The following is a 72,089-nucleotide window of genomic DNA, read 5'->3' as shown; positions in this document are numbered from 1 at the left end:
TCAAGCATTACATCTTAAAGAATTTGTGTAGATTTGCAGGCAGGGTTCTTGCTTTCATGCAACCATTCAATTTTGATCTCTAGTCCTGAATAAAGTCTTTTGAGTCCTAAAAAGAGCAATCCCTAAATATGGCTAAGTATGGCCCCAAAACCAAACCAAACCAAAACAACAAAATAATTTGGAATGTGTTATAAGAAAAGTATGCTTTATATACATTATTACTTAGAATAGTTTGACAGTTACAACTTTTCAGTTGTACTGCCATTACTTATTTAATATACCTACTTCAAATTGGCTACTTGATGGCATTAAAACTGTTTTTGATGACTTCTGCTCAGAGCCTAGAAGAGAGCTTGAAATAAAGTAAAGTCAGTGGCTGGGGAGAGAGCTCAAGTAGTACGAGTACAGCTTTAGCATATATGAGTTTTATTTTTGGTATTGCATGGACCTTAGAGCAGTACTGGGGTGGTCCTGGTGGCACATTAAGTACCCCCAGACCACCATACTAAACCATTAGACCAAGGCTGCATCCCTGGGCTCTGTCAGGAGTAATCCATAAGCACAGACCCAGATTAGTCCTGAGTACTGGTGAGAGTAACACAAACTATACCCTCACACCTATCTAAAAATATATCCTTACATTCTTATATATTGTACTTATTGAAAATACATTACCATGATTACTTCATGATTATTTCACATTGTTGGGTGTGACCAAAAATGTCTTTGACATATTGAACTTTATAGTCTATGAGTATGGACATGCAGAGGCAGACAACCCCAACTTACTGTAACAAATTAATAAATGACATGATGTGATAGCCATAAGTGTAATGGAAAATAAGAGAAAAGTTAAGAGACTGGGTAGTGAGATCTAACTTTAAATAGGTAGGTTAGACAATGTGGACCTGAAGTAGAAAATGCTGCTTGAGTACACACAGATAGAATTGAGGCAGTTAGCCTGACCCATCAGGAAAACAGATCTGGACATAGGATATTGCCTAAAAAAAATGTGCCTTGGACACTCAAGGTACAGGTAAGCCAATATAATGCAGTGGATCTACAAAGTGATTTCCTTTTGGGGTGGGAAGCATGAACATACTCAGTGGTGCTCAAGGCTTACTACCCAGGAGCCATTCCAATAAGTGCTCAGGAATCATAAGGGATGCCTGGGATTCAACTTGGGTCAGCTACATGCAAGGTAAGTGACTTACCTGCTATCTTATCACCCTAACCCATTAAAGTGATTTTATTAAGCAAGTATGTACAGTATGTTTTAAAGTAGTTTCTAGTATTAGAAGAAGGTGCGGTCTTTAAAGTTGCACTGAAGTAGTAAGTCATTGATCCAAGATGGCATTTACTTAGTCTCCAGGTTTGAATTCTTATCAGAATTAATTATTTGTATGATCAACCAGAATGAAGAGCCACATTTCCTAGCTCACAGTGTGGTACCTGCCTTACTGTCTGAAAGATAATCTCTGGAAAATTGAGCATACATACACATACTTCATCTCTAACCAGTGTGAGCAAAAGGAAAAGAAGATTCATTTGTCTGAGTATTGATATAAATACAGCCAATAACTCTAGTCATCTTGTAAAAACATTTTAACATCTTGAGAGTAGAACAAAAACATTAACAAGTACTCCTCTTCTCAGAAAATAACAAACATATTTCTAGAAAAGTCATAGCTAAGCCTCAAAGTGTTCTCCAGGTGGCAGAGAACGAGCAACCATTATTTATACTTGTTCTCAGCACTCAATTTGTTACCCATCTTCGGGCTGGAATTGTGAGCATAAAAATAATCAACATTTCTACCACGTGCTGATCATCTGCACTTTGAGCTCATTTCCTCCAGCTTCCTGCCAAGTTTCCATCTGTTTTTCATACCTTATTTCTCTACACATGATTAAAGCTGTTTTCGCCTATGGAGTTGCATACACAGTTGGCATTATAGAAAGGTTCAAACTCTTGCTATTTCAAAATGTCTTCCAGATCTATTATGCTGAGTGAAGTAAGTCAGAGAGAGAGAGAAAGACACAGAATGGTTTTACTCATCTATGGGCTTTAAGAAAAATGAAAGACATTTTTAACAGTATCTCAGAGACAAGAGAGATGAGGGCTGGTAGGTGCAGCTCATGACATGAAGCTCATCACATAGAGTGATGAGTGCAGTTGGAGAGTTAACTACACTGAAAACTATCATAACAATGTGAATGAATGAGGGAAGTAGAAAGCCTGTCTCGAGTACAGGTGTGGGGGGCGTGGAGAGGAAGGAGATCTGGGAAATTGGTGGTGGGAATGTTGCACTGGTGAAGGGGGGTGTTCTTTGCATGACTGTAATCATACAACTATAATCATCTTTGCAATCACGGTGTTTAAATAAAGATAATTATAAAAAAAATGTCTTCCAGAATATTCCTGTTTGTACCCAAGATGCCTCTAATACTGACACATAGTGTAAGTTGAGATGAGAAAAGGGTAACCACAAATTTTTGGTAGCAAATTTTATCAGTAGGATCACAGTTATTGAAAGAATTTCTATACAAAATAATGATTTAGAAAATCATTAGCTACTTGGAAAGATTTATACAAAGCCTCCTACAAAACGGCTAATGAGAAAAAAAGAGAAACAAAAGAAAACCAAGAAAAAAACTGTATTGTAGTCTAATATGATTCTATTGGTTACTTTTATAAGCAATTTTTATCTATCAATAATATAGGAAGGGAGCTGGAGAGAGAGGACAAGGTTAAAAGAACTTGCCTGTCATGTAGTCAATGCCATTTAGTTCTCAGCACCCCATATAATTCCTTTGGTAATTGCCAGCTGTAATCCCTGAACACAAAGCCTAGAGTATATCCTGGGCACCATTGGTTGTGCCACACTCAAATAAGTACTTTAAATTACTAAGAATGGAAACTAAAAACTAATAAGTAAGTTATTCAGAAATCATGCATCTTTTCTAAATTCCTGTAAATGTAGATGGTCTTGTAATATTTTCCTGAAGAACATTTGAGAAGTTTTTTTATGTAAAAATATGTCTTATATGTATACAAACTCATTTAAAAATATATATAATGTCAGGGCCAGAGCAATACAATGGGTAGGCCATGTGCCTTGCACGTAATGGCCCCAGTTTTATCCCCAGTAGTCCAGATGGTCTCCAGAGCCTGCCAGGAGCCAGGAGTAATTTCTTTCTCTCATTTGTTTTTGGCCTACACCCAGCCCAAAAATCAGAAATTGCACCTGGCAGGCTCAGGGGACTATATGGGATGCTGGGGATTGAACCCCAGTCCTTCTAGTGTTGGCCACATGCAAGACAAATGCCCTACCACTGTGCTATCACTCCAGCCCCAGGAGTAATTTCTGAGTGTACAGCCAGGAGTCACCCCTGAACACCACTGGGTGTGGCACAAAAACTAAATATATGTAATATATAATGTCAAATATAAAATTAAACCTGATTCATACCCTTCACACTATTCTCTCTCCTCCAGTCTTAGAATAACTTTGAATGCAATTGATGTTCCTTCTTCAGCTTTAGAAGAATAGCTTATATATCTTATAAATGCTGCATAGACCTTCTTGTTTTTATGTTCCAACCAATTCCCTGGTATCTCGTGCATGTGTGGCTGAATCAATATTTCTTATTTTGCTCTCTGAAGGCTACTGATATGCTGAATTACAGTCTACAACAGGACTATATGTAAAACACTGACTCTGGCTCATTCCTTTCAGTGCAGGGAGATAGACAACACACATTAAAATCTGCACAAAATCAGAGTGATATAAAAGAAAACAAAGTTGGGGAGAAGATAGTGAACAATTGTACAGGGTGGGGAGCTAGTTGCAGGGGACAGACTTGGGAGAAGTGAGTCCATGGTTCTGAGAAAAGTTGTCTGTAGATGGAGGAGTTCACAGTCTCTGAGTTGAGGCTGCCTGGGACATGAAAAGTAAGGTTGTAATGTTAGTGCAGCTGCATGAGAATGTGCAAGGGGTAAGTATAGTATGTACCAATGAAGGCCCAGAGATCTGGATGGCCTAAGGTTGTTTTTAAAGGCTTAGCTTTAACCTTGAATGAGACCCTTTGCCTCTTATCTGAGCAGTATCAGAGTTGACTTGTTCTTGACAAGGCCCACCCAGCTCTTCATGGGCCAAGAAGGAGATATAGGGTACACGAAGGGCTTTTTGGATGTTATTGCATAAATGCAGAAGAGGGGCGAGAGCAGTGAGAGCCATGCAAAAAGAAAAACCCAGGTTCTGAATTTACAGGAGAGGTAGAATGGGTAAGTTAAGTGACATGTAGAGTTACAAATATCAAAGAGGAAATAGTTAAGAGAATTTTTTGGCTCTGAACATGAGCCACTGGAACAAAATAGTTCCTTGCTCTGGAGTGTTAGTTAGTACAGGGGTAAATGCACTTGCCTTGCATGTAGCTGACACCATTTCAATCCCAGGTATCACACATTGTCACCTGAACACTTCCAGGAGTGGGCCTGAGCAGAGAACCTGAAATAAGCCCTGAAAACTACCAACTATGACTCAAAAGCCAAAAAGTAAGAAATAAAAATAAATTTCCTTATAATGAAGAAGGAAGACCACAGAGGCAATAGAAAACTTTTCATCTCTTCTCCTGCTTTTATGTATATGTGTTTCTCTTAGCCTCCCCCTCTTTCTCTTTTAGTTTATAATGTATCTGTTGAAAAAATTAAAATTCTTTGGTTTTGGGATTTGCCTATAACATGAATATTTTGACATGTTCCCCTTCCCAAGACCTTCACATAGACAAGTGATGGTGGCTTTGATGAAAATGAGGGTTGAGTTTTGTCAAAACTGCTTCATCCCTATAATGTCTTATACCTATTCAGTCTCAACAGTGTTTATACTGGCCATGATTAATCATTTCTTTGGTGTTTCTGGTTTGTGAAAAGTAAAAAATTATGATTCTATAGTGTAATATTTGCCTTCATATGAGATATTTTCCATGAAAGATGACATATTTACAGTACAGATTATGTCTGTAAAGTAGACTCAATTCTGATTTCTTCATTGTTTATGGAGGTGAGGTTTGGGATCACAGATGGGACTACTTTTTGCTCTGTAATCCAGGGTTGAGCTGACTGACCTGGAGCCAATCTGAAGAGTGTCTCACATATGGAAAGAAAAAGTTCTAATACTGAACTACACCTCTGACTTATCTTTACTTTTATTTACCAATATTCAAAATGCCAAGTTATCTAGCATCTTCAAAAATTTTTTTCTTGAGTTTTGGGCCACACCTGGAGGCACTCAGGTGACTGCATTCATAAATCGCTCCTGGCAGGCAAGGGGGTCCATATGGGATGCTAGGGAATCAAACCCAGGTTGGTCCCAGGTTGACTGCATGCCGTATCGCTGTGCTATTACTCTGGCCCAAATTTTATTTTATTTTAAAGAATTCATTGGCGGGAACCAATGCACTTGATATATTTTAATTTTTTGAAAGACTTTATTTTTTGATATTATAACATTCTTGGGTTTTTGAATGGTTCAAAACAGGCAAAAGTGTATTTCTGATGTGGCAGTATGTTGTAAGCTCTTTGTGTATATTTTCAGACCCATCATGCATTTCTTTGGAAAATTCTGTTTATTTTTTTAATAAAAAATGGTATAAAGTAATTATAGATTAGTGTACTAGGTTGGTCAATGTTCTGGGAAATTTTAAATAGACTAAAGACATATGTCTTAAAATGGAACATCATAAACTCATGGTGATGCTCTGTATTTTTAAATGCAGATAGGAATGGGAATGGAGTTTGGATTTAATTAATCTCATTAATTTTATATCCCTGTCATGTATTAAAATGTGCAGGGTTCAAAACACCAAAACAATCATTTATTTGCATTATTCAACAAACCAGAGCATGTCAGTGATAAGGAGTGCAAAAAATAAAAAGAGTGCAGTGTCCTTTTATACATGAAAGGTCATGGTGTATAGAACATGTGCTGCCAAGATGAGGGTGCAAATTCTGATGAGCATAACAGCATATGCCAAGAACAAGATGACTCAGAAAGCAGAGATCAGTGTTCCCAATATCCAAGCAGTTCCAAGGTATAGAAAGGTTGCAACCTTTTGATATAGTAAACTCCAGCAGGGACAGAACAGATACTGCAAGAGGTGTTGGGAAGTGCTAGAAGAAATGAAAACCTATTGTCCTATTCAAGACTTTGTGTGTTAGGATTTCAGCTTGGGCATACAAGCCTTTTAGTTTTCAGGATCTAGCCATGTGATTTTAATAGTATTTTCTACATTGGCTCTGTGTGCAGAACTGGGATGGGATCAAAGGCAGAGGTTTTGAAAGATCATACTTCTCTCTGTTCAGCCATATCCCCATTCCCATGGTCCTCCCTTATTTTCTGAAATCTGAGTATTTGCATCCTCATGACCCATGTGGGTTTGTTTGTTTGTTTTTTTCACCACAGAGGACAAAGTATGGACCATAGTGTCCCATGACTTGCAGATGCAGACAACAGTGGTGGGCTACAACCCAGAAAAATACTCGGTAACCCAGCTTGTGTACAGTGCCTCCATGGACCAGATCAGTGCCATCACCAGCAGCGCAGAGTATTGTGAGCAGTACGTCTCCTATTTCTGCAAAATGTCCAGGCTGCTGAACACCCCAGGTAGGCCAAGAGGGGGAAGGTTGTTTTTAATTACCAACTCTGCTGATGAGTGGATTAATCTTACTAATGCAACAAGTGTGGGTTTATTATCAGCTCATCCAGTTCTCAAAGCTGAAGTAGCTGTGAAAAAAAAAAAAACAGAATAATCACTTGGTTTTCTGAGGAATGAGCTAAAATTGTGTAATTGAAAAATTCATTGTTGAAATGTTAATTGAAACAACATGGAGAAGGCAATGTGGGAATGCACTGAAGAAAAGCCAAATATCTTATATCACTTATAGGTAGAATACTGTGAAAGCAGACAAGTAAATGAACTAAATGAAATAGAAATAAACTTTGGGGCTCTAAAACCAATTAGTGGTTAGCAGAAGGGATGAATAAAAGGGGATGAAGAAGAAAATTATGACATGAATGACAGAATTAAACTCTTGTTGAACAAACTGTGATGTGTATACATGTTGATCCTCAATGGCATACCCCTGAAACTTATATAATATTTTAAAGCGATATTCTTTCGAGAGGAATTAAATGACACAAGTTTACACAGAAAAAATATTTAAAATCCATTGCTTTCAACTAATGGAGTTTTATTTTTCAATTTTTGTGTGTATGTGTTTCTGTGTGTATGTTAATTTCTTTTTATTTTTTAAACTTTATTTATTTATTGGTTGGTTGGTTTTGGGGCCACACACAGAGATGTTCAGGGGCTACTCCTGACTCTGCACACAGAAATCGCCTCTGGCAGGCTTGGGGGACCATATGGGATGCCAGGAATCGAACCAGGTCCCTCCTAGGTCAACCGCATGCAAGGCAAATGCTCTTCCACTGTGCTATCTCTCCAATGTTAATTTCTTATTTATTTGTGGAAAAGATCAAACTTCAATTTACAATTTTCAAATTTATAATTTTCAAAATTCAATTGTGTTATTTCAATTATTCACTTTGAGTCCTTCAGTTACCATAATGTGAAGATTTAAGCATTTGAAAAGTGCTCTGCATATAAACTCCATAGAAGACCGACAGGATTTATTATTCTTTGTCATGGTCCTATTATTTCAAGAAATTGGTCTATTTTTTTTTCATGATTACTTATTTTAAACTTTGCCTTCAGGGTGTTTGTGTATGTGTGTTAGGTGTATAGGAAAACATTTAAGAGGTATTATAAATATCTTTATCACAAATCAATATGCTCAAGATGTTCACTGAAAACCAAATATTTGATCTCTAGTAGTGTAGTGGGGTGGGGAACATGGAAGCAAACACATTGAGTCAGGGAATAAGAGATACACAGTTTTCAATCTGGTCACTCACCATGTGACTGAAGAAATTAAGTGAATTCTGATGCCTCAGTTTCCAGTAAATTCCTCAGCCAGCTCACTATAATGCCTCTTTTAGAGTGACAATGAGAATTGAGTGATTAATGTTTCTTCAAGGGTTTGCTGAACATATGCAATTAGTAAGTAATTAATAAGTATACTTATTATATTATAATATAATTTTAAAATGCCATTATGCCAGAGACTAGTGGGTTGTTTGATGTTCCAAATCTGTTGTATTTGGAGATTTTGTTACAGAAAGTAGTTAACAGAGAAGAATTATAAACAAAAAGTAGACAATATCTTAAAAATGGAAGTGTTTGGAGACCAGAGAGATTGAATAGCATGCAAGGTGCTTGTCTTGCAGGAAGCCAATGTCATTTCCATTCCTGGTATCTTATTTGGTCCCCATAAGCCCTACCAGGAGTGATCCCTAAATGCAGATCTGAGAGTTAGCTCTGAATATCACCCTCGTTCCCCAAATAAAACAAAACCAAAATGGAGTGTTTGTGTATGTTTTATGCTAAAACTATAAACAAGTGCAATCCAGAAACTAAAGAAATTTAAGTCTGTAATATATGGACATCTTTGACTCAAAAAATTAGAACTTGTGTTGTTTGGAGAAAGAAAGTAATGATTTTGATTGGAGTGCTGAGGTGATTATTCTACAGAAAAAGAAAAACAATATCTCATTTAGTCAAAGAAGATCAGCAGAACTACAGAAAACAGAATCTGAAGGATAGTTTAGATCATGGCAATTAGTGATTTAGCAAAAATTCACTTTCTCCAGATAACAGTATAAGTTTGGGGGTAAAAATGAAGGAAATAGTGGCAGAGACAAAATGCTCTTTTGTGCTGTTGGAACTTTTCTAACAGCTTGCATATCTCAGACATTAACAAGTATTAGATTAATCTGAAAAGATTAATAAAATTAAAATAGACAGGTCAAATTCCCCAAAGTTTTGATTTGGCTGGTCTGAGATGATTGAGTATTTACATTTTCAATAAATTATTTGGGTCAAATTGTCTCCCTTAAATCCTGAAGATCTACGTCTCATTAGAATGGGGCCATGAGGTGTTTATTACAGTGAAATAAATCACAAAAACTCCAGATTTTTTAACATAAAAAATAAGGAACATTCTTCCTTTGACTTAAATAAGGGAAACTTTTCCTCTGTCTACATTTGTGGCAACAGTGAGAACGTAACCATCTGCAAACTCAAAAGAAGGTTCTTACTGGAACCCAAACTGGATGCCATCTTGTTTTGAGATTTCCAGCTTCTGTATCTATGAGAATCACTCTCTGTTCTTTGCCTGTGGTGTTTGGCTGTGGCAGTTTGAACAGAACCACGTTTCCAAGGAATACAACCTTGCTGTTCTAGAGACCAGTTGTAAGACCCACTGCCATAGGCAATGGAACCTTTTAGGTCACTAATATTAGCAAAACTATAGGTACACACGGGGTAAATGACTGACTGTTGATAGCTTTTCTGCACTCTACTTTCTTTAATAAGCTTATCCAAAGAGTTCCATGAAGGAGACAGTTTGTACTAGTATTGTTTGGAGAAAATAATAGTGGCTCAGTCTTGGGGTAGAGATGCAAGGGAGGACACATTACTGGCCAGAGATAACTTGATATCATCAGTTAAATTTTCATCTCCTTTTAAACTCCATTCATCTTCATTCATAAAATTTCACTCTGGTGGATAAAGAGCCACATGTAACTTCAAGTAACCTCAATTTAGATTTTAAAGGCAGGAGAAATAGGTTAGAGGTGAGAGGATTCATTTGTTCTGAATGTCCCTCATGTTACAAATCATTCCTTTTCTTTATTCTCCTCTATGTTCTCTCTCTCCTCCCTTCACAATCCAGAAGCTTCACATACATCTTGCCCTTCACTCAAAATTAGGGTATCAAAGAGAGAAAAAAGTAGAACAGATGTGTTTTAGATACTCCTGATGATTTCTTACTGAGACAAATACACTTCTTCCAACTCATATATGTTTCAGGGCAAGAAGCACTGAATTGGGTTGAAGAGTGAAGTTTTAGTCTGTGCAGTAAACGTCATGTTTTCTTTGTGTTTCCAAGCATCAGACATTGAGCAAGAGAATATATAGGTTTTATTGAACATTTTATTAGATGTATATCACATAATGGACACCCTGTATGATATATTTTTAGTCACATTGGATTGGTAACTCATAGAAACTTACTGATTTGAATGCATCTTTTTAAGTCTATATTACTTTACTCAATCTTCAAGTCATTTCTTTTTGTTTGATTGTTTGATTTGGCTTTATTGGTTTATTTGGTTTATTTTTGGGCCCACACCCAGAGGTGCTCAGGGCTTAATCCTGGCTCTGCTTTCAGGAACCCTTTCTGGTGGTGCTTCAGAAACTGGGATTAAATCCAGTGTCACTGGGTACAAGGCAAATAAATGGTCCACCTGCTGTATTATCTCTCTGGCACTCAGGCCTTGTTTTAAATAAGACTGTGCATCTGAATTTTCTGGTTGCTCTTCAAAATGATGATTCCACTGCCTTATTCCTAGAACTCTGATTGGCAAAAATTTGATTGGGCTCAGAAGTAATTTTTCTGGGTAATCCTTTGAATCATAGATTGATTTCATTCAAGATGGGAAGACCTCTTTTGTTGAACTTATATATGTCAGTCTATAAGAGAGATGTTAAAGAAATGTCAGAATTTAAAAGACTAGTTGAAATAAAATGGCTAACCTAACTATACATTCCTGCTAAAACAAATTGTCAGAGTCATGTTTTTAATTCTGTTCATAGATCAGTCTCTAAATATTGTGAATTTTAACCTACTTTTTGAGATGATTCTTTACCCTCCTATTTCTATTTTCCAGCCACTGGTCTTTATAATAACTGAGGCCAGGAAAAATTGTGCCATACCAAATTTTTCTGTATTATTATATTTTACATGTCAAATTAGATATAACACAATTTAACAAAAATCTCAATTTGCTGTTTCAAGGAGCTAAAGTTTTCTATAATTGTTTTTGTTTTTCCTCCTTCCTTATAACATTTAATTTTAAATATCCATTTGCTTGTTTTTAACTAAGAATGAATTATATTGAAACTTCTGTAGTACTACTTGTGACATCTGTTTGAATACAAAGTATATTCATTATAGTCATAGCAGTTAAAATGAATATCAAATGAGTTTGTAATGGCTGTGTACTTAAAATGTTATTCTTTATTTTAAAAGCCTTACCATCAAGAATTTATTTAGGTTCTATAGCTTTTTTTTTTTTTTTTTTTTTTTTTTTTTGGTTTTTGGGCCACACCCAGTGACGCTCAGGGGTTACTCCTGGCTATGCGCTCAGAAGTCGCTCCTGGCTTGGGGGACCATATGGGATGCCGGGGGATCGAACCGCGGTCCGTCCTAGGCTAGCGCAGGTAAGGCAGGCACCTTACCTTTAGCGCCACCGCCCGGCCCCAGGTTCTATAGCTTTTAACGATACTTGTGATAAAGAGTTGATATTGTTTGCATATGGGCCTCATTTTTATTTTGATAAATGCTTGGTGGCACCATGCCATTTAGCTAGTAGTATAGTAGAGATTACTCATTTTTGATTTCTCACAACTCTTACAAGGATGATAGATATGGTCTGCAATTTTACCTGTTTTCTTTTTACTACAACTTTTCATAAACTCTGAAATAATTATTTTGGCATTCCTTATGGTAATATCTATTCTTTTGATGTGGTTATTTATTTAGTTCTTAATTAATTTTATTAAAAAACAACAGAAACAAGACAAAGTTATTTTACCATACTAGAGACTATTTGAGTCAAAGAAACATGAGAAAGGATAAATTAATTCTATACTAACAGAGAAATCTACTCAAACATAGAAATGGCTATTCTAAACCAAGGAGAAGTTAAAATGTTTTTTATTTATAGACCCAAAATTGCACAAGTTAACAATAGTTGAACTAATAAAATGCCAAAATAATCAAGCAATGAGATTTGCTTCTTATTAAGGAAACAAGGAGTCTTGCCTTATAAATGTGAGACACTGGTTCAATCCCTGACACTGCAAATATAATTGTATATATTTACTTAATTACAGAGGCATAAATTCAATATTTTTTTATATTTTTCTTAATACATTTAGTGCTATTTTGTGATTTCAATGTTTCATTTATTTTAATTTATCAGTAAGGTCTGGTTCTCACAGTTCTTGTTTTATTGAAAGAAACTATAAATTTTCATCCTTTTGGGTAATTTACTGTTAAGCTTTGTATCTATTAAAAGGAGTTATGTTCACATTTTTTTTACAAGTAAACTGTGTAAAATTTAATATGCTTTGATGATTCTTGCTAGTTGAGCCCAAGGCTCCAAAACAAGGATCTGGTGATACTCATATCTAGAAGCAAAAGTTGATGCAGGAAATAATTCACACAGTGAAAAGGTACAAGAATGGGTTCAGGAAATTCAGCACTCAAGCAAGGAATCCAATCACACAAGCTTTCTGCTCCTGAGAAGGAATGCAGCTTAGTGAAGGAAGAATAAGTGTCTGCCTTCCTCAGACCTCTGCTTTTATGGAAGAGAAAACCAGGCCACACCCTAGTAAGGAATGCCAACTAGGGAATCCAATAATACCATCACCAGATCACACCCAAGAGTGGAGTATGAATATTGATTAGGGTAGGACCAGTAATCCAACATTTCTAAACTATGAATTAGTAGTACCTAAAATACAAGAAAACATGACTCTGAATTTAATTTATAACCTATCTTTAATTTAGAAACCCATAAACTTTGGTGATTTTAAGAAAGTAAATCAGATAACAAGTTATTTTAACTCGAGATAACAGATAGACATTGTACATGAAAATCTAGTTAGACAAAAGGTCACTTATTAAACAAAAATCATTATGAACAATTAGTATAGGGATCAGATGATTAATTGTTAAGTCATTAATATATTAATATTTGAGAAACCAACTAAATGGATCAAACAGAGACATAGAAATAACCAAAATGTAACATTACAAAATTAATTTCACAATTTTCTACACTAAGACAACTAGAATATCCATAGGGGATCTATAGTTAAAAGGCAAATTATGAGGAAAAAGGGAATAGGGGCCATTTCAATTGGAGAGCCATTGATAGAAAGTCCCTAATTGGAATAATGGATGAGAGAATCACCAAATATTCATTATCCACTATATAGCAGGAGTTGTGATGTTGCTGAAAGGTGAAGTATTTATATACATTAACTAAGGAAAACAGCAAGGGGGGGTCTTTTTATTTTGTTTTATTTTATTTTATTGAAACAATTGTGATCTACAGAGTTCTTCATAGTTAAATTTTAGATTTACAATGAATCAGGGCCCTTCCCATCCCCAGTGTCAACCTCCCTCCACCAATGAACCTAGACTGAATTCTATACCACTGCCCTTGCCCTCTAGCCTGCCAGTATAAAAGGCTCCTTTGAGTTTAGATTGTTAAAGTTTAGGTCCCTTGATTCTATTATCATTGAATTTGTCTTGAATATTTAGTTCTGTCCTTATTTGTTTTTCAGCCAGTGCATCTAAAACCACTTGGCCCCTATCCCCAAGCCTTTCTTTTTACCTTTCCTCTTAGTTTTATAGAAAAATGTAGAAATATGTGGTAAAATAAAGTAATTCGTGTTTCAAAGTTCTATGAAAAAGGCCAAAGCCAGCAAAGAGATTTCTAAAAAAGTGATTTCAAACTGTACAATAATAAAGATCAAGTACTTTGAGGAAATAAAAGTGGTCAGAATAGTTGGAATAAAGGATTTATGGTGAAAAAGAAGAGAGGGGAGATGAGACACCAATCAAGGTTTTCTATGTAATTTGAAAATTTCCCTCCCAGAGGGATTCCATCTGTGAGGAGGTAAAACAAATAGTGAGAGAAAAATCAAATTTTGTTTGATGGAAACTTGGGGTACAATATTGCCAGCTCTAGGTTGAGAGATGATGCCTGGGAGTTTTATAGAAAATAAAAGAGTTGTTTTGGAAAATTATCATGGCAGAATCAAAAGGATTTGTTATTTCTTATAAATGGAGGTTGTAAGGGAACAAAATTCATGGGTAATTGAATTCTGATTTGGAAAATGAGTCCAGTGTTATGGCTTTGTCAACGTGGTTCAAAGACTTACTATGAGAAAATTGGATAGTTGATGGTCACTTAAATATTAAGTGACTAAATTAATGTTGAAAATTCTGGCAGTAAGAATATGGGCTTTCATTTCTCTCTGATTCTTTTTTTTGGGGGGACCAGACTTAGTAGTACTTAGAGCTTATCTTGGCTCTCTTTTCAGGGCCACAACTGGGGGCCCTCTGGGGACCAGATGTGGTATCAGGAATTGAATCCAGGCTGGCCTCATGAAAGGCAAGCACCTTCACTGTTATTTCTCCTGCCTTCATTTATTATGTGATTACCAATAGTGTAAATTCTTTTCATTAAAACCAAAATTATGAATTATGATTTTTCGCATTGAACTTAAAAGTACCTAACACTGGCTGTTAGGATGAGGATAAGGAAGAGCATCAGGATCCTATAGCTTTCAGATTGCATTTATATCAAAAGGTCAGAGAGAACATCTAGTCCAAACCATCCGTTTAATTACTTAATAAAAGTGTGCTTATTTTTCTTGTAATGTCTTTTGACTATGCTTCAACTGCTAGGTAACTTTGTTTTTAGGACACCTACAAATAACTGAGATGCAGGTGCTAATGTAATACATAGAATAAGTTTTTGGTCTACAGCACCCATTATCCTTTATGAATAAACCCCTAGTAGCCAAATAGGAGCACTGTGGGAAAACTGAAGTTCAGGTCACTAGCAATTTTTTTCTTAACCTCAGCCTTCTGGACAAAAGGTCAAAGTCATTTTGGAATCACATCCTGGAAAAATATCCCTGGGATAAGAATCAGAAACATAATTTGTATTATTTTTTTTTCTAATTTCATGAAGTAAAAGGAGCATGTATTTGTCTCTTCTCTTATTGAAGGCCATGTTGCACTGGTTCATCTTTTGTTTTACCTCTGATTTCTAGTGTATAAAACACATACCATATAGAATTTCAACTTTTATCACAAAATACAGATGTCAGGACAAAAAACTGTTTGCAAGATCTGCAAATTTTTATTTTGAAATTCTATCTTTCTTTGTTCTTTTCAATATTCTCAGTTGTGTCCTGGAAAGTGGTTTAGAAAAGTTATAGTTTCAATGACAAATTTTTGGAAACCATATTGAAAACATTTGGTGTGAAAGAAATCAAGAGTGCCTTTCTTCTCATCAAAGGACTTAATGCCTTCAATATCAAGAATTTTGATATTGTATATCAAATATACAATGACTTGGATATTGATGAAATACAAGAATAGTGCAAAAGATTATTCCTTTCTTTTTAGAACAAAAGCCATGAAAATACAATGTTGATTGGTTTCTTTTCAACTCCTCAGAAGAAACACTTTTGCTGAACTTATAATACCCAGGAGGTCCACACCTATACATTACTTTTACTGATCATAGGTTGCTTATAACCTGGTCAAAGGAAGATGGACTGAGATGCCAGTTCTGCTGTGAGTGAAGGAGAGTAGTAACAGTGTAATATAGGCAATTAAAGTGCATTACTGAAACCCTAAGCTGTACATAAAACTCAACCAGCAGAATGAACAGTAAATTGTTTCCTGTCTAAAGTAAACATTTCAGCCTTGCATATGGGAAGAGAAGATAAAGGAGATTGCATCACACTGCAACAAGAAGTCAAGGGCCTATGCAAGAGAACATGGCATGATGAGACATGGAAAGTCACCAAATTCAAGTGAACCATCTGCAGTGAGATTTTACTTTTCCAGAAGAGAGAAAATTCTTGGGGTTCACTATAGCTTTATTTAAAACATTTAAAATTTTTTTCCCTTCATTGTTTCTGTACCAAGTAGGCAGTATACACACTGAGTACCCAGACATTTGTACTTGTGGTTCTCACGGAGCTGCTGCTGTAGTGGTCAGCTTCAACAGTAGTGCTCATATGCAGTGGTGTATATGTGGACAGGGGCTGCATACCTGCTCTGTAATGCTCCCAGACAATTAGCTGTTGTGTGCACGACTCATTGTGTAGCCAAGAATTCAAGTAGATGAACCACTAGGAATGCATTTGGATATGGACGATGATATGAGAATCAAATTCATGGTCTCACAGACTTCAGGTTTACAAGGCATCCTCTGACTGCTGAGCTATTCATTGCCTTCCCTCTTTTCCTTTTTCTTTCACAGTCTTCTTTGCACTTCTTCCCTGCCAGACTATTGGTTAGATTTAATATCTCAAACTTTTAATAAAATCGTATTATACTTTCAGGGTAAAAGTTAAGAATAACTATCCATTTTTACTTAGTAGTCATTATAAATGTCTCTCAAAATTAAATTTTAAAGCATTTTCTATCTAAATAGATAAAAACATGATCACAGCAACAAACTTATGAAGATTAATATTATAGGTGCTCAATACTACTAAATGAAACAATAAATACATAATCCTGAACAGACAAGAGATTAAGCTCTATTCACGATTATAAACCCACATAAAGGATACTAGTATAATTGATAATATTTTCATGTAAAAGATGTGAACTATTAATGAAGCAATGTAGCCAGAGCAGAAAAGATACATCTGCTTTTAAAGGAAGCCATTGCATCCAAGTTCTGTTGGCTTTTAGTTTTTGGGTCACACCTGGCAGCACACAGGGGTTACTCCTGGTTCTACACTAAGAAATCTCTCCTGGCAGGCTCGGGAGACCATATGGGATACCGGGATTCGAACTGCTGTCCTTCTGCATGAAAGGCAAACGCCCTACCTCCATGCTATCTCTCCGGCCCCTCTGTTGGCTTTTAAAGATGACTTGGGTGAGGGAATGATGAGGCACATAGTATCCAGACTCATAAAAATATGAATTACTAAAATATATTAATTTTAAAAGAATATATGTTTTTGGAATATTTTTTTTGTTTTAATATAGTTTAGAACCCAAGTAACTAAGCATAGAAATTAGTGTGCTTGTGTTACATGTGTCAACCCTGATTCAATCCCCAAAACCACATATGATCCATTAAGCATTGTCAAGTCATTCCTGAGCAAAGACAAAGCTAGAATTCTTCCAAATTTCTCAAAGTTTGAACCAAGTTCTCTCTAAAAATAATTTTAATTTGTTACCAATATCTAAAAATAAATGATAGAAGCTAAGGATATAAAACAGTGGATAAAGTATTTGTCTTGCATAAAGATGATCTGTGGTTTGGTCACCATCATGGTATATGGTCCTCAGATCAGCACCAGGAATGATTCAAAACCCAAAATAAATTAATTAATTGAAAAAAAGACTATGTGATAAAGTTGTTACAAGATTTTCATTGGCAATGATCTCTTTCCTCTTTCTATCCACAAGCAACTTATTGTTCCCTGCTCTGATCTTGAAATAGTGTAAATATTAAACTAACTAAAGTACCTACCTTCAATATATGTGTATCAGTAGGGGTATCTACAAAACCATATATTTACATTTTAAATACATACACACCCTCCATTCCTTGTTTTATTATCTCTCTGTCTCTTTTGTCTCTTCTTCTGTCTCTCTTTTTCTTTCTATATTTCTCTCACATACTTTCACAAGCATACCACCAGCATGGTTTCAAAAGTAACCTTCCTAATGCCATTTAGAACTATTTCATCCATCCTGTTCCTGAAACCAGAAACTGGTTGGTTTTATTGTTTATTTCTGCTATGTGGCACAGACTTCTTGGAAGAAACACTTCAGTTTATTTGCAATCAAACAAGCCAAACTGTATGGAGTAGGAGTTTTGGTTCCCAAAACTTTATTTGTGGGGAGAAATTATTAGACAGAAAATAATTAAAGGTGAGCTGCAATTGACTGAACTATTAACTATAAGTTAATTTAAGATTAAAGGTGATGAGCTGAAAAAAATCAAAGTAAATGCAACAGAGATCAGAGAAGTAGTACAGGATTTAGGGTGTTTGTTTTCCGTATGGTCACTTCAAGCACAACTCTAATTCATTCCCTAATACCACATATGGTGCTATGAGTATCATCAGGGAGCATACCTAAGCATAGAACCAGGAGTAAGACCTAAGAACTGCTGGGTGTGCACCTCTCAAAAATTGAAATATTATGCTGCTAAAAATGGAGAGCTTTCCAAAAAAAAAACTTGATAAAAACACAAACTCTATAGAAAGAGATTGGTATTGTTCAAATATGGGAGGTAAAAATCTAGGGTCACACAGAGTACATATCAATAAAAGTCCCCTAGTCTAAAAATAGAGAAACTTTTCTTACTCAAGAATTTGTTTTCCTGTTACTCAGAATTCGAGTCATCTTAGTTTAGATAACACCTCAAAATAGAGACCCTACATTTCTAGAAAAGTTGTATAAAATATGTCTTATAATATATTTTATAAAATATAAAATATAAAAATGTTTCAACCTAAATTATGTGAGAAGGTGAAATATAAGCAGGGTTATGTATGTTGGAGAAATGTCTTTAAAAAGAAGCCCTTGACAAAAAAAAGAATGATGTTGAGCTGCCTTGGAAATTTCATTTTTAATGAGAAAGTCAAAAACACAAAGAAGTTGGGCTCAACTTATAGTAGAAAGTTAGTCTGGAGTAATTTCTTAGGCTAGTGTAGATGAAATGGTTGCCTAGGATAGAAGTATCAAGAAAGAAAGAAATCTAGTTTGCTATATCTATTCTGGCTGTTGAAAATTACATCACTTGGATAGTCTCAACTGCTGTCTCTCAGAATATCTGACATGACCTTAATGAGTTTTCTATGATTCAAAGTCAGGTTTCTCTGAAAGAACTTGATTTATCAGCATGCTTTAGTTTGATCTTAAATACAATCAAAGCTTGCAAGATTGAGATATCTAATCAAAATGCCACTATATTAATTTAAAATGAGAAGAATAACTGCTGGAGGGTTCAGATGGCCTCACCAGCAAGTTCTACAAAAGCAAGTTTCATAGAGAGTCAGAGTATAAATGAGAATGACAAGGTATCTATTTGTAAAGACAAAGGAAATTGAGATGGACTGGATGCTTTTACTACCTCAAATATCCTCCGTGGGGCCGGAGAGATAGCAAAGCGGTGGGGTGTTTGCTTTGCACACAGCCAATTCAGGATTGACGGTGATTCGAATCTCAGCACCCCGTATGGTCCCCCAAGTCTGCCAGGAGCAATTTCTAAGCCTATAGCTAGGAGTAACCCCTGAGAGCCACCAGGTGTGACCCAAAAACAAACAAACAAACAAAAACAAGTATCCTCTGAAATAAAGTTAGCAAAAGGGAAACCAGATTAGGTTAAAATGACTACTTTTTGGAGCTTGAACACACGATCAATTACATGATTTGAAATACTTTATTTTGTATGGGAAGGGGTCATACCAGCTGTACTTAAGAATTACTCCTAACTCTGTGTTCAGAATTATTGCTGGTGATTCCTGGGGAACTATATGTGATATCATTGATTGAACACAAGTTTGTTGACACATGTAAGACCTTACTTGCTATACTATTTTTCTAACCCCATGTATGATTTATGATTTACTTGGAAGAGTAGATAAATAGAACTCAGCCTCTTAGGCTGTAGTTAACACAGAGTTCTGACTCCCTACCAGCCTCCTTTGGCCTTCTCTTTAAAAGGAGTTATTAAGGCACTGCGACTTACAAAATTAGCCATGTTTGAGATTAAGGCATAAAATGTTCTACAAATCCTATCACCCATGTCAACTTCCCACCAATGTCCCCAGTTTCCCTCCTACCTCCTAGAGATTCTTTATATTTAGCTCTCTAAATGCTTCCAAATACCTACAAGGAGAGTGTTTCTAGACTGAGAGCCATTTACTCTCCTACAAGTAATTTTGTTCTAGTTCTGTTATTAAGTATTGATGATATTTTAAGTCACAGAGGACGATCTTATTTTCAAAATTCTCCAGGAAAGAACTCAGGACCTCAGTTTCAGTGACCTAAAATACAAAGATGATTTTTTCTTATTAATTTCCACATATATTTGACAAGAAAATGTTTCCAATGCTTTGTTATTGTTATTGCACACATAAAGCTGAGATTCTGGAGAATGGGAATGACAAAGAAATAAAAGCTTTAGATGTATCTTCCAAACAGCTAAGTCCTTCCTGACTTCTCCATTTCTGGAAAGGTAGAGGGAAGTTAGGAAGAAGACCCTAGTTGAGATGATTGAGATATTTGCATTTATTGCCAGGAAATATTTGTTGTAACTCTCCATATGGATCAAATGGAATAGATAGACATAATACTTCTTAATAGTGATTATAAGCATAATATATAATTCATTTCCTTGATATTAGAACTTTAATTTGGAATTGACTATGAAGACAAAACCTTTGCTCAGCAAAATGCCTGAGTCATGTTAAGCCATTTCTCCCTAGAAGCCTTTGTGATAACAGATGCACCACAACAGAGAAACCACTGGGGTGAACAAACCTTATTATAGATCAAGGTGTTCATGCTGAAAAGACTAAAGATAAGGTATGTGAATTTTACATGGACTCTACTGGTAAGCTATTGTATGATCATAAAAGAAATACAAACTGTGAATGACTTGAGAAAAATACGATTAATTGACAGCCAGATATATTAAATTTGTTTAAAACTGACAGAAGGTTTGCCCCTGGAAAGAAGCAAAAGAGAATAGGATAGATTTTATTTTAAGAATGCTCAACACCTCGAGGATGTTGCCTAATGAGGTGATGTAATATAAAGCATCACTTCATACTCAATTTGCATAATGCCTTCCCTCACCCAAGAGGTTGCTTTGAAGGAAAAAAAAGAAAATTGAAATGGGGTAAAAAATAACAGCACAAATATTTTCTCAGTGTTTGCAAATATTAAAAATAACTTTCTAGCCTTTGATTCATTAGTTCTCCTGAGAGACCACCTGCTTCCATCCTCCAAATGTAAAATGATACTTTAATTAACACATTGGGATTTGGATTTCTTTATAACTCTGCCACTTTCATAAAAATAAAAGTGCCTGCTATGGATTAGGCAAAGCAATGGTATGGAGATTGTTGTTCAGGACCAAACTCTCATCAATATCTTTAATTGATATACAAACCCATAAGAACTAAGACTAACCCTTAAAAAACTTTTCAAATAAGTCTTTATTTTATGAGGAATTCCTCCCTTCCTATTAATCATGTTTTATTTCAATGGATACTCTCCTTTCTCTCATAGGTAACTATATTTCAACCACTTTTGCTTAATATACTCAGACTTCAGATGCTGATGAGATAAAAGCTAATCTTTTTTCTTGGTGCTGCTCCATCCCCAAGTTCCAATGACTCCTAAAAGTCCTAGAATCTTGCTTTAAATATATCTGCACAGAGGCAGGAAAGACTCATCTGCCAGTCCATTGACATTTGTGACTTCATTATTATTTATCAGAAAAGAGCTTTGTTCAGTCATCAGCTGCTACATCTTGTTTTGCTTTGAAAACTCTTCACAGTTAATTTCAAAATGATTTATTGATTAATTGCTACAGGTCTTTATTCAGTCTCCAAATCAATCTCTATTGACCATCTCTCTACTCTCTTTGAGTTACTAAACTCACTTTAGTGAACAGTTAAAAACGAGTCAAGACTAGATTCCTAATGTGGCTTGGGAAAAAGCAACTCAGAAATTCTGGTATGCCTGGATTGAGCCTTAAAAGTAGACTTCATTGAGGTCTTTATTAAAAGAGGAGTTCACAGTAACCACACATGCCCTTACCAGTGAGCATCCTCATGACTCCTAGCTCTCCCTGACACTCCAGTCCTTGACAAATAAAATAAAACGAAACATCAATATCCAGACAAGGTCTTCCAGGGGCCACTGTCCTAGTTGGGTGGTTGTGTGCCTGGGATAAATTTCTTTCCTGGTGATGTGTATGTGCCATGGGCTTTGCCATTACCTACAACTCCCACCTACTTCTGTTAACCCAGATCCAGAATAGTACAGTTTTCTTCCTTTGTCTCAAGAGCCCATGGGGCAAGTTTGCTATAATTTTTAAGGAATCTCATGCCATTTTCTTTCGGGGATTCCTCTAATTGAACCATCACCCCTAACTTCCAAGAGGTATGCCTGGATCTTGGTGTTCTTGTAGGGTTGCCAAAAAGGCAAATAAGACTTTGTTATAAAATATAAAACTTGGGGCCAGAGAGATAGCATAGAGGTAATGTGTTTGCCTTGCATGCAGAAGGTCGGTTGTTCAAATCCCAGCATGCCATATGGTCCCTGAGCCTGTCAGGAGAGATTTTTTGAGCATAGAGCCAGGAGTGACCTCTGAGCACTGCTGGGTGTGACCCAAAAACCAAAAAGAAGAAGAAGAAAAGAAGAAGAAGAAAAACAACAACAACAAAATATTACACTTAATTTTAATTGATTTCATAAATACCCAGATGGGATGCGTACTATCGAAGTAAACAAGCACCCCATCTGATTGATATGATGTACAAGCATTATCTGGCATTTAGTACAACAAGTCTCCTCCTTTTCTCCCCTTTATTTTCTCCTTTGTCTTTCATAAGCTGATTCCCCACTCTTCATCTCCATCATGGCCTGCAGCATAATATCCCTGTGTTATTAGGAGTCATTTAGCGCACTGATGGGATCCCAGTTTCTGCTCCTGAATCAAGATGCTGTTTAATGGTGCATTGCTGATCTCAGCAAGAGTTAAAATCAGAAATAAAATTAAGGTGTAGAGGTTAGAAAGTAAATGCAGAGAAAACTACTTGTAAAATGTAGCTAAGATATAATTATCTAACTTATAATTAGCCAGGAACATCAGGTCGACCCTCTCTACAGACTTCTGTTTCTCCTAGAGACAAGTGATACTATCTAGTAGCAGATGGTGATTTCATGGCAGTGTGGCTGAGTATTGGATACTTCTTACCTTAGGTGGTTCTGCTTGTTCCAAACTCTATTACAGAGTCTCCTGTTGAAGACAAATTTTTCAGAGCAATAGTGCATTCTTTCTGGTTTCCATTACTTTGGGATAGTGCAATGATTGCGATTTATCTTGTTTCAGTAACATCTTTAGAGGCCTATTTGTCTCTAACAACTGATCTATCAAATCAGCAGATACTACCAAGGAAGGTAGGACTATATGATATCAAAATGACCCCACCAATTTGGGATATCTTTTACCTTAGGCCTCAGAACCCTTGTGATGAATTGTAGTTTGTACAAAGAGAAAGGAATTCATAGATGAGTGTAATTTTTGTCTTTGTCTCCTTTTTTCTTCACTGTGAATCTATGAGTACGTAGTAATGAAAGCAGCATTACTACAATGTTGAGGGATTTGTTTGTTGAATTTTGTTTCGCAGAAGTACCAAGTCATTCTCAGGTACTATTTCCTAGTGGTCAATCCATATGGTAGTTGAGGGACTAGGTAGTGACAGAAATAAAACCTGGGATTCCTGTATGTAAAACTTGTACTTAAATCCTAGAATTGTTTGTCTTATAATGTTGTTGTTGTTGTTTTCTATATCCTAAAAACCCATTACTAACTGTGAGGAGAAAATATTCTGGTAGCAGAAAAGCTTCTTGCTTGGCTGATACACACAGGATAAATACCATGCAGACTCTTTCCTTCTTATATAGGCATTTGCAAGATCTTATGATGCTGAAAGAAGCCTGGCAAGGAATCTACTGCTTGTAGGAAATGCTTTCCATTGTAATTTCCTCAGGAAGCAGTATCCTCCAATTATTATTTTGGATACTGCTTGCAGGGATAACTACAAATGCAGTTTAGTTCTGAAACCCCATTATTTCTAAATATGGGTTAGTTCATTTATTTATCCTTTATTTCATCCCACAACTCATTAATTCTTTATGCCAAACACAAAGGAAAATTCCATGTGTAAGAACTTTGGCTAGGTTTGGTTGAAAATAAAAATGTCTAGTGTGTGGTATTAAAAACATTTAACGCCTAAGATTTAACAAAATATAAAACTAATAGATTGTATCTTATTTATAAGGTGGAAATTTATACATAATGACACTATTTAAAACAAAAGTTTGGGAACCAGGGATATAGTACAGTAGGTAAAGTGTTTGCTTATGGCTAACCAAGATTTGATCTCCAATACCCTACTATAGGGTTCCCTGAACACTGTGAGAAATCAGCCTGTCATGTGACCAAAATCCTCAAAAATAGTTTTAGGATAAAGAAGATAGCAAGGGACATAGAGGTACATGTGCCTGACCTAGATTTGATCCCCAACACAATATGGACCCAAGTATCATCAGGTGTAGCCTGGGGTCCAAAAAATACTGCATAATATGTCCTAGAGGCCCTAGAGCACCAATATGGTGACAATAGTAGTTCCGGGTACCAGAGGGCAAGGAATAGCATAGCCTCAGAACCTAGTATTGAATTATAGCTACACATTACAGGCACCTGAGTATTGCTTAGGAAACTCTCCAAGAAGTTTTAGTTTAAATATTCATGTATGTAGATATGTAATATAATCATATATACAATATACATATTTATATATGTACAAGTATTAAGCATATGTCATATCTATGACTTTATAGATAAAATTTTAGTAAGAGTAAATATGTCTACCAATATTTAGTTGTTTAATGTAATTAAGTTAAACTATCTTCCTACTTTTTTACTTTTTTTTTTTTTTGGTTTTTCGGCCACACCCGTTTGATGCTCAGGGGTTACTCCTGGCTAAGTGCTTAGAAATTGCCCCTGGCTTGGGGGGACCATATGGGACGCCAGGGGATCGAACCGGGGTCCTTCCTTGGCTAGCGCTTGCAAGGCAGACACCTTACCTCTACCACCACCTCACCGGCCCCTATCTTCCTACTTTTTAATGACTGAGAAGATATCCATTTGCAAGCCAGTTTTTCATTTTTTAAGTACACAAAGGAGAGTTCTCATGGGATCCTTAAGCTTTTAATTAGAGTTTCTTTGACTTTTCTGGATGAAGCATGTTAGCTCCATGAGAACAGAGCTACTGTCTTTCTATTTTATCTGTTTTCAGAAGCTTGTTTGTTCCCTGGCCATCAGTGGTACCTTTTTTATGTTAAGCACTGTTTAAAGACCCAGAAAACAGACACAAAACTATCTACTGCAAGGTCATATCAGCACCTTCTAGAGAAGTTTAGGAAATCCACACACCATTCTGCATTAGTTTCAGGGAAGTGATGCATTTTTATAAAGTCAGCCCACAATAACAAGGTAAAGAATCCTCTATTCTTGGGTTAGTGAGATAATATAAGGTATTAGGACAATTGTCCTGCATGTAGATGATCTCACTTTAATCCTTGGCACCAGATATGGCCCTCAAGCACCACTGGTAGTGATCTTTGAGCATAAAACCAGAAATACTTTTAATCATTTCCAGGTGTGAACCCTCTAAAATAGGAAGTGAATGCTATGAGCCAAAATTTAAGTATCCCAAGGCAGAGAGTTTAACCTCAACCATGAGCCAGGTGACCCCTACAAGGGTATTAATTAAAATAATATCATTAGGATAGACCTGGAAAGACCTGAGGGGTGTCCATGCAGATAATGATATAGGATACATAAAGAAAGGAGAACATCTACAGTTTGGATACCTTTGGGTAAGGATATGACAAGAAAGTGTTCATCTAAAAGCCAAGAAAAAGTAAAACTGGAACCCCTTCATTAGTCATCTTCCCAGGTTGTTAAACTAATGGATTTTTGTTGTGAACAAAACTGATGTGGACTATGGATTTTGTTATGGCAGCCAGAGAAAAGAAATATATCAACTTTCATCTTAAGGATCAATATACTGACTTCAGAAGACAAGAGTAAAACTTATTTTATTCTGATTCTATGGTTTGGTTGTCTTGTCCTTAAGACCCTATTGAGAGATCAGCTACATTGACAGTATTATTGATAAGGCCTCCCATATTATTATTGTTTTTCTAACGTTTTCTTCCCATATACAAAGATTACAAATAGTATTGATAAAACTTTGCTAAGCATCTCATGTTATCTTTAACATTTATTTCAAAATTTAAATAATTTACTTTTATTTTTTGCAAAAAATTTTAGGATCCTGGGGCCAGAAAAAATAGCTTAAAGACTGGACACAAATTCTCTATCCAGAAAAGCAATTTTGACTCAGCCAAACCTCACGGTCTTTTGAGTATCCAGAGTAGCAACTCCCAAATACAGAACCAAAAATGGCTCTGAATATTAGCAAGTATATCGCCCTAAAACAAAAACTATATTAGTTCAGTATTGACAGCCACATTTATGCAGATGAGACAGATAAGATGCTGATAAGATTGTTTTGGTGGCCTGTCTAAAATACTAACTGACAAGGCCAGAAGATGTAATATCTGCTTTAGGCTGTAAGAACTGCACTTTCTTTCAGTCTTTACATTAATCATTTCTCCAGTTGTCATATTCTAGGTTGTCCCTAAACTTTCTGGTCCTTAAAGAGATACTATTGTCACTTTCCTTGAGCAAATGAAGGGATGAAACTTGGAAGGTTTTTCTTTTCTCTCTGATAACATCAAAACAAGAATGATTTAGGGTATTTATTTTTCTTGATGACAAACACATAAATAACATAAGAAGGATAAACTGAGGACATCAAGATCACAGAACCCCTCGTTCTTTGTCTTTAAAATACAAGGGAAGGGACAGATGGTTAGGGGAAAGAGAGAGAGAGAGAGAGAGAGATGAGAGAGAGAGGGAAAGAGAGAGGGAGAGAGAGGGGGGAAGAGAGAGAGGGAGAGAGAGAAGGAGAGAGAGGGAGAGAGAGAGAACAGAAGGTAAGGAGCTTTCCTTGTATCCGAAAATTAGGACATAGTTTCAGTCCCCAAAATTACATATGTTTTAGTGATTAGCTCTGAACACAAAGCTTGTGGTAAGCATTAGCACAGCCAGGTCTGGCCCTTTCCACAAAACTAAACTAACTTAATATAGTAATATTGCCACTGGATTTTGAGATTGCTAAAATGATTTTTTAGAAAGTGAGGGAGTGTATGGTCAAGACTTACTGAGCAAATTGTTAAACTTGTCCCTAAAAAAAATGAAATGATAACCAGTTCAATCAGTTTAGCAGGATATCTTTTATAACAATTTAGCATAGTTTACCAGTTTTTTTTCTTTAATCTAGTATTCCATTGCAAAAAGAATACTACGCAATTGTTTGGCACATCACCTGAGGACAAAATGGTATTTTAGGACATATCTACAAAAGTAGGGATTAATAAGTAATACAGAAGTTCTTTTGTAATATTTTATTAATATTGAATGCAAATATCTCAAATAACATACAATAATTTTATTTTGGTACAACCCAAAGTTATTGTAATTCTATACTCTTGAAAAATCTTTTTTATAGCTGGGAAATATTTTTAAATATATAGCCATGTTAATATGGTTGAACAAACTTTGTTGATATATCTTATTACCTCTCAATAATATCTTAATATTATAACTGTTAGTTTTTTACCTAATAGAAAAATTTTAATTGAGTCAGACCTTATTATTTTATAGCTCTAAATTGCCATCCATGTTGTTAGTCTTAAGCACCTTATTACTTTTTTAATGCATTTTCTCTTTCTCAGAGTAAACTGTTTCCTATGAGTTAGAGAGATTTTCTTTCACTTTACAACATCAGTATTTTGATTTCTCTGATTGTCATTATAAAATCCTATTATTTTTAAGTGAACATGAGCAAAGAGAACATTATATTTCTATTACATGCATTTCTGGTCACAGAATAAGGCTAAATTATTTTAGGGCAACTACTCACATGGAGAAGATTGTTTCATTTTTATGTGGTACAAGATAGTAATGATAAATAAGACAGTGAAAGAGTTTTTGCTTTGTTTGTTTTTGAGACACACCCAGTGGTTGTGGAGTTACTACTGTCTTTTCATTCAGGAGTTATATCTGGCAATGCTCAGGAGACCATAATCCATGCATCAAACCCAAGTGGGCTTCATGTAGTGCAAGCACCATACCTGAATTACTATGTTTCTGGAACCATGAGAGGGTTTTTAATAGCTTTATTTTATGAAATAAGGCAGTGGTGAGTGGTGGTAAAGGAAGTGGGTATCTTTCTAGAATGAAGAGTAAGATATTTTTCTATTAACCTGAAATATAATTTCAGGACTGGAGTGATAGAACAGCAGGGATGGCACTTGACTTTATGTGGCTGGCCCAGGTTTGATCTTATCACCCATCCTCCAGAACAACCAAGAATGTAGAATCAGGAATAAGCTTTGAGCACTGCTGGATATACTCCCCATCCCCTGCAAAAAAAAAAAAAAGTCATTTCACCTAATTCTAAACAGATATGCAATCTCTAAATAATGAAAAAAAATCTGTTGATTGTACAGTCTTGCTTTCCTTGGCTCTTTGTTCTTTTTTATTTCCTGGCTACAGTGATAAGATTTTGCCTCATAATCCAGTCATGCTTTCTGCACTATGAGATGTCGTTTCATTTTCCCTCTCTGCATGCAGAGCTCAGATCCTATTGTCCTTTTATTCTTTTGAAATGTCTCTGGGTGTGCACTGCATGAGGTATAGCATCATACTTTAATTATCTAGTACAGAATTAGATTCTATTCTATAGAATAGTTCTCCTTATTTCTAAATCCACTACTCCTCAAACTGGGGCTCAATTCCTTGGGAAAATTCACTTTACTTCCATACAGTATAGGTGGCAGCTAGTTATAGATCTAGCTTTTAATACCTATCTCCAACCACAGGCAAGCTCTTAGAAGCATTTTACCTTTAGATTTTTAGTATCATGATTTATTTCTGTTAATATTTTCTGGTAATCAACTTATTATATTAAATCAATTTGCATGATTATATTCTACTACTAATATTTCCTATTATGCTCTGTTCATAATAGAATTAAAAACATCAATGTTATGATCCACACCCATCATCCGTGTCCCTCCTGCTGTGTCTCCTCTCAGAAAATTTATTTATAGAGATGTCTCTCAGGGCTTCTTGCCAGCCACCAATTCTTATGCCCTTACTATATGTAGTTATATAAAACATATGAAAGAGATTATTATGTGTCTGTTCTTCATCTTACTAAATGTAATCATTGTGATATTTGAGCTCTTGTTTTCAAATATAGGGTATTATTAATAACAGTGTAATGAACAGAGAAACATAAATATCTAGAAAATAGAATTTGGGGACTGTAAGATTAAATTCAAATGGTGGACTTGCTGGCTATATGGAAGCTCCATTACTACTTTTTTGAGAAGTTCCCAAACTTTTTTCCACATGTTGGATTAAAAGCAGTTTCAGTGGTCTCTTCTCTTCCCTAACCAAACTGTACAACTCTTTGTGGCAACCTTCCTACCCTTCCTGGCCCTTACTCTATTGTATTTGGGTATTGTCATACTGTCGTATATACTTATTTATTACTTATTTATTTATTTTTGGGTTTGGGGCCACACCCAGTGAAGCTCAGGAATTACTCCTAGATATGCACTCAGAAATTGCTCCTGGCTTGGGGGACCATAATGGACACCGGGGGAATCAAACTGCAGCCCATCCTAGGTTAGCGTATGCAAGGCAAATGCCCTACTGCTCGCGCCACCACTCCAGCCCCAATATTGTCTTTTTTACATTCCACAAATGAGTGTCATAATTCTATGTTTATCCTTCTCCTTCTGACTAATTTTACTCAGAAAATATTCTCCATATTCATTTCTGTATAACTAAATTTTGTAACATTATTTTCCTAGTAACTGCATAGTATGTCATTGTATAGATCATCATAGTTTCTTTATCAATTCATCTGTTCTTTGTCATCAGGTTGTTTTCAGAATAGGGCTTTTGTGAATAGTAATGCAATAAACATAAGAGTGCAAATGTCTTTTCTGCATTGTGTTGTTGAAACTCTAAGGTCTATTCCCAAGAGTGCTATTGATGGGTCATATGACAATGAGAATGAGACATGATCACTCTGGTCAAAAACTGGTGCTAAAAGGGGAAAAGTAATATGGATTATATCCCCTCAATAACAATATTAAAAACCACAGTGGCTAAAAGTAAAAATGGAAGAGAGAGATATAAAAGAAAAGAAAGAAGAGGTGGAAGAAGAAGAGGAGAAAGAAGATGATGATGGAGAAGTAATGGAGAAAGAGAGGAAAGAAGAAAAGGAGGAAAAGGAGGAAGAAGAGGAGGAAGAAGAGGAAAATGATTAAGAAGGAGAAAAAGGGCTGGAGAGATAGCACAGTGTTAGGGCATTTGCCTTGCATGCAGAAGGATGGTGGTTTGAATTCCGGCATCCCATATGGTCCCCCAAGCCTGCCGGGGGAGAAATCTGAGCATAGAGCCAGAAGTAGCCCCTGAGTGCTGCCGGGTGTGACCCAAAAACCAAATAATAATAATAATAGGAAGAAGAAGGAGGAGTAGGAGGAGGAAAGAAGGAAGAAGGAAGAAGAAGAAAGAAGAAGAAGAAGAAGAAGAAGAAGAAGAAGAAGAAGAAGAAGAAGAAGAAGAAGAAGAAGAAGAAGAAGAAGAAGAAGAAGAAGAAGAAGAAGAAGAAGGAGGAGGAGGAGGAGGAGGAGGAGGAGGAGGAGGAGGAGGAGGAGGAGGAGGAGGAGGAGGAGGAGGAGAAGGAGGAGGAGGAGGAGGAGGAGGAGGGGAGGAGGAGGAGAAAGAGGAAGAAGGGGAGGAGGAGGAAGAAGTTGAGGAAGAGGAAGAAAAAATAAGAGGAAGAAGAGGGAGAGAAAGAAGAATGTCTACCATTGAGGTCAGAGAGAGAGAGCAGAGCAGGAGAAAAACTGGAGACATTGGTGATAGGAAGTGTAAACTGGTGAAGGCGTAAGTGTTGGGCATTGTATGACTGAAACTCTATTATGAACAACTTCATAACTGTACTTCATGGTAATTAAGACAATTATTTTTAAAAGCTTATGGATTCTTATGGAGTCCTGTCACCTGTGTCCCCTTTCTGAGGTGCTGTTGTGTAAGCTGTCTTTGGGCTTCTCTAGGGCAGTATCTCAGTGACTCCCTGCCCACTTGGATTTTCTTATCTCACACCCCACTATGTAGGTAAGATTCCTGCTACCTTGCCTTCAATCTGGGTGTGGGTGAGGAGGCAAGAAAAGTGTTGCCTTTTTACCAACTTTTATCACCTCTTTTATTATCTACTATCTCCACTTCTGACCATCCCCAAGATCTATTTTAACTGAATAGCTTCTCAGTGGGTGAGATTTTAAGTAGTCAATAAAATTAAGTAGTTCACCAGGTGCCTCTCTCTTCCATTCCCAGCCAAACAGAGGCTAAATTCAACAATATTCTTACCAGCGGTGGACAGGAGTTACTTTTTTACCACATCCCTGCTGCTACTGGGCATTAGGCTTTTTCGATGTGCCAGTCTCACTACTGAAAGGTGATATAACATTTTTGTTTTATTTTTAATATCCCTGGTGATAAATGCTAAAAGCCATTTTACACATATATGTTGGCCATCTGCATGTCTTATTTGAGAAACTACCTATCCTACCCTTAGAAGCAGTTTATAAGGAAACACTATTCATAAATGCATTGTAGCCAGGACCCAAACCAATAAATAAAATTTGACTTTTCCTACTGACCCCTTGACCATCCTTTCAGAATCAGCTTCCCCAAGTAAAAGCATTGTCCTATCTTCTTATACCTGCGTTTTCTTGTTTATAAATATTAAATATGAGTATTATATTGTCCTGAGCTTCCTTTTCTCAGAATTAAATGTGACACATGAATCTATGTTGAAGATGGTATGATTCATTCTCACTGTGTACATGTTGTGTACATGACCAGACTACAACTTTTTGGCTATTTTTTTGGTTTTCTATTTGGAAACAATCCAAATATTGTTGTTAGTAACATCTCTCTGAGGCTGCACATTTCTATAAGATAATATCTAGATTTAAAGACAGTATTTATATCTAAATGTGTGTTCATCTTTAGTAAATGATGATGATTTCCAGAGTGTCCACCTATGAATATACTGACAGTAACATTTGAGTTCCCATTCCTCCTTTTTTGTGACAACCTGTAAGTAATTTTTCCATTTCAATAGGTAACATATTTTTATTAAATAACTAATTTATATTAAATGTAGGAAAACTCAGCAAACAAAGGCATGATACTAAGTTTAGTAAACAAGCATATGAGATACAAAAATCATCTTATGCCTACTATTCAGAAATAGTAAATTTCCAGTCACTTTTACATTTCTTAGTGATTTTACTGTTTCTGTATTATAATACAGATAAGTGTATTACAAGCTTTCTGTTTTTCAGTCTATCAAAATCCTAGTAAAATAAATGTTTCCACAGTATAATATTTTTTGTTTATTCAGCCACACCCAGTGATGCTCAGAGGTTACTCCTGGCTATGTGCTCAGAAATCGCTCCTGGCTTGGGGACCATATGGGATGCCAGGGGATCAAAACATGATCCGTCCTAGGCTAATGCGCACAAGGAAGACGCCTTACCGCTTGTGCCACTGCTCCAGCCCCTCACAGTATAAATTTAAAGTCATATATTTTATTTAAAAAACATTTATCAAAAGAAAATTTTGATTTATGTTCTGAATTACCGTATTTTCCAGAGTATAAGACGACTTTTTAAACAAAAAAAGTCAACCGAAAATTGGGGGTTGTCTTATATGCCGAGTATATCCCGAAAAATGTTTCAATATGCCACTAAACAAAACAAAAAATAAATCATGCCACAGAGTTTCCAAATCTCTTTCTTGGGGTTGTCTGAAGTTGTCTCCTGGAATTTTCAACTTCTAATTTTTTTTTGTTAGTTGGGGGTTGGGAGTTGGGGCCACACTTGGTGACACTCATGGGTCACTCCTGGCTATGCATTCAGAAATTGGTCCTGGCTTGGGAGACCATATAGGATGCCAGGGGATCGAACCTCAATCTTAAGTCCATCCTAGGTCAAACGCCCTACCACTGCTCCACCACTCCAGCCACTTCTGATTTGTTTTTTAAAATCTATGTCTATGTGGCCCAAATCCTTTGTGAATAAATGTCAGCAATTATAAAGAGGACAAAGCCTCTTATAAATTACAAACACTACAGTGCTGTGATTAGATGTCATCTTAGATGCCTGGGCCATCTTAGCATAAAATAAGGTCATGTGGAGGAGAAGAAAGCATAAAGTCCAGACTTGAATATCCCTCCAGAAGCTAAGCTCTAAGAGCACAACTGAAAACACTGATCCCTCCTTTATAAACAAACACTCAAAAAGTCCCTTTGTGAAGAAAAGGGAAAGAATATCTCAGGTAATGCTCAGGAGCTCGGGGTCTACACCTGATAATACTTGGTATGAGCAGTGCAGGACCCAGTAGTTCAGGTCACAGGCCGTGGTTGTTGGGAGTGGTGTCACCAGGAGTTCTGAGGGACCCTTTTCTAATGGATAGAAAGAATAACTAATATCAGGATTGTTTCCTTAACAATGGGAAAATTATGTAAATAAAACTGGAGTGAAAAATTTTAAACAAGGAAAGAAAATGTTTATAACTTGTAAGTATATTAGGAAATTTTCTATTTGAGACTGAATCAGTGGATCTGATTTGACTATCTGTGTGCCAATTTCCAGCATTATGAATGATCCAAAAATTCAACCCAAGTCTTCAAAATTAGTTTGTTCTGTAAAAACTTTATACTATACAAGTGATAGAGTTGACTGACCATTCATCCATATGATTGCAGTTCTGAAATAGTCTTTTATAGACAGACCAAATAAAGTCAAGAACATGAGGAAACTAATGTGAGGCTGAGAATTAACTCCAGGATGTACTTAATCTGTGTTTGACCCCTGGCAACACATAATATTTGAAGCACCTCAGGGGTGGCCTCAGTTATTCCCAAGATCCAAGCAATATTTTAGCCTTGGATGCTCATATCAATCCTCTGGCCCAATTGGACAAGAAACACAGGAAGAGTCCATCTCTGAGCACTAGTTCATGGCCCCCTACAATGATAATATAAATTTAAATAAACCATTAAAATCAGAAGTTAAATAGAAAGTAAAATATAATTTATTACATGCCAAAAATCCAAGCTTTATAAGATGAAGTAATAAAATATGTGCTACATTGTATCTGATTCTGTACAATAAAATTAGTGGATTAATATAGCATTTTCTGTTAAGGAATTTAGTAAATAGGATCTAGATTGTAGCAATAATTATTTATTTTATTACTGTTTTCTAATTTTGAGGAAATTTTCAAACTATGGAATTTATAAGAGAAAGGAAATAAATTCTGCATTTAAACAACTGGACTAGCGTGAGCTGCTAATCCTTCCATCCATTGTGGACAGAGGATATGAAAGAAAAGATTTTAGTGGTAAAATGCAGAAACTCTAAAATAAAGGGTACTTTTTTGTTGAAACATATCCAGCAACATCTGAATATCAAATAAAAGACTACAATTTCATTTTTCCTTAGAGATACTTTTTGGTTGTTTTGTTTAGGAGAAAATTGCAGTTTAAGATTTACAAACCACTTCATTTGCAAACTGCTATTACTATAGTTCTGTCTCTAAAAATCTTTAAAGCCGCAGGCATTGAAAAGACAAGGAATTAAAGTTTTTTTTCTTTTAAGAAAGCAGTAAGATAATTTGTATTATTTATAGTTATTTATATAAGTATTTTAATGTGCCTTGCTAAATTTTTGAGATATTAAACAAAAAAATCTATGATAAAAGTATTTTGACATCAGTTTTTAAATACAATACCATTCAAATAATGACTGTTACGATAAGATTCAAAGAAATTTGTATTGATAGTTTGGAATTTGTATAGAATATCTTTTCCTTGTCACTGGATAATGCAGGTTGTACTTTTCCTTGGTAAGATTTTCTCTTTTCTCTCTCTTAAAGGAAACATCTCAAGTTGATAGATGAAAGAATCTTATACTATTTAATTTTTCTTTAAATACGTTTTCGGATTTTAGTGTATTTAAAAATATTCACAATAAACATTTTATACTATCAGTTCTTTACCTTAGGTGTTTCATTTTAAGTATTTATTTTAGATGACAATATAATATATTATATATATAATAATTATATAATATAATAATGCTTCCACACAAATTATCACAAACTTTAACACATTAAAAAATAAAAATTTACTCCCTTGAATGTTTGAGATTAGCAGGATCAAGCTTTCTTCTGTAAACTAAGAAGAAATTTTCTCTGGTTCCCGAGCTTTCTAAATTTCCCAGGCCTGACTCCAGTTTCTGTTACAGTCTCTGATTCCAATATCCTTTCTTCTAGAAGCTTATGTGTCATTTCATTGATGTTCCATCTCAAACAAAGGATAGTTTTATTTTGAGATGCTTAACTTAATTACATTTTCCGAGACCTTATTTCCAAATACAGATACCTTCGCAGGGATAAGAGTGAGGCATGGAAGGTGTCATGAAATCTGTAAGGGATTAAGAACAGATTCAGGCATGAGATTAAACCAGGTTAGAATTTTAACACCAACTGACACAGAAGTAATATCATGATATCCATAGTTCCTGGGAATATTGGTTTCCTCTTCTGTAGTCCTCTGGGTGAGATTGATATCAACGTCATCCAATTTGCATGAGATGATAGATCATGCATGTTGTGTGGTTTAATCTCTGCAAGGCAAGTAGCCTGGTTCCATGCTAGTAATCAGTAATGACAGTTGCTTTTGCTGATTCTTTTTTTTTTTTTCTAGTGATTAATTCTAGAGGCTCTGTTTTCCAATTAGTTACCTTTTTAAACAACAGATGTTACAAATGACAGTGTTACACAAATTGTATATGTACTGAAAATAAAAAATATGATAAATAATTTTGCCCCAACAGAAGGATGTTTCCTCATGGACTCCTTGTAAGAATTAAATGAAACGATGTACCTGATGAGCTCGCCATCATGTTTAGCATTTGCAACAATTTTTGATAATTCCTTTCGCCCTGATAAGTTCCCCAAAGCCAAATGATTGGAAATAGCATGGTGGATAAGGCAAGGTGTTCACCTTGCATACTACCAACTTGGGTTCAATCCCCAACATATGGCCCCTAGATTCAGTAAGGTCCCTGATTGTAGTCTGAAGTAAGCCCTGAGCACCACTGAGTGCAATCCAAAAAACTAAAACAAACAAAAAACTTAAACCCACTGAATATACAAGAACCTGAGTAATATAAATATACATTGAAATTACATTACCCTTTTAAAAATAAATATATTTGTATGCATATGGTATAATTAATAAACTCCAGCTCCATATCTATGTATCTAGATGTGGAGGTTTATATATTATTAATAAATGAAAAGATAATTCTGTGATTTTCTAAATCATATATTCTTCAAATTGATAAACATTTATAATTGTATTCATCTATTGATGATTTTTTTACTAACCTTTTATAAAACTTGTAATTTTTTTAATTTTTTATATATTTGACTTTTAGGCCACATCTGACTATGCTCAGGGCATACTTTTAGCTCTGTACTCCTAGAGGACTTAGGAGACTATGGGATGCCATGAATGGAATAACAGTCAACCATGTGCAAGGAAAGTACCTACTAACTAGATTATTCCCCAGCTATTTAAAACTTCCAAAACTTGTTATTTTAAACACGTCTCTTTTCCAATTCACTACCTAAACTTTCCTTCCTTTAAGTTTAATCTCTCCAACGATTTTTTTGTTTGTTTGCCAGATCTGTAATGTGCATGCCTAAACTATGGACTGAGCTAGTTTTAAATGTGTATTCTGGGGCCAGAGAGATAGCGAAGTGGGTAGGGCATTTGCCTAGCATACAGCCAAACCAGATTTGATTCCCGGCATCCCATGTGTTCCCCAAAGCCTGCCAGGAGTGATTTCTGGGTGTAGAACCAGGAGATAATCCTGAGCACTGCCAGGTATGGCCCAAACCCTCCACCCACAAAAGTGTATTCTCCCAGAATCAATAAACATTTGTTGTGTAAAGATATTTTATAATAATTGGACCATTTCCTTTTCTCATGGGTATTCTCCTTTATATTGATTTCTGTTGTCCATTAATTAGTACATGTTAAGTGCTTGAGGTAACTCTTTGCCAGATGAATATGACTGCCTTAGATGCCACCTAAGGAAGACTTTGAGCCTTACATAAAGGTGCTGCCTTCTTAATTCGGGGAAAATTTCAAAAAGATGACAAATCAGGGAATTATAAGTCCAGGCATTTTGGTTAAAGTTGCTTTTCCTTTACACAAACACATTATAATTTGCATTTGCTTTTCATATCCTCAGAATATGAAAGCATATTTAGGTAAATGTGCTAATTAGATCTTTGTAAACAACCACATGTTATTTTGGTTTATGAAATCTAAAGAGCAATTAAAAACACATATATTTTACAGATTATAAGTGAAGGTGGGAATAGCTTTAATCTTCAAAGTGGGGCAAAAGTTGAGTTAGTGATGTCCCCGCTGATCTTCCATAAGAAACTAAAACAAGTTTGAAGCCTTTTTAATTAAAAAAATAACATGCAAACACACACACACAAAAACAGAACACATACATTAGCAAAGCATGCTATACAGTAAACCCTGCCATAATTAAATAGTAATGTTGAAAAATTGCATTTCAAATCTCTTTTCAACTGGTGTGCCTACCTTAGAGGAACTTTTGAAAGAAGTCTGTAGTCTGTCTGCTTTTAATGAGAGCATGTCATCCCTTCTCTGCGGGCTTATCCATTTTCATCAGTTTCACTGTAAAGAGCAGGGTGATGTATGAGTGTGATAACTTAAGGTGGCATCTTACAGTGTGATCCATTATCTGAAAGATTTAAGGGAAAAGCTCTCTGAAAAAATATAATTAAGGAAACAAATGTTTTCAGAAATATAATAAAGATCTTTTATGGGTTTGGTTCAGGAACATTCATTTCTCTACACAAAGAAAAGAGTCTGCCATAGCACCTGTATTTTGATTTTCTTGGCTTTGCTTCCCCCTTGAGAAAAACTAACACATCATGAACAAAAAATACAGAGGAAGGGTGTCTGAAGTTTGCTTAGAAGACCTTTCTCAAAACCTATTAATTTAGAAATAGAATGAAATGGTTAAAAGTAGACGGAAAAAAATGCATAGTGTTTTCCAAACCTATGGTTGTATTATAAAGATAGACTTTCATCAATAAAAACAGGTTACATGTGGCAAACTGGCTGCTTGCTCTCCTGACTGCATAGTCCCTGGACAAAGTCAGTAGAATACACAAATATTCTTTTAGTCAGACTTGTAAATACCAGATTGATCCCATTCAAAGAAATGAGGAATGCAATTGTTTCTACAAATGTTCTGGCACCTATTTTTCAGTGATATGGTTCCCCTTGATTGTTCTAAAATTTCTAACTTCCAGGCCAGGACAATCACTTGAAGAGGTGGAACTATTTAAAACATGAACCCAAAATTTAAAATCAGATGAAATATTTGGAACAGAATTGCACAAAAGACTTATAATCAAATCATTGAAGGTGGAAGCTTAAAAGATGCTCTCAGCTATGCTGTTACAGGTTATCTGTCTAAATGTCCTGGTATCATATCTTTGTCTAAATTCCACCAGCTACAGCTTCTCAATTTCACCCATTCCTTCCTGCCTTTTTTTAAGTCCTTATACATTACTCATTCTTTTACTCACATCCTTACTTCAGTTGTTTACTCAATTATCCAAAGAGCAAAAGGTAATTTGAATACTATATTAGATTTGCAATAATCAGAAACAAGTATGGCAAGCTCAAGGGACAGCATGCAACCTTTTTGCAAGGAAATAGTAGTTCTGAGGTAAAAAAAGGAAAATAATCAATGAGTCTGCCTGGGCTCCAGAAAGTTATTCTATCCTTTTCTTATCCCCCTAAAAAATGTGTGCTGTTTTGAAGGTATATTTTATCATTGTAATGCTCTTGAAAGGACACAACTATAACTTTATGCAAATATATCCTCTTAATGGTAGTGGTTTCAGACATACCTATCAGGAGTATTATCTAAATATTTTGATTATATGAGGTTGGAGAGATAATATAGTAGGTATGGCACCCCATGTGGTCTCCTGAGCCTACCAGCATTGGTCCCTGAGCATTGGCCCAAGAGTAAACTTTAAGTACCACTGGAAGTCACTACAAATCAAAAAATTTTTACAATTACCAATGTATTGTAAGTAGTGACAACTGGAGTCCCCAGTGGCAGTCAAGCAATGTCTGGGACCCCAGTAGTTTCATTCATGGAGACATATTGGACCTGGAATAGTTAATACATTTTATTTATTTTATTTAAAATACTGAGAACTGAGACTATCAAAAGTATTTTATATTTTAACAACTCTTATGGTCAAGTTAGAGTATATTCAGTAATCTCACCCATGCACCACTTAAATCAAAGTATGTAGACAATCAAAGAAGTGCCTCAAAGAAAGTAAGGACAGTCTACTATTATCTTTGTACTCAACTTTCTTGATTTTCACACACACATACACACACGTATTCTAATAGTTCATATTATTTATTTATTTGGCAATAGTTGAAGTGAAATAAGAATAAGATTCTCCACTCATATTTGGCATATTTGATTTTTTTTCCCCAGTCTATTACTTTTCTCTTCTTCAAACAAAACCACATACCTTGAACTATCTAGCCCTGCCTCCCAATTAGAGCGGGAAATAAGGCAGGTACCAAGACCAAACAGGGGTAGGACCACTAAGTAGTAAGCTAGGCACAGAGGGGACCACTTATTCTGGCAGCCCTGAGGTGATGGAGGAGGATATGGGAGGTAGGACAGGAACAGAGATGGAGGGAGGACAATTCAGTGATGGGAATTCCCTTGTTTATGTTAATAAGTACCTAAAATATTATTGTCAATGCGATGTAAGCCACTATGATTAAAATAAAATTATATTTATAAAATAAAAAAGATAAGACAAAGAAAAAATAAAAATAAAAACAAGAAAAAGAAAAAGAAAAGACATTTTTGTAATAATTCTCAGAAACAAAAGAGAGGAGGGCTGGACAGTCCAGCTCACAACATGAAGCTCACCAAAGAGTGAAGAGTGCAGTTAGAGAAATAACTACACGAGAACTAACATAACAATGTGAGAAGTAGAAAGCTTGTCTAGAATACAGGCATGAGTGAGTTGGAGAGGAAGGAGATTTTGGACATTGATGATGGGAATGTTGCACTGGTGAAGGGTGAGTGTTCTTTACATGACCAAAACCCAACTACAATCATATTTGTAATCAAGGTATTTAAATAAAGATATTAATTAAAAAGATATTGAGAATTAATTAAAAAATGTTTTTATATAATGAGCATACTCAGAGGCCAGACCAATAGTGCAGTGGGTAGCCTGCTTACAATGAATGTGGCTGATGTGGTTTTGATTCCAGCATCCTATGTGATTCACTGAACACCCCCAGGAGTAAATCCTGAGTTCAGAGTCAGGAGAAAGCCCTAAATACCAACCAGGCATAGCCTAAAAAACAAAAACAAAGTAATAATAATTAATATTCAAAGGTATGAGGTACATATAACACTAGATATATATTTTAAAGATATTTTATATCTATAAATACATGCATATGCAAGTATATGTGAGAAAGAATGCTACAACAGTACTAGAATTTTTTTACTGTTACATTATATTCTATTTGGGAATTCTTTCTGAGTTCCCTTTTTCACCACACAGAAAGTGAGTGAGGTTTCCAATGTCACATATCCCTGTGTGAGGGAACTGGTATTATGTGTACAAGACCAGATGCTAACGAGTATACCTTTTAATGCCATCACTTGTTTGAATTGGTTTTACTTTTTTTTTTATATAGGAGCATATTGGATTTATAGGCTCTCTGTAAATATTATAAAATAGTCAAGACTGAAGAAGCTTTTCTAAATATTTTAAACTGATGAGAACTTCCTGTCTACAATTGTTTCTCTAATCCCTAATGTTAACACTCATTCTTCACATATCACTGCAGAATTACTGGTAGACAGCACATACACTGGAGAGAATAAAGACAGGAATTATGAATCCCCAGAAATCAAAACATGCTGGAACCTATTTATCTCCTTCAGAGTATCAACCCCAGCAAAATCCTCCATCTCTTCCCAGAAATCTCATTTTAAAATTCTCTGGAGGGCTGGAATGATAACAAAACTCAGAGCTTTTACCTTGCACCTGGCCTACCTGGGATAGACCCAGATTCGGTTCCTGGCGATTTCTGAGTGCAGAGCCAGGAGCACTCCTGAGCACTGCAGGGTGTGGCCCCCAAATAAAAAAAAAAAAACTCTTTAGAGAAGTGTGTTAATCTTGTACAACTTCTTTGTTGTCGTTCTGGGGCCATGTCTGGCAGTGCTCAGGGCTTACTCCTGGCTCTGTGGCCAAGGATCACTCATGGCAGGCTCGGGGTGGAGGTGGGGGGGAAATCTATGGGGTACAGTTGATCAGACCTAGGCTGTCTTCATGCTAGACAAGTGCGCCACCTGCTGTACTATCACTCCAACCCCTAGTATAACTTGTAACCTGAGGATAACACGTACTTTGTAACACGTAAAGGTGACAATAAATAGTTTCTGAATTTATATAACTTGCTTCATGCTATTATAATCTGATGATATGAAAGAAGAATAAAAATCTATTTTCTCAACAAAGTTAATTTTGCTTCATGGCTATTATAATCTGATGATATGAAAGAAAAACAAAAATCTATTTTCTCAACAAAGTTATTTGTAAAGCTGTCATCTAGAAAAATAAAGTTAGAAAAATGTCTGAAAGGGTGGTTGGAGAGAAAAAGATATAATAATTCACTCAAATTAAGGATTATTAGAAATTGTAGCATTAAATAATTAACGATGATGGTGGATAGAGATGGATGGATGGTGAGATCTTTCTCTGCCATCCCAGGCCACGTGGCTCCACAATCCCCATTCAGCTGGCGGGTCCCAGGTTTAGGTGAAAGGCAGAATCAGACTCATCCAGAGACAGGCATCAGGAAGCATCAACTTTATTCATGCCCTATTCACCACATGTGTGTGGCCTATATCATAACCTTTCAAGAACAGCCATTCTTCGCTAGCCCTGCATCTTAACTCCTTTCAGCCATCTACCCTTTGACCTCCATGCTGGCTAAAGACCAAAAGGGCAAAGACCCAAAAAGTCGCGAATCCCCTGGGTCAAAGGCTTTATCTACCTTTTCCAAGACCCCTCCCAGGAACGGGCGGGGTCTTGCAGGTAAGGTCAAGTTACCTAGGGAGAAAGGGTGGGGGATGAGGCTTCAAGAAATCATAAAAATTGTAATGTAAATAGGTAAGTTTCTAAATGGAGAAAAATGGTAATTAGAATAAGGTGGTGGGATTTTTTATCATCTATTACTCTAATAGATAAGATGCTAAAAATAATATATATCAAAACAACGTAAAAAGAGTTGCAGTGAAGAATTTTATGAGATTAAGCTGCAGTTAATTTCCTTATGCATTTAAAATTAATAAGCTGCTAATTAGAATATGCAAATAAAGATTCTTGAAGCCTTCAAAATATTTCCTAGCTCTTTAACCATAAATCTCATTCAGTAACTATTTCGTTATGTAATTGGTTATGAGCCAATCTAATTATATGAAATTTCATGTGTACATTGTTATAATAAAACAAGTGAAACAAATGTTAAAATAAAGAAAAGTAGTTGTACCATTCATTACAGTTACCAGATGAAAATTCAACTTAATTTTTAAGAATTTGAAGCAATCAATGTCTAAGCAATACTAACAAATTTGCTGCACATTGGTGCATAACTGTAAGACCAAGTTCATGAGTTGGTAAGACCAGTTCGTACCACAAATTATTGAAACTCCTATGCTATAATTTTACACACAGTTTACCATAATAATGCCCAGCAATTATTCAAAGACCTAAATGACAATGAAATTTCCCATTTGCATAGAAGAAACTTTTTTAAATATTGGTGTCTAATATGTAGATAGAGATACCTGTTTTAGAGCAAGATATGTGGAATAGTTTTTAACTAGTAAGCATCCTCATAGGCTGCAACTTTAAAAGTCATGGTTAAAAACCTGGATAAGACTAGAAAATAACTACGTGCTGAAAAGAGATAAAGTGATATGCATGAAACCCCTTCAGTAATAATATTGTAAACCACAGTGTGCCTAAAAGAAAAAATGGGGAGAGACATAAAGAAGGGGAGTGAAAGAGGAAGGGAGAAGAGAGAGGGAAAGGGAGGTAGAGGAAGAGAAAGAGAGAGATAGAGGGAGACAGAGAGAGAGAAAAGAGGAGGTAGGGGAGATGGCAGAGGGAAGGAAAAGATGAAAACTGGGGACATTGGTGTCAGGAAATGTGCACTGGTGAAGGGAGTTGCTTCCCATTTGTCATTGCAAGACTGAAACTCAATTGTAAACAACTTTGTAACTGTATCTCATTTAATTCAATTAAAGAATTTTTAATATATTTTAATATCTTGATTACAAATACGAATGTAGTTGGGTTTCAGTCATGCAAAGAACACCCCCCTTCACCAGTGCAACATTCCCATCAACAATGTCCCAAATCTCCCTTCTCCTCACCCCACCCCCATCTGCACTTGGGACAGGCTTTATACTTCCCTCATTCATTCACATTGTTATGATACGGTAGTTCTCATTGTAGTTATTTCTCTAACTGTACTCATCACTCTTTTTGGTGAGCGTCATGTTGTGAGCTGGACCTTCCAGCCCTCCTCTCTTTCGTCTCTGTGAATTATTGTAAAAATTTCTTTTATTATTCTTTAAACCCATAGATGAGGGATACTATTCAGCTATCTTTCTCCCTCTGACTTATTTCACTGAGTATAATAGATTCCATGTACATCCATATATAGGAAAATGTCATGACTTCATCTCTCCTGATGGCTGCATAATATACCATTGTGCATATGTACCACAGTTTCTTTAGCCATTCATCTGTTGATCCCTTCTTCACACCTATATTCATTGCACCACTATTTACAATAGCCAAACTCTGGAAACTATAAAGAATTTTTTAAAGGCTAGACAATTTTAAGCATATACAGCAGTAAGTGAAGAAATTAAACTGAACTCATATGGTCATATATATACTTCTTTGTCAAAGTCTGCCAAAAGTACAGTGGATTATATCCACATTCAATCAATAGTACCCATATATTCTCCCAGAACTGCTAGGAGTGACCCTTGAGTGCAGAGCCAGGAGTAAGCCCTGAGCACAGCTGGGTGTGACCAGAAAACCAAAAGAAATTTTTTTTAATTCACTATAAATAAAACTTAAAAAGATTTAAAACTTTCAACTGAATGTCTAGAATGCCAGAAACATTGAAATATGCTCCTTCATATAATACCTAAATTGTACTATAAACTAACACAAATTACATTTCATGGTAGGCTATGTTTTTGCTCTAAGTTTCCATGGGAAAAGCGTGTCATGTATAGAGTCAACCTGGGTTCAGTCCTGGGCCCAGTCAGGAATTATTCTTGAACACGGAGCCAGAAATAAGTTCTGAACAAAACTGTGTATAGCCCCCAAATTACAACAATAACAGCAACAACAAACTATCCATAAAGAATAATATAATTAAATTTTGTTCAATTTACACAGGTAAGACTATCAAATCTTGAGATATACAGTCTGGATATATTAAATAAAAACATTTATTACTTTTAATAACTAGTAAAAATGGCACTAAAAGATATCGCAGTCAAATACTTTGCTCATTATGTGACGTTTATTGACTGAACTATATAGCTACATAAAATTCATCATTGGTAAGTTTTTATTAAATGATAAAGTTTATGTTCCTAGAAAAGTGAGTATAAGATATTGCCATTATATTTAATGGAACTATAATACTACCAAATCAATAATTTTAGGTTATTTTTCTGATTATCCTATCTTCAGTTAATATTTTACTAAATTTAGTTTAAATTTTGTCCTTCCATATATATAAAGATACTAGTGTCAACCACTGCAAACTCTGTTAATATTTTATATTTTTGGTGTTCTCAGAAAATTTTAATTAAAGTTTAAGAACTTGAGAAGATAAAGATGCATGAGTGATATAACAGGTATTTGCTCTGTGATATTTAAAAAATGGTTTACAACTTGTGCGTGCACATTCAAGCTTTGCTTGACAATTTAATTAGCATGAAAATTTCATTTAATTCACTACCATCCTACTCTTCCCTTGGAAAGGAATGTGAAGAGCTTTCTTTTTTGTCTTCTTTCTTTATCTTTTCAACTTCCAAATGCCTGGCATCAAGTAGGCACTCTCTGTTGCTGAGTGACTAATTGCTAATATTTCCACCAAGTAAGATAGAACCAAATGGTGCAGGCACAGATGAATTAAAAGCACTATATTTTTCTTTCTTTGATTGTCTATGGATAATAAAGTGATCATACATGTGTTAAATTTTATTAAAAAATAAGTTGAACTGCTTTTATCCTCCTCTATGTTACATTATTCTTTTATTCGTGTATTTTAAATGAGAAAAGCAATAAGTTCAGACTCTTTCAATTACTACCCCTTTAAAATAAAAGTGACGGATATAATTTTTCTGCAAATTAGGCTGTTTTCTAAAAGACTAACCAAATTTGTCATTTCAGAATAAAACGCTACAAGAATTGCTTTTAGCCCCTAATGTACCCTAATCAGCATATATGTCTTCAATGGATTACGGTTTTAACATTCATTCCTGCTTCACTTAGAAACTGTCACTGTTCTTTATGACCATGGATTGTAGACTCTCTGAAAAGAAACATTTTTTATTTAAATTATTAAAACTTCCAAAAATTAACTTTAAGTATCAAGTATAGGCCTTCTTTTATGTCTTGACTGCCAGATACCTATAAAAAGCAGTGGAGCTGGATATGCCTGATAGTACAGTGGGTAGAATTAGATCACCAGGCACCACACATGGTCTTCTTTTTTTTTTTTTTTTTTTTGGTTTTTGGGCCACACCCAGCGGTGCTCAGGTGTTACATAGCTCCTGGCAGGCACGGGGGACCATATGGGACACCGGGATTTGAACCAACCACCTTTGGTCCTGGATCGGCTGCTTGCAAGGCAAATGCCACTGTGCTATCTCTCCGGGCCTCACATGGTCTTCTAAACCCCACAAGAACAGATTTCTAAAAAGAAAGAGTCAGAAGTAAGGCCTGGGAACCAGATATGTCCCCACCCACCTACAAAAAAAAAAAAAGCCAATGAAGTAAATTGAATTAATAGAAATTATTTAGTTTGACAAACACGTTACATAAACACACCTACTCACTATTATAACTACCTCTTGAAATATATCTCAACTTACTAATAAACAGTAACAGTCTTTTGTCATCTAAAATATTTTTACTTTAGCAAGTTCTTCTACTGAGTGATTAATTGCTAATATTTCCAACAAGTAAGATAGAGCCAAATGGTGCAAGCACAGTTGTTGTTGTTTTGTTTCGTTTTGTTTTGGATCTATACCTGGTGACTTTCAGAGGTTACTTCTGGATCTGGACTCAAAAATCGCTCCTGCACGCTTAGGGGAACATATGGGATGCCAGGAATTGAACCTGCTATGTGCACGGCAAATGCTCTACTGCTGTGCTAATTCTCTGGTCCCTATGTTAGCCAGTTCTAATGGAAGAACCATTCATTATTCAGAGATCTCCTCATTACCTGAGTTATTTTATACTTATCACAGATCCAGGAAGGATGTAATGTTTGTTAGGAGGTTGTTTTTTTTCGGGGGGTGGTAAGGAGTATGGACCAAACTAGGCAATGCTAGGGTCTATTCCAAGCTCATTGCTCAGGGGTCACTCCTGAGGATGCATAGGGGACATACAGTATAGATATTAAATTCAGACCTCCTTCATGCGCAGAGCATGAGCTCATCTTGTTTAGCCCCCTCTCTAGCCCAAAATTGTAATCTGAACTGCAAGCTCTAATACAAGCTTTAATTCCTACAAAGATAATCTATAACCTAATACATTTGGGGTTCTTGGATGTAATCCAAGAATACATGGTAGTTTCCCAATACCAACAAGCTCTTCAACTCTCTTCAGACACATTTCTTCTGAGATAGCATCAAGATTATCAACATATGGACTCAGTTTCCTGAGACCACCTTTCTCTTCAGACACATGTTTTAAGCCTCCAGGAGTTGTCTATGCTTCAGACCAATTCAAATGGTTGGTCCCCTCCTCAGAATTCAGTGCCTTTTCAAATCCCAAGTCATCAAGTTATCATCTATGCTTCTAGTCATCTGAACTTTAATCAAAGGTTCCCATGACTTACTTGGGTTCAGTTCATTTCACAGACATGCATCCAGAATTAGAAAGTCCACTTACCTCCTGCATACACTTATCAAGGATATTGAATGATATGAGTTCTCAGGCAGATGTGAGAAATATAGAATATGTTCCAAAAGCAAAGAACTGCAGTCCTGGGACCTAGACACATAATCTAGGAAGGACTCTGCTTCCCATTTGCCAGCTCATGGAGCTCTTTATTTGTTTGTTTGTTCAAGGATAAATTTCTTTATATAAAGATCACGTTTTACACAATTTCTCATAATACATTTCTTTATACCACTCCATGTTCTGATACCAGTCTCCTCACCATTGTAAAATTCCCTCCATATTTATCTCTAAATTCTTACTCAACCTCAAGCCTGCTACCTTGGCAGGCACAAAATAATAGAGTTTATAATGCTTGTGTACAGGTAAGTGGTAATGACTTTTTTTAGTACAGAAATAATTATAAAAATTATTGTATCTCTTGTATCTTGCAATGAGGTCATTAAGTTATTGCAGAAGGTTTACTAAGATATTTGTTTCTGGGGGCCGGGTAGGTGGCGCTGGAGGTAAGGTGTCTGCCTTGCAAGCGCTAGCCAAGGAAGGACCGCGGTTCGATCCCCCGGCGTCCCATATGGTCCCCCCAAGCCAGGGGCGATTTCTGAGCACATAGCCAGGAGTAACCCCTGAGCGTCAAACGGGTGTGGCCCAAAAACCAAAAAAAAAAAAAAAAAAAAAAAGATATTTGTTTCTAATTGATTTTTCTGTGATTTGTTTTGCTTCTGTACATTAGATGACTTTGAATCCATGTTGATGTCTAAATTCATGTGTTCCTGTTGGGATGACAGTATTAAAAAATTCAAAGTGTATGCAGTTATGGGGTCCAAGAATTCCAACCTCTGTGGCAGATACTTCTGCATTTATGGACATCATTTTCTTTTTTTTTCCTTTTTCTTTTTTTTTTTCAGGCCACACCCATTTGATGCTCAGGGGTTACTCCTGGCTAAGCACTCAGAAATTGCCCCTGGCTTGGGGGGGGACCATATGGGACACCAGGGGATCGAGCCACGGTCCTTCCTTGGCTAGCGCTTGCAAGGCAGACACCTCACCTCTAGCGCCACCTCACCGGCCCCGGTATCATTTTCTTTTATAAGTTTTTATGAGACTTTGTTATTTGGCATAATTGGTTGCACCACCCACTACTGGCAATTAAAAAGAGCCTCCAGCCCCTTATTCTCTTCCCCCCATGAAGTTCTAAAGAAGTATTTTTAAAAATGGTTTCCTTCCAAAAGTGACCTTCATTAGCATAAAATATATTTAGCATTCTCCACACTAAAGAAATGCCCAAGTTTTAGTGAAACTTTATGGATAAAGACTGAAATTGAATCATGAACAACTTTGTAACTGTATCTCACAGTAATTCAATTACATTTTTATTAAAAAAAAGACTAAATATTCATGAGAAATATTTTGGCCATCTGAATAATCAAAATGTTACATAGAGCATTCTCTTAACTTCCATATTTGTGACAACTACATTGACTGAGTGTTTGTCTTATGATGCTTATTAATAACACATGAAAAATTAGATGAATTATTGGATAAAAATATTAGAAGCCCTAATGTATAGGTTCAGTTCAAGCTTTTCACCAAGCTTTGGAATGGTGATAATCACCAAGCTAAGTCACTGATTATTTACTGATATTAAGGATTCTGAGTTCTTCATGATGGGGTAAATTGTTTTCTTCTCATTGATTTTCTAAAAACATAGATGGACCACAGTTAAAGTTCCCAAACTTATTTGGCCTATTAATCTCCCTTTCAAAAAATAAATCATTCAAAATTTATCTTCTTCTAAGAGGCAGGCAGCATTTGCCAATTTGGATCTTTTCAAGATCTCTCTTTAAGAAAGCAATATTGTACATTTTCAGAAACATTGAATAAGATGAGGACATCTTTAAAATTTAATTTATTCTTATTGTTGACATATGAGGTCTAAAATACCATTTCTTTTCCTTTATCCTATTCAACTCTAGTTACCATCTCGAAAATTTATTACTCGGGACTGGAGAGATAGCATGGAGGTAGGGCATTTGCCTTACATGCAGAAGGACAGCGGTTCAAGTCCCAGCATCCCAAATAGTCCCCTGAGCCTGCCAGGGGCGATTTTTGAGCATAGAGTCGGGAGTAACCATGAGCACTTCCGGGTGTGACTCAAAAAAAAAAATAAAATAAATGTATAACTCTTGCATAAAGCCTCAGTCTTTAAAACTAGAAAACAACCACATTTAGTAGTAATACATTTGCCTCTGGATTTGTTTACCATCACTATTTGACAGAACTATTTGAATACCAAAAATTAGCATTCCAAGAGTTGAAGATAGAGACTACTGTTACGTTTTGTTTAACTACCTGCATAAGGAAAACTGATTTGAGAAATATTTTTCCAATTCTAATGGCTTACTGAAAAATAATTTTATACTACAAAATGATAATTCTTATGATCTAAAAGAGTTTCCAAGTAAAACTGAATAAACGTGGCTTGCTTGAAAATAATATAATTCCAAATGTTTGAAAAACTAAGAAGTAAGTACATTTTTATTCTGCAACATCCTAGAAGATCATTTTTCATTATAAATACAATGTTTCTGATACAAACAACAGTAAATTGTATTTCACATTTCAGTCATTTCAACAATGAGTGTATTAATGTTAATTAAATGCAAACATGTATATACTATTGGGGGATGAGGAGACAAACATACAAAGAAAAATATTATATTGTCATTGTTGTTCTAGAAAAAAATACAGTAAGAAATGTAAATAAAATGGAGAGTCTGTATAAGACATCTGAAACTAGAAAGAACTTTTCACTAGCACTGGCTGCAAAAATATCTTCAAAAAAAGAGAACAGGGATCTGGTTGGAAGCCCAGAAGAGTTTATATATTTCTAGTAGTTCTTCAGGAAATTAAAAAATAATCATGAGAAAGAATGAGCATGCATGATAGAGAAACATCTAAAAAAGATACATACATACAGAAATGGTGGAGAAATGTCATTAGACATGTTTTTAGTATGATAGTGAAGATAATGGAGACTAAACTTTATTGAGGATTTAACTGCACAATCTCCAGTGGCCTAAACTATCCAGCCAGAGGTCTAGAATTTTTAGCAGCAAAATAAGGCTGAACATGGATTCAATCAATGAGAATACTTTGAATCAGGACCTTTATTCCCACAGAAATATTTTCACACTCTCCAAACTATAAACTTTAGGTCAGTCTATTTCAGTTTTTTTCTATTTTCAGAGTTCTTCTAAGTATCTGAGAGGAGGGGGTGAGAACAGGAACATTTAAAAAAAAAAGCTTTGATAATATGTATCCACATAAATTACATAGCATGATAGATGACAATATGGCTGGAGAAAAATTATGGAAAGAAATTTTATGAGGGCCGGAGAGATAGCATGGAGGCAAGGCGTTTGCCTTTCATGCAGGAGGTCATCAGTTCGAATCCCGGCGTCCCATATGGTCCCCCGTGACTGCCAGGAGCAATTTCTGAGCCTGGAGCCAGGAATAACCCCTGAGCACTGCCGGGTGTGACCCAAAAACCACAAAAAAAAAAAAAAAAAGAAATTTTATGAAAACATGAAACGGTAAGTGCAGGATCTCTTTTTTGGTGTTAAAAAATGTCAACCAAAAGTCTGGAGGAGATAAAAAAGCAAAATATATAGATCATGAGCAAAAATCTAGGTTGTAGAAGTAGGAGATATAAAATCTCTGACCTTGCTTGAGCCAGAAAAATTATCAGGAGGACATGGGGTATAATTAGTCCACTTAGTGTGTAGTAATATGACCTGGGATTTAATATGAATGATAAAGATAAGTTAGAAGATTCAGAGTAATTCAGAAGAGATGATGCTGATAGTGATGATATATTAGTGAAACTGGTCAAGTTCTGCATATGGTTTAAGTAGTTGGCATGTTATATGGTTTGTAAAGAAAATAAGTCAACCAATAATTTCAAGATATTTGAAAGCACACACTTGTTCTTTATTATGATGCCAAAGGATGTGAGAAAAGAACATAGGAGAGGGAGACAACAGTTCTGTTTTAGACTCTTTCTGTTTAAGACTCAAAAAATATGGAAATGTTGCTTAAGTAGGCAGCAGCAAATGAACTTCTCTTTCTAAAAAGATGTTGCAGGTGAGAGATGGGAATCTCATTTGAAGCTGTTGGGTTCCTGGAGAGTTTATGTGAAGTAAGGACAGTTTATGTGAAGTTTATATGAAGTTTACTAAAGATAGTTTATGTGAAGTAAGATGGCAACCTCACAGGAGTAGTCCACTGCTTTTCTTGCTTTCTTTCACTTCAGTCATCCAGGGAGTTTAGGTTGTTGAAAGTTCACTCTGTGCACCTGAATAGTAAAGACTTTATCTAACACCAGTCACCAAACTACACAGGAGCCATGCATGTTGTACTTGGTGTGGTAAAATATCCTTACCATGCAATTTCTTGGGAAGCCATGGAACCCACACTGTAGTGAGAAATTTCTCTTTGCAGAGAAGGAAAGTTTGTCCTAAACCATATCTAATGTGTCCAAATCCATCACCTTCCCTCAGAGAAATATTTCAGGGACAGACAAGTATGAAATAAAATAAGTTTATCAGGGAAATTTTCTTAGAGAAATGTTAAGGGAGAGAAAGTTAAGGATGCATGTTTAAGAGAAAACACAGACTTTTTCTAGAATGGAAAAAGCAAGTATCTTCTCCAACTAGATCTGTGATGGGATGCTGGCTACTTTCCCTGAATGTCAATTTCTTCAGTCTATAGCTAGGGTAGTTTGCAAGAGGGAGAACATGGAACTGTTGATTTTCTTCTGATATTCTGAGTGTAACCTTTTCTCCAACTGTGAACTTTCTCCTCTCAAGAGATCTAATCATATTCTGGGTCTAGAATTCAGTAGTTTTCTAGTCTCCTCAGATGGAACTTGGATCTCAATGGCCTTCATGATTTTGGGCTTCTTAAGATTCTGTAAAGTGTTCTTCTCAAATATTCAAGTTTCCTAGCTCTCTGTCTTACTGCCTGCAACAATGAGGTTCAGGCTTTTATATATCATTATTATTTCTCAGTGGGGGATTGGTATTTAAATACATGTGTCAAGAAATATTATCATTAAAATTATATTGATAGAGATTTTTAAAAATGAGACTTGGTCTTTCTATATGTAAAGATGAGAACAATATTGTAGCCTGTTAATTAGAAAAGCAGCAAAGTATTAGAAGGAGAAAAAAAGATGTTTCTTTTACAATGTTCAGTGAAATTACGGCCTGGAGGAACTCGAAAGACAGTAATAGTAGTTGGCTGCAATGAAGACTGGCTTTCCAAGAAAGCAAAGTAGGTAACATGAATAGTGTAAGCATAAATTTGGTAAAATAGTGTCATTTTGCTTGGAATTAATTAGTAAAGAGAAAGCTGAGTAAGAGTGCATGAAAAAGAAAGAAGCTTTGAAGAAATGACTTCGACCATGAACTCATAAAATAGAGTGTATGTGTGGGCATTATATTTTACAGAGAATCAAGGATAGTTGATACAAAGCGATAGGAGAGAGCACAGGGTTTGTGCCTTTTGCAGGTAAGGTAGCGGGCAAATACACTGAAATATTTTTTCTGTTACCTTTTACTATCTCACTTAAAAAGAAGTAAAGAGGATATTGGATAGAAGCTTAAATAGCTGTGGAAGTGAAAGGGAAAGTAAATTAACTACCTTGCATGTATAGTGGGATTCCAGATGGCAACAGAGATGGACCGCATACAGTGCTCATGGAATTAAAGTTAAGACCATTTGTGGTACATTTTTTTCCAGAGTTGTACTTGCCACTGACAGAAGGATGATTCAATAATTGTGCAGAAACTGTTTTGTTGTGCACAGCCTATTCAGAGGAGGATCAAGGGAGTCATAGACAAATGAATGTAGTGACTACGTGTGGGAGAGGAAGTAAGGGAGGACAGAATAAATAAAGGAAGGGCAGTGGAGTTTAAGAGCTAAGACCCTGAGCTCCCACCTTCCCTGTGATCATATCTACCTCCATGGAGCTGTATCTACCTATTAGGATACAAAGAAGTATTTTCTATTCCTCATTGAGAATAATTTTCATTCATATGTACTTCCTTGTGTTTGAATGGAGGCCTGCTGTTGGTGAGAAACCTGACTGATGACCAATGTTTTGCAGAGAGAGCCATGCTGAGAAAAGTGCTCTTAGGCACTGAAGTAAGAATGTGCTGAATTATAATGGCAAAGGGGACTGCATGACCCCTCCTCCTAGCACTGTTTTACAATCTTTTTCAATATTTTGCTTTGCCTTTTTCTTTTGAATCCCTTCTTGTCCTTTAACCTATGAAAATTTCTTTAAAAGCTGTATTTTGTTTTATTTTAATCGGTAGATGTTGCTGGAGATAAAGGAGTGAAATTGCCAGAGAGACCTATGATTAAGGAAAAAAAATCTCTGTAGACCAAAAAGGAAGACTCATTTCAGATCACAAAGCTACAAAAGCAGAAATAGGAGTAACAAACATCAAAACCCCCTAACAGGATAAAAATGCCTAGAAGAGTAATTTCTTAATGGAATGCTTCCTGCTGACTTCACTTTGCTCCCATTTCATCTCCCCATATGCATCAGCCTCACATCTCTCCACACTTCCTTCTCCAGAGTGAGAAGCTCAATTCCCAGCACAGCCAAGCAAGTCACACACCATAATGGATCATTTTCATGTGCCTCCTCAATTCTGTTTCTCTGGCAGAAACCTTTTTTTTTTTTTTAAAACATTATTTTCCTCCACTGAGAAACAGGCTGGAAGAACAAACTGTTGGCATTAGATCAGGGGACAGTATCAGTGAATCTCACAGCAGGTTAGCCTGAGTTTTCAGTAGGTGAGACATCTTGAGTTGCTTCCACAGAACTGTTTCAGAGGCAAACACACATTCATGAAGGTGACTATCTGTGAAGAAATTTGAGGAATAGTTCTAGATTCTAGGGGCTTATTCAACTTAATGATAAATATGTACAGATTTTCACAATGTTTGAGCCTCATTTAAATCACTTCTCTAAACACGTTGATAATGCAAGGTTTGTAGGGGAGGGTGGGAAAATTTGGGAATATACTCAGTGGTGCTCAGAGATTATACCTGGTTCTACATTTGTAGTTATATCATGGGACCATGTGGTTCTAGAGTTAGAATCAGGGGTTAGCATCAATGAAATTACTTCACCCCTGGACTATTTATCTGACCCCATCCTTCTTTCTCTTAAAGTATTGTCAGTCATCCAAAACATGTAGTGCTAGCATTATTGTAAGAAATATTTGCTTGTTTTATCAAACTTCCTTTCCATCACAAATCTCTGCAGCTACAAGTTTCTAGATTTTATGTAGCTTTGGCATAAAACTAAAATACAAACCAGAAGCTATAGATGATTTTTATGTTTCTGCTCTTTGAAAATAAAATTGTCACAGGGCTTTGATCAGCCTCTAATATCAATAAAGAAAAGACCTAGTCACTTGGTTTGTCTCTTTTTTGTATCCTTATAGAGATTTTATGAGAAAAATTTTTCTGCTCCTCTGCCATACCCATTTTTTAAAATTAATGTCTTATTTAAATACCTTGATTACAAATATGATTGTAGTGGGCTTTCAGTCATTTAAATAACACCCCCCCCTTCACCAGTGCAATAGTCCCATCACCAATGTCTCAATTCTCCCTCCTCCCACCCCACCTCCACCTGCATCGAGACAGGCTTTCTACTTCCCTCATTCATTCATATTGTTATGATAGTTCTGAATCTAGTTATTTCTCTAACTGTACTCATCACTCTTTTTGGTGAGCTTGACCTTCCCGATCTCCTCTCTTTTGTCTCTGGGAATTATTGTAAAAATGTCTTTTATTGTTCTTAAAACCATAGATGCCATGACCCATTTTAATTCACATTTGTCATCATATTATTATACATAGTCAAAACATTACCATAGTTTGTTTTGTGCTAAATACCTGGTGTGTCCTATGGGTGACTTTAAAAAAAAAAACCTGAAAATTCAGCTTTGTTTCTGAAGATCTGACCATGCAAGGAAGTTGTTGAAATGATCCTTCACTGATTATCACTGATGATACATGAGGGCTGAGATGGTTAAAGCAAGCCAGAGATGGTTAAAGCATACCCAGAAAAGCTAGGATATAAATACATGTATATTATTTTTGTTGGTTGGGGGTAGGCGGAACAGCTTCCAATACCCAGGGCTTACTCCTTGCTTTAAACTCAGAGATCACTACTGAAGGTGTTTAGAGGACCAGAATGAGTGCTGAGAATCAAACCCAAATTTGTTTGCTGACTTATCACTATGATCTCAAGGAGTCTTAGTATTTGTACCCCAAGGAAGTGTTCTGGTTGGAAAGATTAAAACCTAAAGTTTCAAACTGGAGACAGTAACTTGATGAAAAGCAGAAGATGGCTCTGATAATGTGTTCTTTCTTACACTTTAGCACTCGTTCTCTCTTTGACTAAAAAGAATGCTTGGGAAAATCTTGTGATGAGTCCCTTATGCCCTGGTATTTATTTTCTCATGTGATTATGAGAGTTTAAGTTAAGGGTCTGTAATACTGAGATCCTGTAGAGCTCCAGATCCCAAACCCATGGGAGGGTCTGGTTATGGGGTTCTGCCCCTCTTTTTACTTGTTGAGCAGCTGGTTAATACCAAGGAGTCTAGATCCAGGAGTCTAAGCAGCTGTTGGGAAGGAATTTAACATTCTTTCTTTTAGCTGTACACAATCCAATTGTCTCATACAAGTGACCGTTGGAGTCTCAGGAGTCTCCCTGCTTTCTCAGGGGCAATCAACGTCTCTTAGGGAGCCAACAAGACTCTCAGAGTCCATGACACCAATGGCTTTAGCTAGTAGTCCTGCCATGGTTCCTCAGCTCTCTTTGCTTCTTTTGAGCCCCTAGTACCATGGCTCTGGTAACTATAATAATTGCTCTATCATAATTGCTCTGCTATTTTGCTCTCCTGCAACTACATATTAAGGCTCTCTCATTCCCTTTCTGCTCACACTCTTTCATAGGCCAGGGTCAGTGATAACATTCTCATTTTTCCAGCTCTCTGGACCTGTCTCTGTGTCCAGGGACTGTGGCATTGTAGGGTGCTGTCACACTCCTAACTACCTGTGCCCTATTAGCTTTATCACTCAAGAGTTTCTCGTCTCTCTAACTTGCTCATTCTTTGGAGCCTTAGTCATATAGGATGCTTTTTTTTAATTTTACAATTTTATTGCTATAAAAGAAATACAAGATCTATTTAATATTTAAGACATTCTAATATCCTCTATTTTATTGAACATACCAACAAGATTCAATGTCATGTTTGATCTTGAATTGCACAATGTAGTAAGTAAATGTTTGACTTTTTTCAATTGTATTTAGGCATGCTAATCATTACTCAAACAAGGCTTACACTTTTAATGAAGCGAACAATAAAGAACAACCTACCATTTTCTACATCTATTTTTGTCTGCGTTTTTACAGTTTTTTTTTATAAATGATATTAATTGTTCAAGTTAATATGTGTATACTAGTAAAATGAAAAATACAAGAATAAAATAACAAAGATATAATTTGCAATAGCTAAGCCAGAGGTTGCATTCAAAGAGAAGAAATGGCACCTAGAATAAAGTACAGTTTGACTCAGTCTTTCCCAAAATGCTCGATACTGTCCCTGGGGACACTGGAACAATTTGGGTTTAGAATAGCAAAACCAGGTGAAAATAGCGATGTTTTCTGTTTGTTTGCTTAAATAAGGTGACTTGCAGAGTGAGTATATTTTTCTGGAAAAGGTGGTGGACCAACTATGTTTATGAACCCCTGGCTTAGCTATTTTATAGGGAAACAAGGCAAATTGTGTTAAAGCCTCTTTTCCTATACATGTTCCAACAGTCAGATATTCTTGTATTCCAGGATTTGTTGTTTTCCTGAGACCCATTACCAGGATCTCTGCCTTCAAAGTCTACTGTTTTACCCCAAATCAAATACTTATTCCCTTCCCAGGCTCTGAACCACAGCAGTAGGCATGTATTGTCTTTCAGACCAAAGGTCAAATATGGTTAGTGTGAAAGAAAATCCTAATACTTCTACCAAAATTTCTACAATGTCTCTCACCAAACTTCCTATCTAGTCTTCCTCCTTTTCTCTTTTCTTATTATCTCTTGGGGATGTTTCAAGAAAGCAAATCATCTCACTTGTTTGAGATAAATACCAAGGAGAGGGATAAATGAATTATATCGTTATTTTATTTTCATATTTTTGAGGAATCTCTGTTATGAGGTGCAGAGTGTTTTCCTTAGTTGCACCTTTCTTTACACCACCACCCACAATGTTCAAGAGCTTATATCTCCATAGTATGGCCACACCTCTCAGTTGCCTAACAGCCATCCTAATAGATATATGGAGATAGCTACAGCCATTGCTCGTTGCAACATTTCTTACAATAGCCTAGAGATGGAAACCACCTAAATATCCATCTCAAATGAATGAAGAAAATGTGCTGGAGACATTTATTTGAATGTCACTTAAATTTCAAAAGATTCAAACATTGCCCACTGCAACAATCTGTATTATTTTTATATTGATTGAGGCACTGTGGTTTCTAATACAATTAATGATGGTTTCTCGACACATAAGTCTAACACCAGGCTCATAACCAGTGTAACCTTCCAGTCCTCCAATGACCTTAATGCCCCTGACTTTCAACTACTCTCCCCAATTCAACTTTTTATGGCCCATTCTCCTTTATGTTGCCTATGGCATTTAGTGTTAGCTGTCTGTGTATCTTGAAGTCCCACATATGGGAGAGATCATTCTCTATCCTTTTCTTACTTACTGACCTCACTTAACATGATATTCTCAAGTTCCATCCATGTTACTGCAAATTGCATGATGCTTTCTCAGATCTTTGTAGTATTTTATTATGGATATATACCACATCTTCTTGATCCATTCACATGTAATTGTGCACTTAGGTTGCTTTCATAACTTTACTGTTGTATTAAGCATGTAATAATATGGATTAACCACCATCATCAAACTATGGTATAATAAATCTATCACAGAAGGACAAAGACTGCATATATCCCACTAATCTGAGACTCTAATGCAGCCACACTCAGGAAACAGAAAAGAATGGTTATGGCAAGGATGGTGGAGAGGTGAGATGGGAAGTTTCTATCCAATGGACATAAAGTTGACAGGAGGTGTCAGAGATTCACTGCACCAGCCTGTACTTGACACTGTGCTTTATACATACAGATAGCTAATGTTAAGAGGGTCCCTCTCCTGTTCAATATTCTTAGCACAATAACTAAAATAGAATACAATCTCACAATTTCTTGTGACTTACAGATAAATGCTATAGCCTAGTATAGTCTACAATCTTCATAATCTGTTTCTTTTCTCTCCTCTGCCCCCTCTCCATCTCTTTATTATCCTCTTATCTTTATTTCATTTTAATTCTCTGCTGGCTCTTTTCTCTCTTTAAAATGGCATTCTCCTGTCAGCCAAAGAAGCTGTCTAATTTCTCAAGATTTAACTCAGGTATCACTGTCTGTTTTTCCTTTTACTTATGTATTTTATTAGTTTTTATTTTTTTTATAATTTTTCTTTCCTCTTCTTTCTTTGAAACAGCCTCAGTGTTTCTTTGTGCTGCCTGCCATTGACCTTTAGGGAACCATAGTGCTAAGGAGCTAGGCCAAGAGTCCAAAAGGCAAAGCCTAGGCACAAGCCCTTTTATCTCCCAGACCACAAATGGTACCTTCCTTATGAAGCGTTCCTCAAGAGAAAATGCACAGATCTTTTGGTAGATCCTTAGCGCTCTAAGCCTCCTATCATTTGATGGCATTTCCATGTGATTCCTGCAGGGACCTCTACCCCTTCTTTTTGATTGATACAGTACTTAGTTAAAACAACATTATGGTGTTATGACAATGATGACCCAAACCAGATAGGCACTGTTTGTTGAAAGTTATTAAGATTTTTTACCAAAATATGGTTCTTATCAAACAAGATTAAAAGGAAGATGAGAGCATGGAGTCAAGAGATGAAATGAATTGCTCCTGTTGAACTGAAGGAGTCAAGAAGGGCTCTGGGCCTGTATATTTGTGGATGTGTAAATGTACTTCTTTGGATAACTTGAAATTACTACTAAAAGTTTTTCATTTGTTCTACCATTAACCACTACATAGTTTATTGATTAAATTAATCATCTGATTCTAGTTATATTAGACGTAAACTCTATCTATTGACTCTTTAACAGAATATGAAGAAACAAAATTATATTTGCAATTTACCTTTTATTATTGACCTTGTGTTTGTATATATAAAATAATCATTGCTGACTGTGCTTTCTTACTCTCTGCTTCAAGAGTGAGGTGGCTATGTTGTCATTTTCTAGTGGAGAATCTTTATATTGTAGAATGATGCTTACTAACTCTATGAATAAAAATCCAGCATTAATGTTGGTTTATGTTGGTTTATGTTGATAAGTAGGACAAAAGGATAGTATCAGAACTTTATTTAGTCATTAGTGATGTGAAAGAATGATTGAATGAATCAGATGACACTTATCAAATCTGGAAGACAGTTTTCTCCGTTGATTTTTTTTTAGCATTACAGTGCAATGGATACAAACACTTTTAAGTTCAATCTGCATTATTAGCCTTTTCTTTATTATTTTAAGTTTGACAATCAGAAAAGCAATGAATCTTTACCAGACTTTCAAATTTTGTCACTTTTCTTATAAGAAAAACCACCCATTCTAACTAACTTTAATCTATTACTTATGCACACAATTTATGCACACAATTAAATTTCAGAAGGCACTGGGCAGCTGTAATACTATTATAAAAATTTTTACCACATAGTTCCAGTGACATTAGTAGCCGTGAGGCATATATAGGACAAAAATAGTAGAAGAATAACTAAAAATGATGATTTTAATATTCAATACTTTGTTATAATTTAATTTCACATTATAAAATTATATATGCTTTTATTTTCTAATAACTTAACAACCAGCCTACAGAATTGTTGAAAATTTTAATCACCTTGTATGGACCAGTTTGGTGATTAGAAAGAGGAGAAACACCAAATATTACCACCTTCATCCCATTATATAACCTTTTTAGGCATCTGTACTAGGTTATTCATTCTTAAACAGATCCCACTGCTGTATGCCTATTAAAAGTGTGGAAGGCCAGACTGGTCTTCAGGGCCAGGCCTGGTAAATCGGGCCCTGGGGGGAAGGTGGGGGAGAGAAACCCCTCCCCTATGCATACACAAACTACAGAGGCAGGGGCTGCACTCCAAAGACTCCACATGCCAGGACTTCTGGGTGTCTTCCACTGGTATGTTGGGGGCTCTGGGAAGAACATCTAACCATCAGCTCCCTGGGTGGACCCCTTAGTCCAGGGGACTGAGATCCCCCCACGCCAGACTGGTCTTCAGGACCAGGCCTGGTAAATCGGGCCCTGGGGTTAGGGTTGGGGAAACAAACTCCTGTCGTATGCATACTGGACCCCATTCAGAGGTTCTTTTCTTACTAGTATTCATTTTCAAAAGTGTACAGGTGCAAATGTGCCCACGCGACATATATACTTTTTAACTTCACCCAGAAATGTTCTTAATTCTTGATTGTTTCACGGAGAAAAAAATGGAGTGCCCTAGATTTGGAGGATATCATTCAAATAGGTCTCTAAAATCAATGTATATGTAGACGTGACTTCCAGTGTTCCTCTCTGACTGCCAAGTCTAATTCATAAACAATTCAGCTATACAATGTATATAGCCCCTCTGATATATTGACCCTCCCCCACACCAAAGCCCCTTCTACTCCCTAATCTCCCAATCTGGATTCGTTATCTTCCCCTTAATTAACCCTCTTTACCCTCAGTTCTTAACTTGTTAGGCACCAAGACCGACCTTCTGCCCCAACAGATTCTGCCCTTTAACACACCCCTACAAAGCTCATTTTTTACTCCTTAACTTTATCACCCCCAACCATCAGTTCCCCACATTTACTCTTTTTAACTTCAGTACTGCACAGTCCTAATCACAGACCAAAGTCGTGCATTAGATTTAACAACCCCCAACTATTTCAAAAGACATAAAATGGACACAAATGTCTTTTGAATATTTTATGTGTATTTTCTTTGACAGCTATAACTCTTACTAAGTATTCTTTTACAGTGACTATTCTACCCACTTTTTATCTTTTCTTATCTTTGTGAGCTGTTCAATAAAGAATTTTGGTGAAAGAGTCCCTCAGTTTAATGCTTATGATTGAACCATGTCATGGGGATTTTGGACTTGTTCTTACGGCCCCCTATGCACTGATAATGCCACTTGGCATTGTTCCTTGTTTGCATAGGCACATTAAAATGGGAAAATACTATACATACAAATAAGTTCTTATCTAATAGAGATTGGAACACACAAATCTTGTAGTGCAATGGGACCTTACACCCTGAACATGATATAATGATCAGGCACAGGCCTTAGAAGAATGGGCATCCTCCATTCACCCCTGAACCAGGGAAGCTATCTACAAAACATCCAAGTTTTTTTATAACAACATCTGGAAGCAATCCTCTACTAAGGAAGATGCTACCACTGCTCTGACATCAACCTGCTCAAAAGAGACTTCCCTTAACACTAAGAAAACTTGACAACAACAATGACCTGCTTACAGGACAGGATTCTCTGAATTGCCCTTTAATTGTGAGGTGAAACAAGAGGACGCTCTGCACCATCCTGACTGCAATGTAGGATATGCAGATTCCAGGATCTTTAATACAGAAACATAATATCAACAACAGAGACTGTGTGAAAAATAAAAGTGTAATGGCACTACAGACAATGACTTGGATTGGACAAACTAGTTTGCCTGGAGCCTAGAGTTGGTGTTATGCCAGGAAACTTCAGGGGTAGGATCTCCTTGTATTTAAGGCCAAGGCTTTTCCTTTCCATATTCCTCATATTTTGGTGGGCCTATGCAAACAATAATTGCCACTCTAACACCGCTTTTAGTGTGCAACTTTGACTCTAATCCTTAAAAAAACAACCGACTTAAATTTTTGAGGTTAAATTAAATTAATATGCATGTGCATGGAAATGTAAAAAAAGTACTTTGTCATCAATATTTAAGGAGTTACATAAGTTTTATGGCTTTAGGGGGCCCAACTGTGAAAAATTAAGCCAGGTCCCCTGTTTGTGATGTGAGGCTGGGTAAATACACGAAACTACGCCTGCCCAGTGGGGCCCGACTGTGAAAAATTGTGAGTGCTGCCTGTGTGTGTCTGTCTACTGTCCTGTTGCATGAACCTCTTGAGAGTGGGCCGAAAAGAGGCTCCAGAAGAGCACTTTGGCTCCGCTTCCCTATGCGGCCATGCGCTCTTTCTAAGAAAAGAACACCATCGCAACAAGAAGAAAAAATCACACTAAGAACTGTGCTGGATCACTGAGGCCCAGCATTTCTCACGGGACTGTCTTCTCTGCTGCATGCTCAGGCCTAAGATTTGATCCTGTGTGAGGTTTCATCCACAGAGGACTCCCCTCCTTTGGAGGCAAGTCCACCCATCCAAAAAAGGGCTGAGCCAGAGGAGTGTGCTGCCTGCATCATTTAGCCAATGAATACCACCACAACACGTAGAAAAACCCACAATACAAGTGTGACAATGGGGAAACAACGCAGGCCAGCATCAGACATAGAGAATGAAGATGACAATTCTGATGACCAGATAATGACCAACCAACTAATCAACCTTTCAGATAAGGACTTTAGACTAGCAATATGGAAGATGCTCAACGAACTCAAAGAAACCATGGATTGAGTAGAACAAAACACTAATAAGAACTAAAAAAATATGAAGACAGAAATCACAAAAATCCAAACTGAAATAACATGTCAACTAACAGGCCTGAAAAAGTCAGTAAATTAAGTGAATGACAAAATGGATAAGCTCTGGGACAGAGTATCAGAAGCTGAGAATAGACTTGGTGCTGTGGAAGATGAGATACATAACAGTTCCATACAGCAGGAGAGATTGGAAAAAAAAACTGAAAGCAAATGAACAGACCATGGAAAAATTAGTCAAAGAATGGGAACACATAAAAATAGAAGTCTATGATAAGATCAACAGAAACAACTTAAGAATCATTGGAGTCCCAGAAACCCAGGAAGAAAATTTCCAGGATGAATCAATAGTCAAGAATATCATTAAAGAGAAACTTCCAGAGCTAAAGAATATATGTGATCAAATCCTGAATGCTCGAAGAGTACCAACCAAAAGAGACCCCAGAAAAAATACCCCAAGACACATCCTAGTCACAATGACGAATCCCACAGATAGATACAGAATTCTGAAAACAGCAAGATCAAAAAGGGAAATTACATTCAAGGGAGCATCCTTGAGATTTACAGCAGACCTGTCACTAGAAACACTCAAGGCCAGAAATCAGTGGTGGGATATTGTGACAAGACTGAATGAAATGAACGCTTCACCTAGAATACTGTACCCAGCAAAACTCACTTTCCAGTTTGACGGAAGAATACATGGTTTCACAGACAAAAAACAGTTCAGAAACTTTACAGACTCAAAACCAGTCTTAAGAGAAAAACTGAAAGACCTAATTTAAGACAAGACTAACCAAAAGACACACCAAATTTCGATATAAAGATGGCATTAAATCCCAGGACAATTCTTTCTCTAAACATCAATGGACTAAATGCACTGGTTAAGAGACACAGAGTGGCTAAATGTATCAAAAAATTTAATCCAACCTTCTTCTGCCTACAAGAAATGCACCTGAATAGTCAGAACAAACATAGACTCAAAATAAAAGGCTGGAGAAAAGTTATCCAAGCAAACAACACCCATAAAAAAGCTGGAGTGGCCATACTAATATCAGATAATGCAAACTTTATACTCAGGAAGGTTGTAAGGGACAAAGGTGGACATTTTATATTAATCAAGGGGTATGTAGTGCAGGAAGAAATAACTCTCCTAAACATATGCACCGAATGAGGGGCCAGCAAAATATTTAATACAACTGTTGACAAATCTGAAAAATAATATCAACAACAATACAATAATTGTGGGGGACCTCAACATGGCTTTGTCAACACTGGATAGGTCAACCAGACTGAAACCCAACAAGAACATACTAGACCTGAGGAGAGAAATGGAAGAAAGAGGCCTAGTGGATATATATAGGACACTCCATCCCCAGAAACCTGGATACACATTCTTCTCCAATGTACATGGAACATTCTCCAGGATAGACTACATGCTGGCACACAAAACATACCTCCATAATATCAAGAGGACAGAAAGTTTGCAGGCTACCTTCGCTGACCACAAGGCTCTGAAATTATTTGTGAATTCTAAAGGGACACAGAAGAAAAACTTTAACACCTGGAAGTTAAACAGCCAGTGGGTCCGAGATGAAATTAAGGAGGAAATCAAAAGGTTCCTGGAAACAAATGACCCACTAAGTCTTAATGGCTGTTCCCTTTATGTCATTAACAAAAGAAAGAATTTATCATTTAGCTGCTTTTCTTACAACCTCTCTTGGCTCAGAATTCACTGAATAATTAGTCCAGAAGAACAGTACTAGCAGTTAGAACTCATGTCTAACTCATGTCTAGCATGACCCAATCCAGATCCAATTCCCACCACAATATGTCATCTGAGCTTTGTCAGCATAGCCCTGGTGAGCCCAGTACCAGAATATCTGGACAGCATCACATCCTAGAGCTTTGTCTGTGAGCCTAGTGAGCTAATTCTTAGTGGGATCTTTGGACCTCCTCAGCACCAATTGAAAAATCCGTTTCACTTCCAAACTGATCTGAATCATCTTTGGTCCCAAGTGGAGTAGAAGTATTAGTTTTGTTGTTTTTTTCTTCCAAAGCTTATTTTCAACTCTCTAGGCATGACAAGTAACTAGATCAAATGAATAGGTTACACAGTCAATAAGAATATAATGGTAAAATAAAGTCATGGATTAGGATTATTTAGAAAACTAAGATTGTGAAATACATTGACATTTAGAAAATACAACATGAAATCATAGCTCTCTAATTTCTGAGGACCTGTCACATATTCATTTCTTTTCCTCACCATTACAACTATTTAACTTTCTACAACTGAATTTCTTTTTTTTTTTTTTTTTGGTTTTGTGGGCCACACCCATTTGATGCTCAGGGGTTACTCCTGGCTAAGTGCTCAGAAATTGCCCCTGGCTTGGGGGGGACCATATGGGACACCAGAAGATCGAACCGTGTTCCTTCCTTGGCTAGTGCTTGCCAGGCAGACACCTTACCTATAGCGCCACCTTGCTGGCCCCTCTTCAACTGAATTTCATTCCTAGCCACTGCCAATTCATCTCTAGAAATGGTTCTCACCATTTCTCACTTTGAATCTCAGGAGGCAGCTAGCAAATCTAAAAGTTCCCATATAGGTGCACAAAATATTAAACATCAAGTCAGAGTATTAGTGCTAAATGAAATATGTATCAGAAGAAATGGAAGCAAAACTAAAGTGATAGAAACCTGAAACATATTGGTACTTTTATGAGGAGACATGCTCTTTCCCATAGCACACAGCTGAAGAAAGTAACTGCCTCAAAATGAGAAGCTAGAATAAAATCAGTTTGAGACCAGTGTTAGTGTCTTTCTTTTGAGAACTTGCTCAAAATACATGCTGTCCCTAAATTTCAGTATCATTTCTGTTGACTCATGAGAAGATCACTCATCATCTATCCCTGATAATGAGCTGTCCAGCAGTGTACAGGGATAGATATTTATCCTGGAAAGAAGTGTGCTATTTTGGGTAGTCTAGGAGAGATTAGGAGCAAAGTAAGCCTCAAAATCTGAAATGAAGACAACAAACTGCATTCCATTCAGACATTTCAGGAATCTTCAAGTGGGAAAGTTATTTCCTTTTTAAAAAAAATGTCCCCAATTTGCTGTGAGAGTTCTTCCAGGAGCTTGTGTGATTCTCTTTAATCAACTGCATTCTCTAAAGATGCATTTTGTTCCTGGGATCTTTCAATAAATACACCATCTCCTTTCACTTGAATTTAGAAGTTTGAGCTGTTGAACCATTATAGCTACAGATTTTTATTTCTTTGCTTTCCTGAAAAGAATGACCCTTGCAGTAAGTATAAATGAGGTTTTTTTGCAAGGAAAATGCACTCTTCTGTTACATGTTGGTGCTGAAGAAAATCTGTCAAGTGTTGTGTTAAGTTAATGAGGGCTTGGTGCTTCCCTATCCTGCTCTTTCATCCAGTGACTCATGAGTGAGAGAAGGAATGAAGCCCCTGAAGAGCCAGAAGAAATAAGCTATTGGCTTAGAATTTTTTCTATTTTTTATCCAGGCACTGGATTTCCTATCTCAGGATGCATTTTATTCAATTGCTAGTGTACACAGAAAAACAATGAAAATTGGATTTAAATTGTTTTCTTAATTGTATTAATTCATAGTGAACTAGGCTTCCTATTGGAAACCATTATCAATATTTTAACATAATCTGAATTATAGATTAGCCCTATCTTTTTAATTAGAGTTCCATACAGTTATAAAGGTATTTTCTGTCCCTCAGTTAAACAGAGAAAATATATTCAGCTCAACAATTAGCATAATTCTACAGAAACATTTTCATTCTGATCATGAGGAGAGCTGGTTTAATACCCCATGTTTAAAACTGTTAGGTTCTCAATATTAAAATAAAATAATCAAAACTAGTAGTGTCAATGTATTTTTGAAACCAAAAGTTGTCAATATAATAAATGTTATATTACCGTATTTATGTTTTTTACTCTTTTTCTATCCCTGGAGTTAATAGATATTATAACAAACACTTTTTGGAGTATTTTTAGCCACACCTGGAGTTATTACTACTGTCTCTGTGCTCGGGGATCACTCCTGCTGATAATATAGAATACATATATAGTGGATAATATAGAATGCTGGAAATTAAAACATGGTCATTCATATGCAAGGCAAGAACCCTATATGCTGAACTATTGCTCCAGCCCTAATAACTAAAAAGAATCTTAGCTAACCTTAATAGTCTCTTGTTTCCTGCATATATTGGCCTACATTTATCTGCCACCCCTAGCCAAAGTCTATTTCAAGAACTTGGGGCAGTGGTTTCCATTAGTTCTCTTAGAGAAGAGGTTGTCCCTCATTAGTTCCAGTGGCATAAACTGTGGCTATGTAATTGAGTTTCAGCCTGTAATGTAATAATAGAAGCAGCATCAATAGTGCTCTCAAGAGTTGACATGCAGTTCAAAACAATAAACATGTGATTCCATGTAACTTTCTGACAAGCCTAAGAAACAAGTTAGCTCTTCTCCAGTTGTTATGGAAATAAGGAAATGTTGGAATAGAAATCTAGATGTAAAGTGTGATTTAAGATCCAAAATATATTTCAACAAGGACCCAGAAGTTGTGCAAGTAGACTAATGCTCACCTGAATTCTCCCTGATGACAAGTTTTCTTTCACTGGGGCTTTGTAACCTCCTGATTTCTAGATTGTATCTTCTTGCCAGAGTTTAGAGGACTAGCAGATCAGAGCAAGGTAGGGGCAGAGGAAGAGGGGCAAAAATGTTTTAGGTTAAAGGAGGACATGCTAATTTGTTAATTTGTCCTTGCCTCTTTAGCTAGTGTCAGCTTCATGGCGATAAAAACTGCACAGTCACCTGGACCCCAGGCCAGAAGAACCATTTCTTGTCTGTCTTGCAATCCATGATCATTTCTTTGAACATGGATCCATTTTCTTTTTTTTTTTTTTTTTTTTTTTTTTTTTTTGGTTTTTGGGCCACACCCGGCAGTGCTCAGGGGTTACTCCTGGCTGTCTGCTCAGAAATAGCTCCTGGCAGGCACGGGACACTGGGATTCGAACCAACCACCTTTGGTCCTGGATTGGATCGGCTGCTTGCAAGGCAAACGCCACTGTGCTATCTCTCTGGACCCTGGGTCCATTTTCATTTTTAATTTAGTCCCGGAAATTACCTAGTGTATTGCCAATCTTGTTCCAGAAATAAAACCAAACATATCTACCTCTTTCTTTTCCCTTGTGAATTATTCTACCTTTCGGTACATAGTTCAGTCATTGGCCAGAAGCTTCTGTAGCCACTCTTCAGACACATAACCAACTTGTCTTTTTCTGCTCTGTAATTGTTCTGCCTGCTCCAGCTTTATATTGGTGGTATGATACTGTTTGTTATATGTCCAGACATCAATCTTGTTATGCATGGATGGAAGAAAATGTACCTTTTTCATAGCCAAATCAGAATAATTATGACACTTCACATACAATATCTAAGTCCTGATCCTACCATATATTATCACCTCCTGGCTCTTCAGAAGAAGTAACAGTGTTCACTTCTTTCCTCCTGATCTCTAACACAAAAAGTTAGAAAGTTTATTATATATACAGCCATATTTCTTCTTCAAGCTTTTTGTATATAAACAGAGCATCTTGGGTTCATGTGGAAAGAATATTTATATATGGACTACAGTTTCTCAGGACTCAAGATTATTTAAACACATCAAGTGAGTTGTTTTATATATAGTGTAGGTATTTCAGGTTGCATGTGAAAATCCTTTTTTTTCTTTTTTTTTTTTGCATTCAAAATAGTTCATTGGTAATTGTCTGTTTGGGTTTTAATCAGATGAGATTCAAGGTAATAGTTCAGAATAGTTCAATTTGTAAGATGATCCAAGATGGGCTCCAGGGAAAGTTAGTTGACCTAAGACCTGAGTCGTTGGCTAATATCATTTCTGTCCTTTCTAAGGCAAAAAGAACTTGTAAAAATGAATAGAGCAGAAGGCATGTTATTAGTATTTTTAAACAGTCTTTCTTGTGCTCTCTATGCTCCCTGTAAATGTAAAATTTCATGACAGACAATGTCTAGAAGAAAGCCTGATTAGCTACATGAGCTGATCATGTCCACAAATATTAAGCAACTTAGCACACAAGTGCTAGGAAGCAACTCCCCCAAGAATTTCTTAATGAGCCTTGTAAAAAAAAAAGTTCAGCTAAATCTTTAAGGCCCTCCTAGCCAATCTAGAGATGCACAGTTCAGATTCTGCTGCATAAAAAGAACTCCCAGTTATCTGGTTGATGAAAATCATTGAAGCTTCCAGCTATGAACACCTTTACATTGCCAGGCACTCTTAGGTAGTTATTGAGCAAGAGCAATGGTTGAAAGGTTTGGTCATTTCTGTGCCATATGCAGTTCCCCCATGATATTTGCTCAGGAGTACTCCACTGGATTGAGAATTCCAATAGTTCAACCCTGCATCTTTCACTGGTGCTATTCCTATGTAGGATGATTTTAAATACATTTCAGTTCCTATTTTCCCAGTAAAGCCAGTATGCACAGCATCCTTAGAAGTAAGTAAAATATATGAATGTCAGGAGATTTCTTTTAATTAATTGGTGATGTGCAAAGTCTGTGTAAATTTAACAGAAACTGCACAATGAGATCAGCAACTTAAGAACAAATGGGACATAGAGCTTTGCTTTGATTTGTTCTTCAAAAAATATATATACTGCCTAACATTCCATCCAACCTTCATAATAAATTCTGTTTCTCTGAATTGAATATTTAATCTGCATCAAACTCAGAGTTAGAGGTCCTGGAAAAGAGTGTCCAGAACAAACCCCTCTGGTACTTCAGCATCTAATGTGAAGCCTCATTGTACTCTCAAATTGAATATTTATGGATTCATCTTTAGCAACTAGGTATTCTTTCCTATTTGTGGTTTTATCATGTTTGCAAAACACTGAAAATCTCTGAGCCCAGTAATTTTGAGTTAAAATTTCAGTCACTTTTTGCTCCCATGGCCCCTTTTATGTAACTAATCACTGGATTCTGTGTATGTTTTCTGGGAAATCTCGTGCCTTTCTCTTGAACATACAATGCCTGATTGAGCTCTCCTTTGGCTGAACTCCCATGGCAGAGAAGAGTTAGCTGTAAGCCAACTTTGTTTTCCTTTTCCTCCTGGGCAAAATAACCAACTGGCATCTTATAAAACACAAACAAGCATGAATTGTAAATAGGAGTTTATGAGGAGATATGGGTTCTGCTTGTTCAAGTCCTTGTAAATTACATTTACAACTTTGTGGGTATCATCACACTGAAGAGGCAATGGATCTCCTATGAATATGTGCACTAACCACTAAGATGTTCCCATTTTTTAATTTTTTTTATTTTTAATTATGAGAACAAAGATGCAAAGAAAGAGGACAAGGTAAAGTTACAGTGGAAGGACAATCACCCATAACATAATTCTCAGAAAAAGTCCCCTTGATGATATCTTAACTTTGAACTTTCAGCCAAAGAACATTAAGATAAATAAAACAGAATCCATGTACAATTACTTTGTCCCACAAGTCCCCAGATTGTAACACATTATAATATTTCTTAACAGCACACAAGGCAATCTAAAGCCATAAAACTTGCATAACTCCTTAAACATTAGGGCATAGTATTTTTTACATTTCCATGTACATGTACATTAGCTTAAGTTAACCTAAAATTTTAAGTGGTTTTTTTTTAAGGATTAGAGTCAAAGGAGCACAGTAAAAACAGTGTTAGAGTGGCAAATGTTGTTTGCATAGGCCCACCAAAATATGAGGGGAATGGAAAGGAATAACCTTGGCCTAAATACAAAAAGACCCGACCCCTGAAGTTTCCTGGTATAAGACCAATTCTAGGCTCCAGGCAAGCTAGATAGTCCAATCCAAGACATTGTCTGTAGTGCCAACACACTTTTAGTTTTCACACAGTCTCTGTTGTTGGTATCATGTTTCTGAATTAAATATCCTGGAATCTGCATATCCTACATTGAAGTCAGGATGTGGAGCATCCTCTCCTTTCACCTCACCATTAAAGGGCAATGCAGAGAGCCCTGTCCTGTAAGCAGGTCTTTGTTGTTGTTAAGTCTTCTCAGTGTTAAGGGAAGTCTCTTTTGAGCAGGTCGATGTCTGAGCAGTGGTAGGGTCTTCTGTGGTAGATGATTGCTTCCAGGTGATGTTATAGACCAGCCTGGATGTTTTGTGGATGGCTTCCCTGGTTCAGGGGTGAATGGAAAATGCCCTTTCTTCTGAGGCCTGTGCCAGGTCGTTATGTCAATGTTCAGGGTGTAAGGTCCCTTTGCACTATAAGATTTGTGTGTTCTAATCTCTATTAGATAGGATCTTATTTGTATGTATAGTATCTTCCCATTTTAATGTGCCTATGCAAAAAAGGAGCAATGCCACGTGGGGTTATTGGTGCATATGGGGGCCATAAGAACAAGTCCAACAATCCCCATGACATGGTTCAATCGTAAGCATTAAACTGGGGGACTCTTTCAACAAAATTCCTTGATGAACAGCTCATAAACAGAAGATAAAAAGTGGTTAGAACCGTCATTGTATAAGAGAATATTTAGTAAGACTTATAGCTGTCAGAGAAAAAACACAGAATATTCTAAAGAAATACGTGTCCATTTTATGTCTTTTGAAACAGTTTGGGGTTGTCACACACAATGCACGGCTTTGGTCTGTGATTAGGATTGTGCAGTACTAAAGTTAAAAAGAGTAATGTGGGTTAGTGATGTTTGTGGGGGATGAGAGAGTGAAGGAGT

This window comes from Suncus etruscus, chromosome 1 (assembly GCF_024139225.1).
Source record: "Suncus etruscus isolate mSunEtr1 chromosome 1, mSunEtr1.pri.cur, whole genome shotgun sequence".
In the NCBI taxonomy this organism is placed as follows: domain Eukaryota; kingdom Metazoa; phylum Chordata; class Mammalia; order Eulipotyphla; family Soricidae; genus Suncus; species Suncus etruscus.
The sequence above is the reverse complement of the archived record's forward strand: the minus strand, read 5'-3'. Positions refer to the sequence as shown.